The sequence below is a fragment of the Bidens hawaiensis genome, unplaced genomic scaffold (genome assembly GCF_021521415.1).
Source record: "Bidens hawaiensis isolate Kalapana, Puna unplaced genomic scaffold, B.hawaiensis_p1.1 tig00020418_1, whole genome shotgun sequence".
Classification (NCBI taxonomy): Eukaryota; Viridiplantae; Streptophyta; class Magnoliopsida; order Asterales; family Asteraceae; genus Bidens; species Bidens hawaiensis.
Genome location: NW_027493109.1, coordinates 250,616 through 311,540, shown reverse-complemented (window position 1 = coordinate 311,540; position 60,925 = coordinate 250,616). Strand labels below are relative to the sequence as shown.

Genomic DNA, 60,925 nt, shown 5'->3' with positions numbered 1-60,925 from the left:
ATACAAAGTTTTCAAACTGCCTTATTTTCTACAGAAAGCAATACACTTCCCTAACCTTACAACTTAGACCTATAAAAGCTTTCACATGACAAGATTTTAATCACATAATCTTGAATAAGTGCCTTAAGAATTTTCCTTTCGGTGGACTTTCAAGAAATAGATCCCTTCACGCTCTTGCTCTTTCTGAATTTCCACCGCAGATCTATAAGCAGAAAGGCTGCATACATTTACCTCAATCACCTCCAATGTAAAAATGTTCCCAAGAGCAATTGGGACGCCATCAAGTTTTATACAGCGATGAATCACCAAACGTTGTAGTCTAGGGAAATTATATATCTCTCGAACAAACCCACTGTTTTATGTCAAGATCATGCAACTTCAAGACCTTGAGTCATCGGAACTCTGAATCCCCTGTCTCTCATCTATCTCCAATGCATGCTTGAAATATATAAAACACCTCATGCATCCACGTGTCCCTTCTTCTTGACTTCTTCCCTATGCTACCCATACCCACTCAAAGACCACTCGCGTGTTTTTCTTCGCAAGGCCAATTCTGAGATTTCGGACGTCCTTAACGACTAATAAAAACAGACTGTTAAAATAAATATATGCATAATTTTTTATAATTTTTTTTAAAAAATAATTAGGGGCCTAAAATGTGGATGTAGAAGTGAGAAAAAATAAATGAAGCTTCCAAGTCTAGATCCTATGACCTACTTCAGTGTGAAAAGAGTTACAATCTCATATATATATATGTATGTATATATATATATATATACCTACATAAGTGTACAAATTTAGGATATAATTAATAATTAAATAACAATTAAATAAATCTTTATACATATAAAATGAGTGGGAAAGTTTTGGGCCCCTTTGGACACAGTTTTAGTTTGTTGTGATCCTCTCACATAAAAAACATAAAAAAACACGAACATACCAAATATTAAATATAAATACCATTCAATATTTATATTTGTGTCCAAAATAGTTGAAAAAACATATTTTTCACTAAAATTTCCAACAAATTCTAATCAAGTTGCAATATTATAAGCATAAGCTAAATAAAAGGACTAAGGGGCTTACTAAGTCATAAAAGAGTTAGAAATTGTTGATCTTGATCGAGTTTTGTTCATATTGCAAAAGCTTCCTGGGCTATCCGTGGCCACATTTTTTTCTTTTTCTCTCTCTCTTAACTTGTACCCATATTTACAAATTTCAATTCATTTTATTCTTTTTTTGAGATGAAGTAATACGTTTAGTATTATTATGCTCTTAAATATGTTTTGCCAATTGACAAGATGACTACTAGTCTACTATGCCCTTAAGATACGGTTTTATCTAACTAGAACACAGACAATAAATTAGAAGAAAATTTTGTCTCAAATGAGTCAACTAATGTTGACTTTTTCTACGCATGAAGTATTTTTTGGGGATTCAACATGCAATGTATATTGTACCTTTTTTTTAACAGCTCATTCTATTAAACCAATAGAAACCAGCAAGTAGCCGGGTACAAACAAAAACCACCAAACAACAAAACACCAAATTACACCATATATATCACCACTATTATAATTTACCCAATTGTCCCACTTTAGAGAGGAAAATTTCCTGTTTTTTTAACCAAACGAAAGCATCTAATGATCTCTACCAGTTTCGACATTGTGATGAAATTTGCTTCGAATGTCATCTCGTTTCTACACTTCCACATTCTCCATAAAGTAGTAATTATAATAGAATTGACAAATTTCTTCCATAACTTGGAGCCAATCTGATTCTTCAAATGACTCACCACCGAGTCTAAGTCGTTGAAATCTTCCATAACTTCGATTTTCAACCACATCATAATCGACCTCCAAACACGTCTAGTAAAAAGACAACCAACAAATTAAAATGTGGTCCGCATTCCTCTTGGGCCATACCACATCTACATTTCTCAGGACACGGTTTTCTTTATCAAATTAGAACGAAACTTCATCTCAAATGAGCCAACTATAGAATAATGAGGCAAACTTTCCAACAGTAGATTTCATATTTAAATCACAAAGCTTATATATATCTTCATAGGCTCTTGTGTGCTCATTAATCATTAGTGATGAGGATCTGTTATTGTTTTGCCTTGTTTCTCATCTTAAATTACTGCTCAACCACTGCCCAACCGTCCTATGATTACCCTGAAACTTCAAATCTTTCCACCACATGGGCCAACATTGAATCTTTACCCCATCATTCTGTAAATTTCACAGATGGCTCAATGGTCCGAGTGATCCTCCTCCGAGGATCATTAGGACCCAAATTCGCATGTGGATTCTTCTGTAATGGAACATGCACCTCCTACCTTTTCGCTGTTTTTATTGTTCAAACCAACAGTACGGGTGGTATCGTTCTACCAGATAGAGGTTCCTTCAAGTTGTGTGGTCAGCAAACCGAGACCGTCCGGTTAGCTATGGTGCAACACTGAACCTCACTGGAACAGGAGAGTTGGTGCTACAAGATGTTGACGGAAGCATAGTTTGGACTACCGACACCACCGGGAAATCTGTTGCCGGTTTGAACTTAACCGATGATGGAAACCTGGTCTTGTTTGATGACAATAGCTCCGTGGTTTGGCAATCTTTTGATCACCCAACTGACTGTTTGGTACTGGGGCAAAAACTGTTTCAAGGACAACAGCTAATACCTAGTGTTTCATCAACTAATTGGATGGCCCAAAAAGGTTTGTTCTCTCTTCAGGTGGCGAATAATGGTTTATTTGCTAACGTTGGATCAAACCCACCTCAAGCGTATTACAGTAATCAGGTAATTGGCAACTATACAAACACAGGAAGAAGATATGTCAGGTACTTGAATGGTAGTTTGTCTTTATTCATTCTTTCTAAAAAGCCAAGTGATCCTGAAGTGATTAGAATACCTCAAGCATCATCAGTCCAGTATATGAAACTGATGTCGGACGGGCGTTTAAAAGTGTTTGAGTGGCAAGCAATTGCGTGGTTAGTGGTGGCTGATCCATTTAAGAGTTTTCTTGAAGGGTGTAAAAATCCCTTGGCATGTGGGAAAAATGCCCTTTGCTTCGGTGATCAACAATGTAGATGTCCAAGCTATTATTTCACGGCGGTGGACGATAAACAACCGAACCAGGGTTGCTCTTCAGACTATCCTCTCTCATGTAACGCTAAGAAAGATACAGCTTTGTTTCGAGTTGCGAATGTTATGTACTTCAACATTATTGCAGACATGGAGAACGTGGATGTTCAGACTTGCAAACAAGCATGTGTCAACAATTGCTCATGCAAAGCAGCTATATTTCAGTATGGTTCAAACTCTTCAAGTGGGGATTGTTTTTTACCTACTGAGCTCTTCACAATGATGACTGTGGATTCAGCCATAGTTCACCGCAACGCTTCAGCTTTCGTAAAAGTATCGCGCGAAGACTACACTTCATTCGATCTACCACCTGTAGGACTTATGCCAGTTGGCATTTTGGTAGGTATTTTTTTACCGCTAGGGTTTATGGGTTTAATTATTTATAAAATCTGCAAGCTAGCGCGGGCCACTCAAGTGGAGGAAGAGCCTATAGGTGAGGTACCAGGAATGCCGAGACGGTTCTCTTATGAAGAATTGAAAACCGCCACAGAGAATTTCAATAAAAAGCTTGGTGAAGGAGGGTTTGGATTAGTGTTTGAAGGGACTCTTGAGGACGGCTCAAAGATTGCAGTAAAATATCTTAAGAGTCTTGGGAAAGTGAACAAATCATTCCTAGCTGAGGTTCAATCCATTGGAAGCATTCACCATGTGAATCTGGTTAGACTAAGAGGATTTTGTGCTTGGAAATCACAACGTTTTCTCGTGTATGATTTCATGAGTAATGGATCATTAGATCGCTGGATCTACCATGGAGTCCGAGAGCACGTGCTAGAATGGGAATGTAGAAAGAAAATCATTCTTGATGTAGCCAAGGGTCTGGCATATCTTCATGAAGATTGTAGGCAAAAAATCATCCACCTAGATATCAAACCCCAAAATATATTGCTAGACGGTGATTTCAATGCCAAAGTATCTGATTTCGGCTTATCAAAACTCATCGATAGAAATCAAACCCATGTTATGACTACTATGAGAGGAACCCCGGGATATCTGGCTCCAGAATGGTTGAGTTCGGTTATTACTGAAAAAGTGGATGTATACAGCTTTGGGATCGTTCTCTTAGAGATATTGTGTGGGAGGAAGAATTTCGACAGATCTCAGCCTGAAGAAAGCTGGCACTTACTTGGTGTCCTTCAAAAATGTTGGGAACAAGAAATGCTGCAAGATATGGTTGATAATTACAGTGAAGATATGCAGTCTCATAGTTCAGAAGTTGTGGAGATGATGCAAGTGGCTTCATGGTGCTTACAATGTGATTTTACAAAACGACCTTCAATGTCAATGGTGGTTAAGGTGTTAGAAGGCGTAATGAGTGTCGAATCGAGCTTGGATTACAACTTCACAGATCCTAGAATGCAAAACAGAGCAGTTGAGGTCAACAAAGATATGACACCATTGTTAGCTTCTGTTCTGTCTGGTCCTAGGTGAGGTTCTTGAGAATGACTTTGATGCACATTCTTAATGTTCCATAGTATTTAAAACTTTTGCAAAAACAACAGTTGAGATTATTAATATTTAAGTTTTACTTCTTCTTGGTCTCTATGCTTTTAATCTGTCAAAAGAAACATATATGTTCAAGAAAATTGTTGAATCCATAATATTAAGTGTAATTATTTACTTTGTAACATGATGTTTAAGTGGATACGAATGTGAAGTTACTTTGTATATAATGTATTATATAACAAGCTTGTAGATTTTGAAAAAAGAAAACAAACCATCACTAAAGTATTGATTAGGATAAGATTTGAGGTTGAGTTTCTATATAAACAGAATATTTTGCTAGATATGCTGTATAGTTTGGTTTAGTGAGAATCATTTAATCAAACATTCATTTATTTAACTTGGATTAGTGATTTATTCTTTTATATATAACGTAGGCAATATCACGATGATATTATTCTCTTAAAAATGTTTTAGTACGTGGTGTCTTAGCGATAAAAAAAATTCAAGTAAATGTATTACTACAAAGTTAACCTGATTTACCTTAAGAAGAACCATAATAGTAGACTACTGAAAGTAATAAATACATAGGAATCCATCTTAATTCTACTGCATACCACTTAAGTTCAAAAGAGAGCTTGAGCACATATTAAATACAAAATTTCAACCTCACAGTAAGTTAATATTAAAGGCTGACAATCACCGTAAGTATTCATTTTTAACAGATATTACATTATTTAAGGAAATGAAGGAAAAGAGTAGAACTAACATATTAGCAAATTAGGATAGCAAACTTCAAATTTGAGTGGTGTACCTAAGTCATTGTAATCCACCCAAACTTTGATTTCATCCACACCATATCCGACCGCCAATAAAAATGTGGTCCGCATCCTCTTGGGCCATATATACCACATCTACATTTCTCATGACACGGTTTTCTTTATCAGATTAGAACGAAATTAACTTCCTCTCAAATGAGTCAAGTATAGAATTATAATGAGGCTAACTTTCCTATAGTAGATGTTAAATTTAAATTAATCACAAAGCTTATATCTTCATATATAGGCTCTTGTGCGTACATTAGTGATGTGGATATATTATTGTTTTGCCTTGTTTATCATCTGAAATTGCTACTCAACCAATGACCCACCGGCCTTAAATTACTCTGCTACTTCAAATCTTTCCACCACATTTTTTGAGAAACAACACTGATATTTACATATTTCATATTTTTTGAGATCAAGTAACACGTCTTGTATTTTTATGCTCTTTAATGTTTGACCGATTGACAATGTATGATGATGACTACTATGCCCTTAAGATACGGTGTTATCAAAACGGAACACACAATTAGAAATTAGAAGAAATTTTTTTCTCAAATGAGTCAACTATAGCATCATAGTGATGACTTTTTCTACGCATGAGGTATTTTTTTTGGGATGCAACAATGCATATTTTACCATTTTTATTTTTATTTTTATTTTTGAACAGCTTATTCTATCAAACCAATAGAAACCAGCAACTCAGAAAGTAGCTGGGTACAAACAAAAGACCACCAAACACCAAACTACACCATATCACCAATATTAAAATTTAGAAAATTTCCAGTTTTTTACGCACACGAAAGCATCTAATGATCTCCACCATTTGGTCATCGTAATGAAGATCGCTTCGAAGGTCATCTCGTTTCTACACTTCCACAGTCTCCATAAAGTAATAATTATAACAGCACCATTAAAAACTTTATTCCATAACTTGGAGCCAATCTGATTCTTAAAATGACTCACCACCGAGTCTAAGTCGTCGCAGTCTACCATAACTTTGATTTTCATCCACACCATCATCGACATCTAAACACATCTAGTAAAAAGACAACCAACAAGTTAAAATGTGGTCCGCGTGCTCTTGGGCCATACCACATCTACATTTTCCAAGACACGATTTCTTTATCAAATTAGAACGAAACTTCATCTCAAATGAGTCAATTATAGAATAATGAGGCTGAATTTCCTACCGCAGACCTTATATCTTAATCACAAAGCTTAAATCTTCATAGGCTCTTGTGTGTTCATTAATCATTAGTGATGAGGATCTGCTATTGTTTTGCCTTCTTTCTCATCTTAAATTTCTGCTCAGCCACTGCACAACCACCCTTGGAATACCCTGCTACTTCAAATCTTTCCACCACATGGGCCAACACTGAAATACCCCATCATTCTGTTTATTTCGCAGATGGCTCCATGGTCCGAGCGATCCTCCTCCGAGGATCATTAGGACCCAAATTCTCCTGTGGATTCTTCTGTAATGGAACATGCACCTCCTACCTTTTTGCTGTATTCATTGTTCAAACCAACAGTACGGGTGGTATCGTTCTACCAGATAGTGGGTTCCCTCAAATTGTGTGGTCAGCTAACCGAGACCATCCGGTTAGCTATGGTGCAATACTGAATCTCACTGAAACCGGAGAGTTGGTGCTACAAGATGTTGATGCAAGCACGGTTTGGACTACCAACACTAGTGGGAAATCTGTTGCTGGTTTGAACTTAACCGATGATGGAAACCTGGTCTTGTTTGATGTGAATAGCTCAGTGGTTTGGCAATCTTTTGATCATCCAACAGACAGTTTGGTACTGGGGCAAAAACTGTTTCAAGGACAACAACTAATACCTAGTGTTTCGTCAACCAATTGGACGACCCAAAAAGGTTTGTTTTCTCTTCAAGTGACAGATAAAGGTTTATTTGCTTATGTTGGATCAAACCAGCACCAAGCGTATTACAGTGTCTTTGTCAACGATACAAATAAAGGCAGAAGATATGTTAGGCTCTTGAATGGTAGTTTGTCTTTATTCATTCTTTCTGCTGAACCAAGTGATCCTTATGAGATGACTGAGATACCTCGAGCACCATCGGTCCAGTATATAAAACTGATGCCGGACGGGCATTTAAAAGTGTTTGAGTGGCAAGCAATTGTGTGGTTAGTGGTGGCTGATCTGTTTAAGAGTTTTCTTGAAGGGTGTAAAAATCCCTTGGCATGTGGGAGAAATGCCCTTTGCTCGGGTAATCAACAGTGTAGATGTCTAGATTATTTCAGTGCAGTGGATTATCAGAAACCGAAAATGGATTGCATTAATCCCCTCACATATTGTGATACTACCCAAATACAATATTGGCCTCTACTTGAGAATGTTACGTACTTCAACATAATCGCCGACATGGAGAAGGTGGATGTTGAGACTTGCAAACAAGCATGTGTCAACAATTGCTCATGCACAGCAGCAATATTTCAGTATGGCTCAAACTCTTCAAGTGGGGATTGTTTTTTACCTGATGAGCTCTTCACAATGATGATTGTGAGCTTCACAATGATGATTGTGAATTCAGATACAATTCATCGCAACATTTCAGCTTTCATAAAAGTGCATGCCCCATATAGTAACCCTTATTTGAATATATCTTCAACAGCTTTCTTAATTTTCACTTTGGTAGGTTTTTTGTTTCCGCTAGGGGTTATAGGTTTTCTTATTTACAAAGTCCACAAGCCAAGGCGGACCACTCAAATGGAGGAAGAGCCTATAAGTGAGCTACCAGGAATGCCGAGTCGGTTCCCCTATGAAGAATTAAAAACCTGATGGATCAAGAGCGATTATAACAATTGTATTCTGCCGTCAAGTTATCAATTCATTAATCAAAAGAGGCTTTAAATAGCCAAACAAATTACAACCAACTCAAGACTCAAAACCCTAAAAAGACTGAACAACTTGGACTACGTGGACTACATGACCATGACTTCTAGACTTATTCAAAATACCAACTACCCACTAACTTAACAAACTGAAAATAAACAAACGTGTATTCTAGATAACTTGGACAATACGGCGACCCTTTTCAATAAAGACTGACCCGACCCATGATCCATGACACCAATTTGAATTATAAACTCTAACACCCCCTCTTAATTCAAATTGTTGTTACTCCCAACTTCAACCTCAGCTTACTGAACTGTTCCACCCCCAAAGCTTTGGTCATAATATCTGCCACTTGGTCTTCTGTGTAACATGACTTAATTTCTACCTGTTTTTCTTCAACCAAATCTTTGATATAATGATAACGAACATCAATATGCTTACTTCGATTGTGTAGAGCTGAGTTCTTTGTGAGAAACACTGCTGAGATGTTATCACAATGTATCACTGTTGCTTCTGTTTGTTCCTGCCCAATATCCTTCATTAACTTCCTCAACCAAACTGCTTGACAAGCAGCAGCATTGACAGCAATATATTATGCCTCGGTTGTGGATAAGGCCACAACCCGTTGCTTCTTCGAACTCCATGAGATTACCCCCGTTCCTGATGAGAACACACTTGCTGAAATGCTTTTTCGATCATCAAGTGATCCGGCCCAGTCGCTATCCGAGTACCCTTCAAGTTTCACATTACTTGTTTTGCCATACCACAAACCATGACCAACAGTTCCTGCTACATACCTTAGAATTTGCTACATACCTTAGAATTTTCTTGGCCGCACCATAATGAAACACAGATGGATTTTGCATAAACCTTGAAACTGAACTTACTGAAAAAGCTAGATCAGGTCTAGTGTGTGTGAGGTAAATTAAACCTCCAATTAAGCTTCTGAACTTGTATGTATCAGCTTGAGGACCTTCATCATTGTTACTAAGCTTTGCCCCAAACTTCATAGGTACTGCAGTTGCTGTGCAGTTCCACATACCAAACCTTTTTAGAAGATCTGTTGCATACTTCTTTTGGGATATAAAGATGCCATTACTCTTTTGGATTACCTCTAATCCAAGAAAGTAATGAAGAGAGCCAAGGTCAGACATATCAAACTCACTCACCATCTTCTTTTTAAACTCATCTATCAAATCTGCACATGAACTCATGTAGATAATATCATCTACATATAAGCATACAATAATAATATCACCTTTGCTTGTTCTCTTGATATACATGGTAGGCTCACTTATGCTTCTTTTATATTCATTTTGTTGTAGATAAGTGTCTATTCTTTTATACCAGGCTCTTGGAGCCTGTTTCAACCCATATAGTGCTTTATGAAGTTTGTAGACTTTATCTTCTTGTTCTGCATTCTCGAACCCAGGAGGCTGTGTAACAAAGACTTCTTCTTTCAATGCCCCGTTAAGAAAGGCCGATTTCACATCGAACTGTTGTACTTCCCACCCCTTTTGTGCAGCAAGTGACAAAACTGTTCTTATTGTTTCGAACCTTGCCACCGGTGAGAAGGTGTCTTCATAATCTATTCCGTATTTTTGTGCGTACCCCTTTGCAACAAGGCGTGCTTTGTACTTGTGAACTTTCCCTTCTGCTGTTGTCTTTACTCTATATACCCATTTGAGCCCAATTGCTTTCTTCCCTTGAGGAAGAGTTGTGAGTGTCCAAGTTTGATGCTTATGTAAAGAAGCCAACTCCTCCTCCATTGCTTTTCTCTATTCTTTAAACTTCTGCTTCAACATGAGATTCTGGTTCAACTAATGATAGTGCGAATTGACAAGAACCATTGGCATCATCTTCAATGGCATGTGTATTATCATACACATCATTAAGTGAACGCATCCTCAGAATTCGGTTTTCTGAGTCTGAGCTTGACTCAGCATTGTCACAGTTGGTTGGAGGAGTGCATGGAGAACCTTCATGAGAAGTTCTTTGGCTGGATGACCTTTCTTCTTCAGGAGCATTTGAATGACTAACTGGTGAATCATTTTGAGAAGTTCCATTTGATTCACTTTCTTCATTGACAACATCAGCAACATTTTCATCTTCGGCCAACAATTCACCCCCTTCATATCCAACCCCGTTTGAGGTACCACAATCTTCACTTTTCCACTTTGCCCCCTCATCAAAAATGACATCTCTACTTGTTATAATTCTTTTTGTACCAAAATCATAAAGCCTATATGCTTTTGAATTTGAGCAATACCCAACAAATATGCACTTCCTAGATTTGGAATCCAACTTTTTTCTAAGTTGAGTCGGTACCAAACCATAGGCAATGCACCCGAACACTTTTAAATGACTCACCGAGGGTTTTTCACCATACCATGCTTCATACGGTGTCATGTCTTGAACCGCCTTTGTTGGAGACAAACTTAGAATATATGCAGCCGTTGCAATAGCTTCACCCCAGAAACATTTGCTTAAATCTTTCCCTTTTAGCAAGCACGTAGCCATATCGACTACCGTTCGATTTTTACGTTCAGCCACCCCATTTTGTTGGGGAGTATAAGGAGCTGTAAGTTCCCTATGGATACCATGCTCTTCACAAAAACTTGTGAATGCTCTAGAACAGAATTCTCCTCCACGATCTGTTCTTAAAGTTACAATTTTCTTTCCTGTTTCATTTTCCACACGTGCTTTGAAAATTTTAAATTTTTCAAAGCTATCAGACTTCTTAACCATAAAATACACCCATGACATTCTTGTATAATCGTCAGTGAACATTATAAAATAATAGTTACCCCCTAGAGACATGGTTTGCATGGGTCCAACTAGATCAGCATGAACTAGTTGTAGTGTTTTGGTTGCTCGCCATGCACCTAGAGGAAACGCCTTTCTTGTCTGTTTGCCAAAAATGCAGCCTTCACATACAACCACTGCATTCAGCCTTGGCAGCCCTTTTACCATTGCCTTGTAGACTAGCACCTTTAACCCTCTTTCATACAAATGCCCATACCTTTGATGCCACAACACATCGTCATTGTTGTTCACAGTTGCTAGTGCCTTTTGCTTTTGCCCTTTCTTAACATGTAGAGGGAATACATTGTTTTCAGCCATTTCTATTCGGCTAACATGTTTGCCACTTCTAGATCGAGTAATAGTACATGCACCATTATCAAAAAATAAGGCATACCCGGCTCTCATAAGTTGCCCTACACTTATAAGATTATAACCAAGTGCTGGTGCATATTGTACCTCATTTAGTGTCTTGTGCTTTCCCATGCTATCTTCTAGGCTCACAATACCTTTTTCTTCCACTTGTATACCCGTTCCGTTTCCCATCTTCACTGTAACTTTCTTGGCCTCATTTATGTCTTTGAACAACCCACGTTGTCCTGTCATATGATTAGAACACCCGCTGTCTATAAACCAGACATCATCCTTGTGTTCTTCATTTTCTGCAATGGCCATGTACAACAGACCATCTTCCTCCTCTTCCTCTTGCTCGTTAACAGCAGCATTCGCTCTTGGCTCACTCCAACATTCTGATTTCACGTGCCCAAACTTGTTACAGTTGTAGCACTGAACACCCCCTCTTCCTCTTGCAGAGAATCTGCCACGCCCTCTGCCTCTCCCTCTTGGGAAGCCTCTTCCCCGTCCTCTATAAACGGGTTGTTCATCTTCTCTAGCCTGGAATGCTTGTTCTTCAACAGCAACATCTGTACCTCGGTTAACTCGACATTCATGAGCCTGCAATGAGACCATAAGCTGATCAAAAGTCAGCGTTGTGAGATCTTTTGATTCCTCAATTGCAGTCACCACATGATCCCACTTGGGTGGGAGACTTCTTAAAACCTTCTCCACAATTGTTTGATCTGACACATCTTCTCCAAGAGATCTTTTCTGGTTTACATTCTTCATGACCTTTGACAAGAAATCACCCACCATTTCATTTTCCTTCATCTGAATAGTTTCAAATTCACGTCGTAAAGTTTGCAACTTCACAGTCTTCACCTTTGAATCTCCTTGGTACTCCGTTTTCAGAAGAGCCCAGGCTTGTGCAGCCGTCGTTGCTGCTGCTATTCGTGAAAAAACTTCATCATGCACTGCTTGTTGAATTAAGCTAAGAGCCCTAGCATCTTTCTGCCTGTTGTTACGAAGGCGAGTCCTGTCAGCATCTTCTTCATTGTAGCCCGTAACCACAAAATCCCAGAGATCATGAGAGAGAAGAAAGGGTTCATTCTGATATTCCAGAATTCATAACCCTCACCTTTGAAGATTGGGAGTGGGGTTGTTGGGTTGGATGAATTAGGGTTTGCCATGAGAAAGAGATGATTGTTGAGATTTGGAGAGATTGATTATGTAGCGGATTCAGAACCTAATGCTCTGATACCATATGATGGATCAAGAGCGATTATAACAATTGTATTCTGCCGTCAAGTTATCAATTCATTAATCAAAAGAGGCTTTAAATAGCCAAACAAATTACAACCAACTCAAGACTCAAAACCCTAAAAAGACTGAACAACTTGGACTACGTGGACTACATGACCATGACTTCTAGACTTATTCAAAATACCAACTACCCACTAACTTAACAAACTGAAAATAAACAAACGTGTATTCTAGATAACTTGGACAATACGGCGACCCTTTTCAATAAAGACTGACCCGACCCATGACCATGACACCAATTTGAATTATAAACTCTAACAAACCGCCACAGAGAATTTTAATAAAAAGCTTGGTGAAGGAGGATTTGGAGCAGTTTTCGAAGGGACTCTTGAAGACGGCTCAAAGATCGCAGTAAAATGTCTTGAGGGTCTTGGTCCAGTAAACAAATCATTCATAGCCGAGGTTCGATCCATCGGAAGCATTCACCATGTGAACCTAGTTAGACTCAGAGGATTTTGTGCATGGAAATCACAACGTTTTCTTGTGTATGAATACATGAGTAACGGGTCTTTAGATCGGTGGATTTACCATGGAGACCGAGAACACGAACTAGAATGGGAATGCCGAAAGAAAATAATTCTTGATGTAGCCAAGGGTCTAGCATATCTTCATGATGACTGTAGGCAAAAAATAATCCACCTAGATATTAAACCTCAAAATATATTGCTAGACAGTGATTTCAATGCCAAAGTATCTGATTTCGGGTTGTCAAAACTCATCGATAGAAATCAAACACAAGTTATGACTACTATGAGAGGAACCCCAGGATATCTAGCTCCAGAATGGTTGAGCTCAGTTATTACTGAAAAAGTGGATGTGTATGGCTTTGGGATCGTTCTCTTAGAGATGTTGTGTGCGAGGAAGAATTTTGACTTATCTCAGCCTCAAGAAAGCCGAAACTTACTTGGTGTCCTTCAAAAATGTTGGGAACAAGAGACGCTGCAAGATATGGTTGACAAGTACAGTGAAGAAATGCAGGCACATGGTTCAGAAGTTGTAGAGATGATGAAAGTGGCTTCATGGTGTTTACAATATGATTTTATGAGAAGACCTTCAATGTCGACAGTGGTTAAGGTGTTAGAAGGCGTAATGACTGTTGAACCTAGCCTGGATTATAACTTCACAGATCCTAGAATGCAAAACACAACAGTTGAAGTTGAAAAAGATATGACACCATTGTTGGCTTCTGTTCTATCCGGTCCTAGGTGAGGTTCTTGAGGACGACTTTAATGCACACTCTTAATGGTTAGCTGTTGAGACTTTACAACATAAGTATTTATTACTTCTTCTTGGTCTCTATGCCCCTGATCTGTCAAAAAGAAACATTTTCAAGAGAATTGTTGAAGCCTTAATATTATCTGTAATCATTTATTTTGGTAAAATGATGTTTAAGTCTATATGAATGTGAAGTTTCCTTGTAATATATTACATGACTATATTATAGATTTTGTAAAAAGAAAACAAGTCATCATAAAAGTTTTGATTATGATAAGATTTGAGTTTGAATTTTTGTATAAAACAGAATATAGATCAGGTGTACGGAAAATAATTCATGATCTAATATCTAAAAAAGTTTTGAGCATGGTACAGTTACTACAAAGCCTCTCACCAAAGTCTTGGTGAGTAATTTTCGTTTTAACCAGGCGCTGTTTGGCATGCTTTTCATGCACAGGTAGAGGGGTTCCACCGTAACTAATAATTACGCAGTTTTGGCTGCAGTAATTGATCTTTTTGAAACTTCCGACCGTAATTTGTTGAGGGGTGTTTGGGATTCCTATTTTTGCCTCCTTATGACTTATAACTTTATTGAAACGTTAAAAAGGTGCTAGGTTTAATATGTGATAGGAAAAGTTTCGTAAGTCACAAGGTTGTAACATATAACTTTTTCATAAGTCATAAGGAGGTAAATATAAGGAATCCTAAACACCCCCTTGGTATTATTATAGTGTAAAAAGCCGAACTGATCCTTGTGAAAATTTGACACGACCACTGTGGAATTTCGTGAACAACCAAAATGAAAGTTTGTGACCGGCCATAAAAAAAAATAAACTGTGATTTATTACAAATATAATTATATAAATTACAGACTGAGCCAAGTTAGCCTGGCTTGTTTAAATACGAGCTTTTTGCGAGCGAGGTGAAAATTTTACTCACTAAGGATGAGCAGATGGTATCGGGTACCGGTACCAAAACGAGCGTTTTGGTACCAATATCAAGTTTTTTAGAAAATTGGGATTAATAAATTTGGGATCAGTATCAATATTTTATCGAATTTTTGCCTAAACAAATCACCCACGATGTGGTGCGGCAAACCGACGCAAATCAGTCGGTATCGGGTTACGACGATGAAACTAAACCGAAAAATGATTTCGCCAACGCCCAAATAAAAAAAATAACATATTTAGAAAAACAAAAATAACATATTTAAAAAACAAAACTTTCAGTGAGCCAACAAAAAAACAAACCTCAAGCGTTATGACGGTGAGCCGACGTGAACTCGGTTGGTATTGGTTTTAATTCGTACACATAAATGAGTAAACCCAAAAGGTAACATAATATAACTTTTATAAGAAAAACTAAAAGCTAAACCGGAAATAAATCCGGGTCAACCTAGAGGGTTTATGTGTTGACTTGTTTATTTTTATCGTATTTTTAAATGTGTTTAACTGTTTATGGTGTGTGAGAGTTCATAATTAAAAGAGAGAACTATTTTATACTCCTTTATATTTTTGTTATAAATTTAAAGTATTAATTAATATGAAATGAAAATTTCAGATGTTGAACAAATTTGTGTGTGTCAACTGTCAACCTATGAATACGCATGTTAAGTTTAGATTCATACACAATCGTCTCTTGGTGTAAAATTTCTGTATTTGTGATGTTTAACACGTCAACCCATTAACATATGGCTGTTTAACAACTATAGCATGATTAGTAGGATTCTTCTCCCCTCGTAGCCTACTACAATGACGATTATAGGACCAAGCTATATTTAATCATTTGTTTGAATCTTTTTCCCTACTTTTCTGTTAATGTTTTATACAAATATCAAATTTCTCATCAGGTATCTGTGCGTACTTATCTTTATCTTCGTTTATTGTTATCGAATCATCTGTACTCATTGCTTCAATCAATCGACTCTGATGCAGTAGTTCTAAAGGGCCATACTTCAATCGTCAATCGTTGAACGTACGTAATCGTTTCTGCCCTGTTTTGTTGATCACATCGAAGTTTTCTGCTCTAAAGCGTTGATCAATTGATTAGATTTTCGCTACTAAGTTGCTTAATTTGCTAATATGAAGTTTGCTTTCCTAAACGAGAGCTCATTTCAAGCTCTTTTTCTGAAGCTCGAGCTCGGCTGGTGAGTCATTTCTTCAAGCCCGGGCTCGACTCGTTTATTATTTATAAATTAGTTTGTGCACGTTTTTCAATTATCTTTATATGCTTTGAGAAAAACTTTAAATGAGCCAAAACTTGACTCGAGCTTGGTTGTGCGGTTGAAACTAATACAAAGTTCAAAAGAGATAAATTTAAAAATACACAATGATCTTTTAGGCTTGAAAAGCCTAAACGAGCTTCCCATACAAGACTCGAGCTCGGTTTAATAAGCAAACGAGCTTTTTTCTAAGGCTCGGCTCGTTTCGAGCTTTATATTAGTCTGATCTCAAGCGACTCGACTCTTTTCAATTCCTTAAATAATGTATTGAATGAGTTAAATGCCATTTTACATTTTTGTATAAAGCAAAAGAAAATAAATTGTCATTTTCACATACAACTAATTATATGACATTTAAGTCAAAAGTTTGCACGAAAGTCGTATACACTAAAGTCAACCGATATTGAAAATATCTTTAAAGGTCACTAAAGTGTTACTTGGAGTCTTGATTTAAAGTAACTACATACCTCTAAATTTAATAAGCTTTTGTTAATTTGAGATATAAAATCAAAAAAGAATACCCTCTAAATTTAGTTAACAAAATTTATGGATAAACAAATTAGCTTTTTTATATTTTTAAAATAAATCAAAATGGAGAAACTGTGACAAAATGGGATGACATTACGTTGTTTAAGAAAAAACTAGGAAAAAGTGAAAAAAAAAACTTATGTTGCGTCATGCGTGCAAGATAAAATAGGAAAATCTGAGACATGCACTCCTTCGTAACTCTTATATAATGATTCTTTTTAAGGTAAATCAGGTTCGCTTCTTGGAGCGGGTGCAGAAGGTGGTCCACAGTGACTCGCAGAGCCCGAGAAACCAAGGATTTATATTTAGTATAATAGGCTTTGCGATTCAAAAGGGGATAGCGGCGCAGCTTGTTGCTCGCTTACCCATTATCCAGATGTAGTTCGGTTTGTGTTATGAGTAATTAATAATAAATAAATAAATAAATATACCACAATCAGGTTAACTTTGTACTAATGCATGTGTGATACATATAGGCAAGACTTATTTAATGTCTTTTCTTATTAGACAACACTAAAGCATTTTTATTCGAATAATTAATATGATTGTGATCTCGACTACGTTATATATGCTATATTGGCAAAACTGGTCTGTCAAACCAAAAATACTCACAAAGACTCTGGTAAGAGGCTTAGTAGTAATAGTAACACTCTAAACTTGTTTTGTATCAAGAAAGTTGTAAGGCCTTTGTGACCTGCGACATCAAATTACGAAACCCATTATATATTATTTGGTTTTTTTAAAGAAAATTTTTTTTCAGACTATTATGTTAATCAATTAAGTAATATGCATAAATCCGTCAACCTTTTTACGAAATGCATGAATTGAAAGAAGGGGGGATAACAAAAAGAAGTGGTAATGGGAGCATTTGTACTATATGTGCAAATCAAAATCGGGCAGATCTTTACCCGGAGTGGGCCCGGGGGAATTGACTGCGCGAACTGCTACTTTTCCAATACGAGATATTCATCCTAGTCACTATGGGCGTATTTGCCCAATTGACACATCTGAAGGAATAATGTTGGACTTATTGGATCCTTAGCAATTCATGCGAGGATTGGCCGTTGGGGGTCTCTAGAAAGTCCGTTTTATAAAATTTCTGAGAGATCAAAAGGGGCACAGATGCTTTATTTATCACCGGGTAGAGATGAATACTATATGGTAGCGGCAGGAAATTCTTTGGCCTTGAATCAAGGTATTCAGGAAGAACAGGTTGTTCCAGCTCGATATCGTCAAGAATTCCTGTCTATTGCATGGGAACAGGTTCATCTTCGAAGTATTTTTGCCTTCCAATATTTTTCTATTGGAGCTTCCCTCATTCCTTTTATCGAGCATAATGACGCGAATCGGGCTTTAATGAGTTCTAATATGCAACGCCAAGCAGTCCCTCTTTCAAGGAAATAACTAAAGCAGACGTGAATTCCGGATTCGAGACGAGAGCTTCGACACGTGTTTAGCTTCAACTGGTGAAGAATAACCTCAATAAATGCATCTTTGATTAAATATAGCTCACTAAACAAAATTATACAGTATGTCTAGCAAAATATTTTGTTTTATACAAAACTCCACTTTAAATCTAATCATTACGTACAAAAAACTTCACACTCAGTGTCGAATTAAACATCATTTTAGCAAAATAAATGATTACACTCAATCAGAATACAGAACAAGCATCCTCAATAAAATATGCTACTCGCAATACTAGTGTTTGATTATTTCCAGAAATTACAATTGTATCAAACAAGGTCAGCTAACCACGAAACATTATGAATGTGCATGAAAGCCGACCCTAAGAACCTAACTCATGGTTACTTACCTAGGACCGGATAGAACAGAAGCCATCAATGGTGTCAAATCTTTGTCATGTTCAACTGCTGTATTTTGCATTCTAGGGTCTGTGAAGTTGTAATCCAAGCTAGATTCTACATTCATTACGCCTTCTAACACCTTAACAACCGTCGACATTGATGGCCTTTTCGTATAGTCATATTGTAAACACCATGAAGCCACTTTCATCATCTCCACAACTTCTGAACCGTGTGTCTGCATATCTTCACTGTGCTTGTCAACCATATCTAGTAGCATCCCTTGCTCCCAACATTTTTGAAGGACACAAAGTAAGTGTCGGTTTTCTTCAGCCTGAGATTTGTCAAAGTTCTTCCTCCCACACAATATCCCTAAGAGAACGATCCCAAAGCTGTATACATCGACTTTTTCAGTAATAACCGAGCCCAACCATTCTGGAGCCAGATATCCTGGTGTTCCCCTCATAGTAGTTATTACTTGTGTTTGACTTCTATCGATGAGTTTTGACAACCCAAAATCCGATACTTTGGCATTGAAATTACAGTCTAGCAATATGTTTTGAGGCTTAATATCTAGGTGGATGATTTTTTGCCTACAGTCTTCATGAAGATATGCTAAACCCTTGGCTACATCAATAAGGATTTTCTTTCTGCATTCCCATTCTAACACGTGCTCTCGGTCTCCATGGTAAATCCAGCGTTCTAATGATCCGTTACTCATGAATTCGTACACAAGAAAACGTTGTGATTTCCATGCACAAAATCCTCTTAGTCAACCAGATTCACATGGTGAATGCTTCCAATGGATTGAACCTCAGCTTGAAACGATTTGTTAACCTGCCCAAGACCCTCGAGAGATTTAACTGTAATCTTTGACCCGTCTTCAAGCGTCCCTTCAAAAACTGCTCCAAATCCTCCTTCACCAAGCTTTTTATTGAAATTATCTGTGGCGGATTTCAATTCTTGATAAGAAAATCGAGTGGGCATTCCTGGTACATCTCCTATAGCCTCTTCCTCCAATTGTGCGGCCCGTCTTCGCCTGCGGATTATGTAAATAAGAAAACCCATAACCCCAAGCAAAAATAAGACGATTCCAATAGTGGTGACTAATATAACACCTAAAGTAGATCGAGATGATCGAGGAGTGGAAGCAGAAGGAGGTGATCGAGACGATGGAGGAATGGAAGCAGGAGGAGGTGATCTTACATTTTGTACTTTTATGAAAGCTGATGTATTGCGGTGAACTACATTTGGATCAACATTCATCATCGTGAAGAGCTCAGAAGGTAAATAACAACTCCCACTTGCAGAATCTGAACCATACTGAAATATAGCTGCTTTGCATGAGCAATTGTTGACACATGCTTGTTTGCAAGTCTCTATGTCCATCGTGTTCATATCTGCAATATCGTTCAAGTACATAACGTTCTCAAGTGCAATAAAAGTCTGATCTTGGGTAGCATTACATGAGAGAGGAGTAATTTCAGAGCAACCCTGTTCCGGTTGCCTATCGTTAACTGCTCTGAAATAGTCTATCCTGGGAGAGATTGACACTGGACATCTACACTGTTGATTACCCGAGCAAAGGGCGTTTCTCCCACAAGCCAAAGGGTAATAACAATCTCCAAGATAACCAGTAAGCAGATCAGCCACCTCTAACCAGCTTCCATCTTGCCATTCAAACACTTTCAAATGCCCATCCGACATCAATTTCATATACTGGGCATCGGATGCTTGAGGTATCTTAATCACCTCATCAGAAACACTTGGCTCAACAGAATTAATGAATAAAGAAAGACTCCCATTCAAGAACCTAACGTACCTTCTTCCTTTATATGTATTGTTGCTAGAGACCGGATAACTGTAATAGGCTCGAGGAGGGTTTAATCCAAAATAAGCAAACAAACCATCATTTGCAACTTGAAGAGAAATTACACCTTTTTGGGCCGTCCAGTTGGTTGACGAAACGCTAGGTATCAGTTGACGTCCTTGAAACAGTCTTTGCCCCGGAACCAAACAATCCGTTGGGTAATCAAAAGATTGCCAAACCACCGAGCTAGTGTCATCAAACAAGACCAGGTTTCCATCATCGGTTAAGTTCAAACCAGCAACAGATTTGCCAGTGGTGTTGGTAGACCAAACTATGCTTCCATCAGCATCCTGCAGGACCAATTCTCCGGTTGCAGTGAGATTCAATATCGCGCCATAGCTAACCGGAAGGTCTCGGTTTGCTGACCACACCACCTGAGGGAACCCGCTAGAGGGTAGAACGATACGACCCCCCGCTGTTGGTTTGAACAATAAAGACAGCAAAGAGGTAGGAGGTGCAGGTACCATTGCAGTAGAAACCGCATGCGAATCTTGGCCCAACGGATCCTCTGAGGAGGATGGCTCGGATCCGTGAGCCATCCGCGTAGTTAATAGAGTGGGGTAAAGATGCATTGTTGGTCCATGAGGTGGAAAGATTTGCAGTCGGATAATCGAAGGGCGGCTGGGCAATGGTTGAGTAGCAATTTAAGATGAGAAACAAGAATATACAATAACAAATCCATGGTGCCCTCATCACTAATGATTAATAATTAATACAGTACATTAGCATATGAAATTGAAGATACATGATGTTATAGTTTTATGATCTAAATACCATATCTAAAAAGTCAATTCCATGGTATAGTTGTAAGTCAGACGAAGTTTCCTTCTAATTTAATACAGAAAACCGTGTGCTTGAATAGGTCAAAACACATATATTAAAATATTCAACTTGTATCTTCATCTCAAAAAAAAAGGTATCTTAATACTCATCCTAAAGTGCATGGTTAATATAACTTAATTACACAGAAGGTCCATGTAATTTGGGCAAAGCAATAAGGCTGGCTACTAACTTTTAAAAGTTACAAGTTTGGGTCCTATGGTTTTAAGTTTATAACAAATTCGAGTAGTAAGGCTAACTTTTGTCAACCTTTTTCTTTGTTGGTTAAAGATTAATTGACTGAAGTACCCTTTTTATAACCATGGAGACTATTTATGTAATTAAGCGTATTTTGTTTTTGTGGGCAATTAATGTAAAAACATTACTAATATAGGCTCCGTCTATTGGGACACCCCATTTTTCTATTTTGACATCTGATATATTCCATATTGATCAATATGAAACATATCGGTTTACCAAACAGACAAAAGACAAAAAACTGGTCATTGCCAGTTTTGGTCTGGTATCTTCGCCAAGATGTACCATATTGGTCTATATGGACCATATGAGGTGTCAAAATAGAAAAATGGGGTGTCCCATGTTGTCAGTGTTGAAGTTGTTTATATGATGAGAAGTATTATATGGTCCATATCGGTCATATTGTAATTTAAAAAAAAAACTATAAACTTTTTTTAAAGTTATTTTATTTATAAAAGGATTATTGGATTAAAATAATCACATCTTTAATGAGTTGGTCAATAATAATCCCACATGACTTATTTCTCTCTGGCAGTCCCACGTTTTCCATGTTTTTTGTTTTATGATCACCCGTTAAAAATAATTAACGGGGTTAGCTTTTGTTGATGTGGCTATATGAGTTGGCATTTAAAAATCCAACGTGTCTTTTTTTTTTCTTTCTAGGCAAATTACGTGGAATCCCTCACCCATATAACCCCCAAATTATCCATTGGAGCCCTAATTCCACCGTCGGAGTAGCTACGGCACCACCGTTGGATTTGAAGAAGCACCCGTCGGAAAAAAAATGACTAATCTTGTCGGAATCAAGTGAAGGAGGCAAAAAGCTTGAATTCTGAGAACTCCCCTGTTGATTATCAACAATATTATCATCTAGGTGTTGCTCAAATTGACCCAATTTTTTCGGATTCCGCTCAAAATTCACAATTGAAGAATTCGAGTTTGTGTTTCTTGGTATCGGGGTTGCGGTGGGTTTGCGTTTCCGGTGGACCGTACAATGTGACCACCTTGAACCTCGACAATCTAGCCGCCGGTGTTACTTAATCTTGACGACCCGATTGGTTCTTGTTGCTGGTTCTGCTGGAGCTGTTGGTGGTTGGGAAACTGATAACTTTCACCCATTTTTCCCAGTGCATATTCGAAATAAGATGAATAAGATCGTCTGTTATTATGTTGCGGCGGCGGGGGTGGCGCCGTAGCTACTCCGGCATGGGTTTATTGAAGCTTAATAAGGATTCAAGCAGATAAAAAACTTAATTTTAGATAATAATAAAAAAAAGCCACGTTGGATTTTTAAATGCAACTCATATAGCCACATCAGCAAAAAGTTAACCCCGTTAATTATTTTTAACGGGGGATTATAAAACAAAAAACATGGAAAAGATGGGACTGCCAGAGGGAAATAACTCAGTTGGGATTATTATTGGCCAACTCATTAAAGGTGGGATTATTTTAATCCAATAATCATTTATAAAAGTACATTTTATTTGAGTGATTATGTTTAATTTTATTCTAAAAAATATAAGTAATCGAAACTAAGTTCTCAACGCATATGTAGCTAACCAAATATTCAGAACATGCTAAACATACATTAAAGACATGAACAAATGAAATTTGCATAAATATATAATCAGTTTGCACATACATAACAAAATTACAAATTATATTTGAAATTAAACATAGTCAACAACCTAAGCTATGGTTGTAGATCCTGAACGGTCGGCGAATCTTGAGCGGCATGCAGATGCTGAGCGACGAGCGGATTCTGAGCGGCATGCAGATCCGAGCGGCGGGCGGATCCTAAGCATCATGCAGATCCCGACCAGCCGCTGGATACTATCATCGCTTAGTCGGGTTGGGTTCGTGTGTGTTTGGGTCATATTGAAAAGATGAAATATGATACATATACCACTTATATTGACACCTAATATGCCACATATCGCCCATTATGACCTATATAGTTTTATGATTATTTTTTTAATATTAATTTTTATTTGAACGATGGGTAACATGCAATATGAAGAAGGTGATCCTTATATGCAAATGATCTATATATGTTTTTTATATATTTTTTAAATATTAATTTCATTTGAAGGGAAAAGACAGTATGATGCATATGATCCTTATATGGACAATCGATATGCATCATATAGCCCAATATGATCCATACATATTTTTATTTTAACTTTCTTTTTGAATATCTATTTTATTTTATCAATATGAAAGAGCCAATATGATGCATAGGATCCTTATATGAAGACTTGATATGTATCATATTGGCTAATATGAACCATATATAGTTTTTTTTATATAAATTTTATTAAAAAGAAGAGGGTGCTCTACATATTAGCCTTATATGTATCTATTAACAAATATTAATTTACCCACTCTTTTTTAGGAAATCGCTTCTTGTCGTTCCCTAAATTGTTTTGTTCAATGTGGAACTTGCAAAAAAAACTTCTACGCGTTCGGGATAACTTTATCACACGCGTTCATGAGTGTTAGGTCCATGTTTGTTATAATAACACGCGGCTCCATACACTCTTCCAACATAGAATTGATAATCTCCAAGACCAATATTTAGTTTTGAAACAAATGCATGAGTGGCAACTTTTCATACCACTACGCAACACATCAACGTGTTAAGGAAACTAAGGCAACTACGGGTGCGGGTGAGGCGGCGCCCGTGGTATATCAAGATCAATCAAAACATTAGCATGAGCCCCGCCTGCACCCGGAAGTACTCTGTGATAAACCGAGATCACCGTCAGCAATGGAACGAGAACTAAAATCTGGTTGTCCCTCGAGCGAAAACAATGGGGCACACTGAACTTTCACGCACAACGCATGCTCACAGCCGATTTTCGATCAAACCTCTTCGCCTTGATCTGCGACGACAACTGTGAGCCCCTCCCCCCTCCGGAAAGACCCAGAGAGCGGGCGATAATTGTGACGTATGCCTTACCGTACAAGGGCTCTCGTTGTTGCCGATGAAAGATGCTCGTTAAGTAATCTTCCAAACACCTCGAGAGGATGCACGACCTCCAGTAGAGGAGACATGTTAAGAAAAACATATCACTAGTCGTGCATAACTACCTACTAAAGTCCCGTCATGCAATGGATGTAGTAAAGTGCCAATGTAAGTATTGGTAGAGGGGGTTCTGTAATGGCACTGACCTTCCCAGTGAATTTACCAAAATGAGTCTCGACAATCACCATCCAAAAACTAACGAGGGTATGCCTATTGTAGACAGTGACCCCTTCCGTGTAAAGCGGCGTCAACGTTTCCGGCTCAGTGTACAAGTCGATATGCCTCGTGAAGGCGATAAGTGACATCTCATGCCAATGTCCCACCAAACGAAACCGAAGCTCTATGAACGGGTTCTCCAACTCCTCTGGACGATCAACCGTTCATTCTTGTGTGTTTTGAGCATGTGTTTTGGTGCATATAGGGAAGAGGCAATATGATGCATATAATCCTTATATGGACCTTGATTTGCATCATATTGCTCAATATGATGCATATAGATTTTTTCCCTCTTAATATCAACTTTATTTGAATTTCGGAGTTTTATGAATTGGCGAAATGATGCATATTGACACATGATATGGAGACCTGATATGCATTAGATTGGTTAATATGACACATATAGGGAGTTTTATTAAATCAACTTTATATGAATTTTGATGTTGTATGAGAAGACATGCAATAGGATGCACATCAACATTATATGGGCCCTTGATATGCATCATATTGTACAATGTTGCATACAGGTTTTTTTAAACAAATATTAGTTTTATATATATTTGGTTTCATATAAGAGGCAATATAATGCATATCATCCTTATATGGACCCTTCATATGCACCATATTGGTTAATATGATGCATATAGGTTTTTTTTTTTTAAATATCAATTTTAAAATTTGGGATCGTATAAGGAAGAAGTTAATAGATATCATACTATATTACGGTTGGTTGAATGTTTTCCGCCACATTGGTTTTAGTTATATCGAGTAAAATTAGCGTTTGTTAAAAAAACCGTGTGGATCATATAGCCCAGTGTGATACATATAAGGCTGATATTATACGAAACCACATATATATATACATATATATAGGGGATGGTTCAAGAGAGAAATGATATTATTGTAAGAAATGTGAGAAATGAATATGGATCACTAGTTTTGTTTTAAGTTTTAAATGCTTAAAGCTAAATAAAGAAAATATTAATTATAATGTTTCTTTCAATTAATATAACTAATAAACCATAATACTATTTATTTAACTAATATAACTAATTAAATTATTATAATTAGAAAATATTAAGAACTCATTTATTTTTATAACTTACTTTTTGTTTCTTGAATTTTTATCCTACACAAGTATAATTTATTCATACGTTAAAATTTCTTTCTATCCAAAATTAATTTCTTCCAACTAAATATATTAATATCCATCAACACATACTTACATTATGACGAATAACATCAAAAAACAATTTTACATGTGTTTGCGTTAGATATCAACAAAAAACATACAACCTATACAAAAACGTATAATCTACACTTGTTCTAAGAATAAGACAGCATATAACCTACACACGAAAAACATTTAACCTACACACAAAATTCATCATCAATAAAATACACACGCACATGAAAACATATAACCTACACACAAAAAACATATAACCTACACACAAAAATTTTATCTTACACAAATATAATTTATTCATACATTAATTTCTTTTCAAAACCAATTTCTTCAAACTCAACATATCAATATCCATCAACACGTAGTTACATTGTGATGAATAATACAAAAAAACTATCATACACATGGTTGCATTAGATGTCAATAAAAAATATACAACCTACACAAAAACATATAACCTACACTTGTTCTAAGATTAAGAAAACATATAGCTTACATAAGAAAAACATATGACATACGCATGTGTAGGGTATGTGTGTAGTTTATATATAATTATTGATGTCGAATTACATATGTTAGTTATATGCTTTTTTGTATGTTGTACGTTTTTATTGCTCAAAACAAGTGTAGGTTATATAACTTTGTGTAGGTTGTATATTTGTTGAACTTAAATACGTTGATATATGCTAATATATTGAGTGGAAATTATTTTTTTAATATAAAGAAATAGTATTATATGAATAAATTGTATTTATGTTGAATAAAATGAAGAATGTGTAAATAAAAAATAAAACTAAAGTAGTATTTTTATCTTTTTGATTATTATAGTTAAATTAGTTAGATATATTAATTAGAAATATTTATTATGGTTATATTAGTTGTATTAATTGGAGAGAGAGAGAGAGTGCATTTATTGTTGTATTTACATCTTTTTTATTTATTTTTAAGCATCTAAAATTTTAAACAAAACTAGTGGTCCATATTCATTTCTCACATTTCTTGCAATAATATCATTTCTATCTTGAACTTAAACCTATATATATATATATATATAAAGGAAGAGTGATTGGCACAAACGTCTTTTCATAATTACATGCGAAGGACAAAACCGACATTTCATAATAGAGCAAGAAAAGTAATTTGTCAATGTTCCCATCAATTCTTAAAGCTTTTAGTACAACACTATAAAGCTTCAATTTTGGTGAGATTACTCTTTAATCTTTTAGAAAACAAAAGGTTATGGTTTAAATATGTTATTATTATGGTGACTAAAACAAAAGGTTATGGTTTAAACATGTTATTATTATGGTGACTATTCACATTCTTAACTCTCATGTTTGTTTCTATTAACTTGTTAGCCTATATATAGTGGATTCTTGTGCTTGTATTAGATATACATACATACATACCAATGAATAACAACCTCTCTTAACATATCGTCATAGCTAACATATGATTGCAAACTTTGGTCATAACTATCACTCGCATTTGGTCATAATAACCTTTAAAAGAAGATGTTATGAAGGCGTGAAATATGGAATGAGAAGTTACCATGCGTTGTTACGTTTTACTTAATACTAACCTTCTTGATTTGTCATTAACCCAATGGTGAGTTCGGTGGATTGGTTATGTTCAAACGATGGGTCTAACATTCCTACATTGTTAGTACGATTTTGTATGCTTAGGTCATTGAACCTTGGCGGGCGTCCTGGTCGACGGCGTTGTGGCAATGCTGCAACGATGAGATCGACGTCATGAACATTTTGTGTCGTTTAATCATTACTGCGACGACGACGGCGCCCTTGTTGTTGGGTTGTAACCGGAGGTGGAGTAGGATTGTTTGGAATGTGTGACGATGAAAATTGTGGTGCTACATTGTTGCTTGATGAGATGTTGGCAACAGAATGTGGCAGCAATATATGTCCTCTCTTGTATTATTGTTGATTTTTAACCATAATAAACAGTTCCAAGTTTCAATGTATTGCAATTTTGTACGAATCTTCTTATTTAGACTCAACATTATAAAACTTTTTTTTTTACCACATTTAAATCATTAGTTTTATATAGTTTTAATAATTATAATTATTAATATAAAATTCAGATTTCTATAATAAATAAAGAGTCTAAATATAAGTTAATAAACAAAAGGTTATGGTTTAAATATGTAATTATTATTATGGTGAGTATCCACATTCTTAACTCCCATGTTTTGTTTTCAAAATTTCTTAATATTATAATGTTGGGTTAAATGTAAACATAAAACCATAATCATGTAATTTAAACATGAACTATGTACAATGTTACATTAACAATAAAGTCACAAGTTTCAAACTTTGTGCATCACGTCAAAGGATTTGAGAGTATTGTTTTGAGGAGTGGAGAGGAGGAAGATTATAAATAGTTAATAGGGATTAACGATGAAACCACATGAGATGCATAAAGAAGGTAGCGGTCTAGGAAACCAAGAGCAATGTAATTATTATATATTATCATAATTAACAATATTTTATTATGTTAACACAATGTAATGTAATTAATTGTGCATTATTATATGTACTTAATGTAGCTAAAAACCTTTTGCATCCCTAAGGATTGAAGAGTTAAGAATTATGATTATTAATATAAAATTCAGATTTCTATAAAAAATAAAGAATCTAAATAAGTTAAAAAAAACAAAAGGTTATGGTTTAAATATGTTATTACTGTTATGGTGACTATCCACGTTCTTAACTCCCATGTTTTGTTTTCCAAATTTCTTAATGTTATAATGTTGGGTTAAATGTAATCGGTTTGTTTACGGGTCACGGATCGACATCTTATCGGGTCACAAGGTCAGATAGTCAAGTTCATTCCGAGTCATCGGTGGGTATATGTGATATCATCAAATATTTAACAGGACATGTGTGTGGAAGAAATCTAAGTTGACCAATGTATGAGGTAAGGATTAGAGATGACCGAAAGCTAATTCAATTGACGATCCGTTAAGAGCTTATTATTCATTGGTATATGTATGTATGTATATCTAATACAAGCACAAGACGCCACTATATATAGGGTAACAAAGTTAATGGAAACACTTTTCTAATTAGTTGTGGGTTTTAATAGTTACTAGGTTTTGTTTAAACTATGATGTTTCTTTAACATAATGGTTCTATTTGTTAGTTTAGTCCAAGTTTAAAAAGATTCAAACTTTATTTAGGTTTCTGAAGGATTTGTCGGTTAAAAAAATTTAGAATCAAATTGGATGCATTTGTAGTTTTATTATGTGATGAACCTTACCAAAAACGAACAATCAAACCAACCCAACTTTTTTATATTCGATTCCATGAAATTGGAGCATATAAAAACAGTGCACCCTCATGAAAAAAATTTATGGATATTCACTGGGCATAAGTACAAAAATCGATTAAAAAATAATATATAAATACATTAGCTAAAGAATAGAGCCTGAAATCTGCTAAATGAATAAGCACACAATTTTCAATTTACTCTAATAATGTAGGAGAGTATGAATTTTGATACGAAACTATCAAATTTTATTGAAAAACTAATTTTTGAAAATAAACGAAATCAGTGTAAGACAAATATAAAATTCTAAATTAAGATTTGGAAGTAATTAGTTAATTATTTATCATATATTTTAAACACGAGTACTACCGAAAATTCTAAGATTGTTAAAAGGTTATATTTAAAACATCTTCTTTGTAATAAACAAATTGTAAGTCCCCCCGGGGCGTCGCCGATCGATACGAGATCCGCACGAGGTCTAGGAGTGCGGAATCCTCCTAGACTCGTTTATGGTGTAGAAGACGAAGAACACGATTACACACAAACAAACACACGAATGGGATAAACGAATCTGCAGATCTTTTATATAATAATCAAACCACGTTACAAACCGAACATAAACCAAAACACGTCCGACCCGAGGTGAGCTCTACCTCGGGCCGTCCCACACGACTCTCCCTCTGGGTTTCTCTCTAGACAATTGAACTGAACACACAAAATGCTAACTTTCTTGGATACTCAAACCTAAACAAGACACGTATATATATATATAAACAACTTCACGGGCTTGGGCCTGTAGGCGAAGTTGTTACAACTTCGCCTATGGCGAAGTTAACTTCGTACTTCGTTTCCGCTGATCAGAATTGCATAGTGACGGTCACAAAACGCACCAACAGACTCCCCTTTGACCGTTGCTCTCAATTCTAACAAACACAAAAGATCATCTGTTACAAAACATGCACCAACAGACTCCCTCTTAACTGATGATCTTATGTTTGCTATTCAACCAGCCGTGTCTGAAACTGTCTTGTAGCTTCACAAATCTACCAATCACCCAGCGTCTTCCATATCAGATCTCCCCTTCAGTGTAAGCTTCTCCGACTATATAGATTGAGGTCTTTGAAATGCATGCATCCCCGTGCCTAATTGATCATCTCAACCAATCACGTGAGTCCTTCTGACTTCACTAACACGTGAAGTTGGGCTCCCTCCACAACTTCACCAACACGTCGGCATACGATAAGGTTTAATCTTCAACTACTCAACATCAAGTGATCAATTTCATCACAAAACCACCTTGACAGAATCTAACACACATGACCATTAATTAATCCGAAGCATCTTCAATCACCAGGGATAACGATCAAGAACATAAACACTTTAATTCCCGATTAAATCCAACTTGTTCCAGAATTTTCACTTTAATAAATAAGCATCACGTTTCAGGATCCAATTCTCGAACGCCTTGAAAATAACATAAATAATATGCTCTGACCGCAATCCAGTAATGACGAAAACCTTCAGTTCAATTTGACTTTCTTCAGTTGGTCAACCTCGAACAACAATTATTTCATTGCCCACAAACACCCAAATATGTGTCAATATCCAGTTTCAATCAATATCCCATTCACAACCTCAACTCCATATCCAGAGTTGACACGTATTTGTTCACACGTAAGACCAAGAGATAACAAGTTTCACTCGTTGACGGAACAACGTCTTCGGTCTCACAATAATCGCGTACACCTGGCCATACAGACGAAAACTCTTTTTTTTTTTTTAACTTCGCCTAAAAGTCAACTTCGCCCCTCCTTAACTTCGCCTGTCCATAACTTCGCCTGACTGATAACTTCGCCTAAACCTTATATCTTCGCCTAAACCCTAAAATTTACAAGTGGTATCAGAGCCTTACAAGTGGTATCAGAGCCTTAGGCTCTTATGCTATGGTTCGAGATCTGCGTTTTGGTGTTTCTGGCACGTTTCTGATGCGTTTTTGGCCGAACAGCCGCCGCAGGCGAAGTTATGGGGTTCAGGCGAAGTTGTCGCTTAAATTTTAGGGTTTATGCGAAGATATAAGGTTTCAGCGAAGTTATGTACAAGCGAAGCTATGGACAGGCGAAGTTATGGACAGGCGAAGTTATGGACAGGCGAAGTTAAGGAGGGGCGAAGTTGACTTTCAGGCGAAGTTGACTTTAGGCGAAGTTAAAAAAAAAAAAAGAGTTTTCGTCTGTATGGCCAGGTGTGCGCGATTATTGTGAGACCGAAGACGTTGTTCCGTCAACGAGTGAAACTTGTTATCTCTTGGTCTTACGTGTGAACAAATACGTGTCAACTCTAGATATGGAGTTGAGGTTGTGAATGGGATATTGATTGAAACTGGATATTGACACATATTTGGGTGTTTGTGGGCAATGAAATTGTTGTTGTTCGAGGTTTACCAACTGAAGAAAGTCAAATTGAACTGAAGGTTTTCGTCATTACTGGATTGCGGTCAGAGCATATTATTTATGTTATTTTCAAGGAGTTCGAGAATTGGATCCTGAAACGTGATGCTTATTTATTAAATTGAAAATTCTGGAACAAGTTGGATTTAATCGGGAATTAAAGTGTTTATGTTCTTGATCGTTATCCCTGGTGATTGAAGATGCTTCGGATTAATTAATGGTCATGTGTGTTAGATTCTGTCAAGGTGGTTTTGTGATGAAATTGATCACTGGATGTTGAGTAGTTGAAGATTAAACCTTATCGTATGCCGACGTGTTGGTGAAGTTGTGGAGGGAGCCCAACTTCACGTGTTGGTGAAGTCAGAAGGACTCACGTGATTGGTTGAGATGATCAATTAGGCACGGGGATGCATGCATTTCAAAGACCTCAATCTATATAGTTGGAGAAGCTTACACTGAAGGGGAGATCTGATATGGAAGACGCTGGGTGATTGGTAGATTTGTGAAGCTACAAGACAGTTTCAGACACGGCTGGTTGAAGAGCAAACAGAAGATCATCAGTTAAGAGGGAGTCTGTTGGTGCATGTTTTGTAACAGATGATCTTTTGTGTTTGTTAGAATTGAGAGCAACGGTCAAAGGGGAGTCTGTTGGTGCATTTTGTGACCGTCGCTATGCAATTCTGATCAGCGGAAACGAAGTACGAAGTTAGAACAACTTCGCCATAGGCGAAGTTATAACAACTTCGCCGAATCAGGCGAAGTTGTAACAACTTCTGCCATAGGCGAAGTTAGAACAACTTCGCCTTAGGCGAAGTTGTAACAACTTCGCCTACAGGCCCAAGCCCGTGAAGTTGTTTATATATATATATGTGTCTTGGTTAGGTTTGAGTATCCAGAAAGTCAGAGTGTTTGGTGATCAGTTTAATTGTCTAGAGAGAAACCGAGAGGGAGAGTCGTGTGGGACGGCCCGAGGTAGAGCTCACCTCGGGTCGGCCGCCATTTGTTTTCGTGTTGGGTATGTAACGAGTTATGATTATTATATGAAAAGATCTGCAGATGTGTTTATCCCATTCGTGTGTTTGTTCGTGTGTTTGTTTGTGTGTAATCGTGTTCTTCGTCTTCTACACCATAAACGAGTCTAAGAGGATTCCGCACTCCTAGACCTCGTGCGGATCTCGTATCGATCGGCGACGCCCCGCGCGGGAACTTACAAGTTCGTACTTCGTTTCCGCTTATCAGAATTGCGTAGCGACGGTCACAAAATGCACCAACAGACTCCCCTTTGACCGTTGCTCTCAATTCTAACAAACACAAAAGATCATCTGTTACAAAACATGCACCAACACAAATAAAATAAAACACAATGAGTCAATGTCATGAGGATTCTTATAATAAGCTTGTCTTCTTTATTTGTCTGCAAAGAACTTTAAGAATTTCAATGTAGAACACAACTTGACTATTGTGCTGACTTTTGTTACTTGCAGAACTTAAAGCTGCAGGTTCATAAACCTGGTGGTTACTGAAAATGGAAGTGTAAGTGTTAACTAGGACCTAAAAGGGTTATAAGGAATTTCAATTCTTCATACTAATGTTAATGATTGTTGCAACAAATGAATCGGCTCACTACCACTTGCACCGGCAAAATCAGAATCCTTATCTTCATCGCCGTTATTCAATTTCTTTAATGCATCGTCTTTTCAGGTTAATTGAAGAATAAGGTCATCCTGTTCTTTAATTCTCTCCCCTGAGACGTAACAATCTCATGTAGCTCTTTTGTCTCTTTCTGGAAGTAAGAGATATAACTCATTAGTCATCGTTACCGATACCAAAATAGGTACGAATTTGGTACCGTTGGTACCAAAGCTTAAGTTTCGGGATCGGTAAGGTACGGTACCTGTATTTCCCGATATTTTACCTTCGGTACCGGTAATATCCTGGTATCGGTACCGAACCGAATATTACAGTACCGGTACCAAGAATTCGTGGTTTTCAGGATTGATATTTTTGGTACCGGTACCGGTCGGTACCGTGCTCATCCCTAATTCCTTCATTCTTCTCATTTTTTTATACTATGTATTTTAACCTTATCCTATATAATAATAAGAATGAAATAATGCTAATTGATTAATTTTAAAACTCTTATATGTCAAATGTAATTTGTAACCTGTACACATATAGAGTATACTTTTTAACAATTAACAAGTACCAGATATACACCAAATAATTTATAAATTAGAACCTAAAATAATATCTTGCGCATTGGAATTTCAAACCTCAAAGAGCATTCACAAATAGTAACGAGGCATACACTTACTAAAATAAAACGATAAATTACATAAATGAAAATCTCCTTTGATGGGTAAAGTGAAAAATATTTTCCTAACAAAAAAACCATTATATTGTCCTCTCTAACGTGGTGTAGTGATAGAAAGCTTGGGTTTTTCAATGGAGACCCAAAATCAATCATCACTTACAACACTTTATGGGGGACATGGCTAGATCAATGAAAGAATCTTGAGATCTTTGTAAATATCTAGTTAGAGGGGGTTCGGGTTTTACCACCGGTGGGTCTTCGGGTGGATGGGGTTTTCCCAGAACCGGAGATAACTTGGAGGCGCTTAAGGACTCCGTACGGCTGGGTTGAGCTGGCGGTGGCCTTTTGCCATCAGATCACCCCGTACGAAGTACTTAGGCATTCTATGTTTGTTGGCCGTTCAGAAAACATTATACTACTCGTACTTCAAAACAATAGTTAGATAGACTGGATAATAACAACTTCAAAGAACTTTAACTTCTTTAAATGTCTTAATTAAAAAGATATCCTAAAAACTGCATCTCTTTCTTCTTCCTATAAAAAATAATCTGCAAGCTCTACCATTTTTTTTATCAACATTCAAAACATCAATGTAGCCATCTCCGATTAACTGTATTCATTAACAAAGATCCGTCGAGTTTAAGGGGGCACTTGAAAATTTTTAAAAGGGGAAAGGGGGTTCAAAATTTTCACAAATATATAACAAAAAAATAAAAACTAAGGGGGTGGTTTCCGCATAAGAGTAAGCCCACCACTATCACGCCACTATGATGTCAAACGTCACTAACGGTTTTATTATTGAAAAACGCAATTAAACCATTAATAACGGTTTTGTTTCACAGTTTTAGTATACCTTAGAGATTCAACTTTGACATAGTATGTAGGTTGTCAACTTAATTCAGTTAGATATTGGTATATCGAAGATATAATTTTTTATTTGCCATAATTCGAATTTTTGTAAGTTAAAGACCTTGTGCTCTCGAGCCTAGAAATAATCTTGTTTAACAAACAAACCTGAGATTCACTTATCGATCACGAGTAATGTCGCAAGCCTAAACGAGCCTAATTATGAACGATTTTTTAAAGAAATTAAGAATGACCAAGTTAAGAACTAAGAACATTTAAAAGTTGTATTTGAAATGATTTTTGTCATTGTTTAATAGTCGTAGAAGAGAAGTATGGTTTGTAAATTTCAATGATAACGAATTAACTGGTTGGTAGAGCATCTTTATATTAGGTACCATGAATATTTGTTGTATAAAATTGAAATTTTACCCACCATACCTGTTATTCACATATAATGTAAAAAATTATCGACTAGGGTGGCCTGAATAATGGTTGGTGTACCTATTTTCTTCCTGAAGTGCGGGAGAGGTGATGTTTATTTATGACATTGACATCCTGAAAGTGTTATATGTATTACCTTGATTAGAATTAGAAATCAAAAGAATGGTAGATGCAATGTTGACAACAAAGACTGGACATGAATAATATGGGTGTTAATCTTGCGATGTGTAAAATTTGGTTTTAGTTATGAATAGTGGGACCATATAGGGGTGTCGGTGAAAATGAAACTTCCATTGAATGCATGCATAAATGGAAATCACAAAGTTTTATAAAAAGGATGTCATCGACCCGGCTCCACGGAATTAATGAAGAAACAAAGCCATAGAAAATGGTAAGTACAAAGCTCCGCTAGACACCTTCATCTTATATATGTACACACTGTTTTGATTCATATATTTAACAAGGTACAAATGAAAAAACAAAACCCACACCACGAAAGTACTATGAGAAATATACCCTTAAGCAATACAAACACGGCATCTGCTTCAACAAGAAAACGTCAGAAAGGACTAAACCCCGATACACCCACAACATATTTCACTACTCATATGATTTAACTACAAATTATACAGTTTGTTTTTATTAACAAAAATAGTGTTGGTTATTAGAAACACCCACATCCACCGGCAACACAACTAAAAAAAGGAGATAACATTGCATGTATTGATGCATCACCCGCACTCGTAACCATCATACCGGTCTTCCCAACTAACAACAACGACTGGAATGATGCATGGTGGGTAACCAATTTGGACACCGTCATCCAGGTCTGCCAAGCTTACGAGACCAACATATCCTCTTTTGAGATAATTATGGAATTATTAATGTTTAATATCTACTTTGCCATTACAATTGTATAATATGTGTTATAATAAGCGCTTAAATTTTCTTAAGGGTCAACATTTAAAGCACTTTTCTACCTAATATGGAACGAAGAAAAATCAATCACCTAATGGAGTGTCTTCTCATTACAAATACCACTCAAATCCGGATAACATATTATTTTCGTCAATGTTATGGTTAACAAATGAAAAATATAATATCAAAAGGCAAATTTATATCACCAACCTTCCATAATGTTACTATTCGAACATATTGTCATAGAATGTTATACTACACCACATCGGTGTAATAGTTCTAAACATGACAGTAGCAACAATCAATTTAATGAAAAATGCAAAAAAGAAAAGGTTGTTGTACTAATTATTCACCTTTTATAAAATTGTGGAATATCTATTCATATACCAAACAAGTCCATTCCAACCGACCTTCACCACAATATCATCTTTCTTATCATTACATTCATCCGGAATATTTAGTTGCTCATGTTCGCACTGATAAACCATTACACACCATATCAAACACTACAAACCAATACGAGGGGATCATTTGAATGAGCTCGCGGCAACGCGTGGACACTTATGCTAGTGTGTGTGTGTGTGTGTAATTGATAATTATAAAAATAAAAAAGCCCCTATATGCATCACATTGCCCAATATGAGGCATATCAAGAGTCCATTTAAAGGTTTATATGCATCATATTGCTTCCCCATTTGGTAAACTCTAACATTCGCCAAATGATGATAATATGGTCCATATTAACCAATATGGACCATATAGCTTTTATCGTTTGATATGGATCAATATGCTCCATATTAACTAATATGGAGCGTATTGAGGGTGTAGATAGAAAGGTGTGCCAATATCACAACCTTTAATATAAGTTATTAAAGTTAAAAAATATAACAAAAAACTTTTAATCCGTTTGAGGTTGCTCGACAATGGACACGTACACCCCTTGTTAATGCCACTGAATGTCACCATCTCACCACCAATGCTATATATTACGGCCACCACTGCACCAAATCTTGCTTCACCAAGTTTTTTATTGAAATTCTTTGTGGCGGTTTTCAATTGTTCATAGGAAAAGATGTTTCATTCCTGAGTACATTTACAGCATGTAGCAAATATAGCTTACAATTATTTTTTTACAAAAATAATGTTTCCTACCCATTGCGAAAAAATCTGTAGATAAAAAATATCTAAAATAACTCCCGGACACATACATGCGAGATGCAATTGCACAACGCGAAAATATAGTTGTGATATGATTGGTATTAACATTTAATACATCCCCTGTTCCGAAACAAGGCATGGTGGTGGTTCTATGATAACACACCATGGTATAAACAATATCAAATCTTATCATAAATTCATAGTCACAACTATAGTTATCATTTGTTTCTTTGTTTCAGTACTCCGGTCGTGTTATACATTATGTACAAAGAAACTTCGCAACTCATTTCAACTTAAACATCATTTTAACAAAATAATTTATTACACTTAAACAGAATAAGCATCCTTAATTAAATAGTCATATAGATGTTAGTCAAAGTATCAGTATTTGATTTTTTTTTCTAGCAATTACTATTGCTTCAAACAAGGTCAACTAGGATATATTCATACCAATAGTTTGGAAAAACATAAAAATGAACAACAATAAAACCCATGAAACATTACAAATGTTCACGAAAACCAAGAACCTAGATCGTGGTTACTACCTAGGACTGGATAGAACAGAAGCCATCAATGGTGTCATATCTTTATCATGTACTTCAACTGCACTGTTTTGCATTCTAGTATTTGTGAAGTTGTAATCCAAGCTAGATTCAACAGTCATTACGCCTTCTAATACCTTAACAACCATCGACATTGAAGGCCTTTTCGTATAATCAAATTGTAAGCACCACGAAGCCACTTTCATCATCTCCACAACTTCTAAACTATGAGTCTGCATATCTTCACTATACTTGTCAACCATATCATGCAGTATCCCTTGTTCCCAACATTTTTGAAGCACATCAAGTAAGTGCCAGCTTTCTTCAGACTGCGATCTATCAAATTTTTTCCTCCCACACAACGTCTCTAAGAGAACGATCCCGAAGCCATATACATCAACTTTTTCATTAATGACTGCGCTCAACCATTCTGGAGCCAAATATCCTGGGGTTCCTCTCATAGTAGTGATAACTTGGGTTTGATTTCTATCGATGAGTTTTGACAACCCGAAATCAGATACTTTTGCATTGAAATCACTATCTAGCAAGATGTTTTGAGGTTTAATATCTAGGTGGATGATCTTTTGCCTACATTCTTCATGAAGATATGATAGGCCCTTGGCTACATCAAGAATGATTTTCTTTCTGCATGCCCATTCGAGTACGTGTTCTCGGACTCCATGGTAGATCCATCGATCTAATGATCCGTTACTCATGAATTCATACACGAGAAAATGTTGTGATTTCCATGCACAGAATCCTACGAGTCTAACCAGATTTACATGGTGAATGATTCCAATGGATTGAATCTCAGCTAGGAATGATTTCTTAACCTGCCCAAGACCTTCAAGGCATTTTACTGCAATCTTTGAGTCATCTTCAAGAGTCCCTTCGAAAACTGCTCCGAACCCTCCTTCACCAAGCTTTTTATTGAAATTCTCTATGGCGGTTTTCAATTGTTCATAGGAAAACCGAATCGGCATTCCTGGTAGCACCCCTATCGACTCTTCCTGCATTTTATTGGCCTGTCTTCGCTTGCGGATTAAGTAAATAGTTAAAGCTATTACCCCTAGCAGAAATAAAACGCTTCCAATAGTGGAAGTTAGTATAACTCCTAAAGTCGATCGAGATGATTGAGACGTGGAAGTGGAAGTAGGTGATCTAACATTCGGCACTTTTATGAAAGTTGAGGCATTACGATGAATTGCATATGGATCAATATTCATCATTGTGAAGAGCTCTGAAGGTAAATCACAACCCCCAATTGTAGGATCTGTACCGTATTGAAACAGAGCTGCTTTGCATGAGCAATTGTTTAAACATGCTTGTTTGCATGAATCTATATCCACCCCTTCCATGTCCTTATAATTGCTGAAGTACATAACGTTCTCGAGTGCAATAAGAACTTGATCTTGGGTGGCATTACATGTCAGAGGAGTAACTTCAGAGCAACCAAGGTCCGGTTTTCGATCATTCACTGCTTTAAAATAGTCTATCCTGGGAGAGCTTGACACTGGACAGCTACATTGTTGATTACCCGAGCAAAGGGCGTTTCTCCCACAAGCCAAAGGGTAATTACATGGTCCAAGAAAATGTTTAAGTACATCAGCCACCATTAACCACCCATCTTGCCATTCAAACACTTGTAAATGTCCATCCGGCATCAGTTTCATATATTGGGCCGATGATGCTTGAGGTATCTCAATCACTTGATCTGGCTCACTTGGCTCAACAGTATAAATGAATAATGACAAACTACCATTCAAGAACCTCACATATCTTCTTCCTTTATTTGTATCCTTGCTAGAGTCCTGACTACTGTAATACTCTCTATAAGGGGTTGTTCCAACATAAGCCAACAATCCTTTATTCGTGACTTGAAGAGAAAACAAACCTTTTTGGGCCGTCCAATTGGTTGATGAAACACAAGGTATCAGTTGTTGTCCTTGAAACAGTCTTTGCCCCGGAACTAAACAGTCAGTTGGGTAGTCAAAAGATTGCCAAACTACCGAGCTATTGACATCAAACAGGACCAGGTTTCCATCATTGGTTAAGTTCAAACCGGCAACAGATTTCCCAGCGGTGCTGGTATTCCAAACTATGCTACCATCAATATCCTGTAGGACCAACTCTCCAGTTGCGGTGAGATTCAGCATTGCACCCGATAGTTGGTAGAACGAGAGAACTCGCACTGTTGGTTTGAACAATGAAGACTGCAAAGAGGTGCAGGTTCCATTGCAGTAGAAACCACAGGCGAATCTGGGCCCTGATGATCCTCTAAGTAGGATGACTCGGACCCGTCTCTGAAAGTGAAATTAATAGCGGAGGGTAAAGATTCATCGTTGGTCCATGTTGTGGAAAGATTTGCAGTCGGGTAATCGAAGCGCGACTGGGCAGTGGTTGGGTAGCAATTTAAGAAGAGAAACAAGGCAAAACAGTAGCATATACATGGCACCTTCATCACTATTAGTGAACACACATACAAGAACCTTGCAGACATATGCTTTATGATTTAGATATCAAATCTACTGTAGAAAACTCATTATTTCCGACATAATCACTGTTTACAGCGGGTCATATTATAACAAGTGGTTGATGGAGAATATAAAAAAGTGACTTTTTTCCAGTGTTTTAAAACCCAGTTCAAACCGGCCGGTTGAACCGGATTTCGCACAACATGCCGGAATTTTGAGTCCGGTATTTTTGGCCGGTTTCCTAGAACATCGTACCGGCGGTTTTTGTCTAAAATACCGGTTTTTACCGGCAAACCGGTTTTATGTCCGAGAAATTTTTTATGTTTGCGACCCATATTTTTTCAAAATTACTTTTAACCCAACATTTAACATTTAAACGTGTAAACTTTAGGACTAGTTTTTTAAAAAACGAGTGCTTTGCATTATCTTTTTAATATGGATTACTTTTTTTATTATTTTTGTTATGGAATAATTTACTTTTGGATTATTTTTGGATTGAAATTACATTTATTGGAAATTATAAGATAAACTATTCAACCGGTTGAACCTTCCGGTATAACCCGGTTCAACCGGTTGTACCATTTTTTAACCTAATCCGGTACAAGTAAAATACCGGTTTTTAAAACATTGTTTTTTTCTTGAATAATTAAAACAGTATCTAAAGTAACCTTGTGGTTTTGTAAACAAAATTATTGAGTATGAGTTCAGTGTATATTACCACTTCTAGTCAAGAAATTGTTTTAGAGAGTAGTTCATAATTATATTTGCTTCCAAAAAGTTTGATTTGTTACACACAAAGATGTCAAACTTGTGAAGATTTCGTCTTTACGACTGGTTTTAAGGATAAAAATCTCAACTTTTTAGTGTTAGATCATATTAACGCTGTGTGTGGTGCGGTTCGATGCGGTTTTTGGCTAAAACCAAACCGAAAACCAAAACTTCGGTTTTTGGAGTTTTTGATACCGTTTGGTTTCGGTTTTTTCGGTTTCGGTTTTTCGGTTTTCGTTGGTTTCGGTTTTTTCGGTTATTGCCATTTGAGCTTTAAAATTTTAAGGCCGAAAAAAAAGTTGGCAAAAAATAATTTTGTTAATTGTAAAATAATTAATTATAAAATAATTAATCAGGTATAAATAGTTTTGTTAATTGTAAAATAATAGACTGTTATACATATTATCAAAAAGATTGGAGTTACATATTTATTAAATTCTTATAAATTACTTAATATAAAATATTAAAAAAAAAACAAAATTTAGGAATTCAGTCCGGTTCGGTTTTTCAGCTTTTTTACATGTAAAACCAAACCGAACCGTTAGTGTGGTTTTTACAAAAACATATAACCAAACCGTCGGTTTTTGTATCGGTTCGGTTTTTTCAGTTTGGATTTTTCGATTTTTTCGGTTTCTTGCACACTCCTAGATCATATAGTCCAGTCGATTCGGGTCAGATCATACTATAAAAGGTTCACGAAAAAGAGCTCTTGAAAAAAAAAGGTTACATAGCAACAATTTCAACTCTGCAAAAACAGATTGTCATTCACTAATAATTCAAATGTACATAAAGGTTAGCACTCTAACAAGAAACACAAATCTTATTCGAATAATACAACAAAATCAAATCTAAATCATCATCATCATCATCTTAAATGAGATTCAAACCAATTAAACATTTGCTCAGACTGCAAGCTAGTCATTTCATGATAAGCAAAAGCAAGATTCAACTCCTCCTGAATATAACTAACCAAAATCTCATTACGCAAACTCACCTTCCTCTCGCTCGCGGCTTCTTTCCACGGTAAAGCCCGCCCGTCACGCACCAAGTACCCCTTCTCATCAACAAACCCTTTCTCCTTAAACAAACCAAACAACTCCGCCGAAACCTTTAACCCAAGCCCCGGAACTCTATCCGCAAGAAACCTATGCGTTAACGGCAACTCCAAACACTCAACTTCCGCAACATCCACACCTTGGTTCCTTAAAACTCCAACATTCGCATCGATCAACCTCTTCCGACGTTTATCCTTCGGCATGTGGACAAAAAGCGTAGGCGGGTAGTCCTTCGTAGCATCAATGTTCTCAAACACCCCTTCCGCGATCATAACAACGATACTACTAAACCTCATCTTACTCGCTAACATCGACACGAAATACCCACCCGACGACGCCCCTAACGCTACAACCGGCAACTTTTCAAGATTTCGCTTCTCGACCCACCATTTAATAACTCTTTCAACCACCATTGTCTCCTTCATTGACCAACATTTTCCTTTACTCGTAACCGCAACAACCGCAAACTTCTGGTCCAACGCTTCACCGACAATCGCTCGCTCTTCGGGCAAACCGACACAATGCTCACAACTCAATGACTTATCCCAAAAGTTTGCAGCTTTACCATTACACCCATGAGCAAGAAACAACACTGATCTTGCGGAACCCGGGATTTGCCAGATTAGTTCGATCCCGTTAACGGTTTCGACCGTTGGACCGAACCGGGTTGCGGGTTTATCTAAAGCTAATTGGGAACTGGGTTTGTTTTTGTGGATTGATAATATTAATATTGTGATTCAAAAGGGGATAGCGGCGCAGCTTGTTGCTCGCTTACCCATTATCCAGATGTAGTTCGGTTTGTGTTATATATAAAAGGATTAATTATGATAAAAAAAATAAAAAAAAAAATATTGTGAAGATTAGAGCTGTGATTGTGATTAGTAATGGTAACCGGGTGGTTCGGAACATGGTTAATCGATGTTTCTTGGTGGTGTACATGGGTTTGATTAATTTGGGTATTAGGGTTTGAATGTTAAAGGTTAATTACAGTAATTGGAGTTAGATTTGGATCAAATGTGTGTATATGTATATACGTATATGTACCTGTGTGTGTGTGGTGAAGAAATTTGATCGGAGATACGGACGCCGGAGGAACCGCCGGACGAAAATTGTGAGTTCGGTTTCGGACTTTTAGTTAGTCGTTTGACGAACCACGGACTGTACTCTAAAGTGTCAAAACAGCAACTTGTTCTGCTCGCACTTGGTTCGTTTGATAAAAGCTCGAATTTAAACGAGCCTAACAGACTACTTGGCTTGGTTTGTAAAAGAGTCGAGCTCGGGGCCAGGATTGACTCGGCTCATGAGCTCGTTTGAATTAAACCAAAATTTTAAAATAAGTATATGTAATTAAGTTAATACATATTCTCAAAATAACATTTTTGACAAAGTTTTTCCGATTATAGTCTAAGACAAAGCGAAAATGTAAGGCCCCGAACCTGGTAGCCTTACTTTAGCGTCGGATTTACTCATAAACACAGTTCTTCAAATCAGAGTTTATTAAAACTTTTCGCGGAATATAAAACATCAATCATTTGTTACAAAACATTAAATCTTTTCTTTGATACCATAACACAAAACTTATATTTAAAACATCTTTTCTTCTTTATTCAGATGTCAGCCGTTCAATCCATGCCATGTGCCATCCTCATGCTAACTCTATAATCAGCTCACCTGCGTGCATACTAAAAGTCAGCTACGCTGAGTGAGTTCTAGTTAATCGAACGCCATACAATACATACACATACATACATATCCGTATATACATATCCATACTTCACTAGTTACCCTTCTGTTCTATGTACATACTTGCTACCATACATACATACATATCTACAATCACTAACCTCAGTCTACCGAGAGTACGTTCATAGTCCACCGTCTATACCTGTACTCAAGGTCGTGAACACGTAAAGGTCCGCAGTCTTTACCTATGTTCACCATTTATGGTACGTACAAGGTCCGCGGTCCTTCCCTATACCATAATACATCCACAACACATACAAGGTCCACAGTCCTTCCCTATGTTGCAACCTAATTCATAGCACGTACGAGGTTCGCAGTCCTCCCCTATGCTACAAATACAACACGTATAAGGTTCACAGTCCTTTCCTATGCTGAAATACATCCACAACACGTACAAGGTCCACAGTCCTTCCCTATGTTGCAACCTAATTCATAGCACGTACGAGGTTCGCAGTCCTCCCCTATGCTACAAATACAGTACGTATAAGGTTCACAGTCCTTTCCTATGCTGAAATACATCCACAACACGTACAAGGTCCACAGTCCTTCCCTATGTTGCAACCTAATTCATAGCACGTACGAGGTTCGCAGTCCTCCCCTATGCTACAAATACAGCACGTATAAGGTTCACAGTCCTTTCCTATGCTGACGCCTATCTACATTACGTATAAGGTCCGCAGTCCATATCTACGTTACGTATAAGGTCCGCAGTCCTTATCTACGTTTACATCTATCATCTACTTCACGTATAAGGCTCGCAGTCCTTAACTACGCCATCACCAGCCGAGTCTATGTCCGACAGAAGCTAGAGGGATTTGCCATCCTAACTTACTATGTCGAACGTAGAACTCACATGCCATTCGTGTACCTATATACACATACTTCACATATACAATAATTACATTATAACATAAGAACACTCTAGGCGTTCTTTACATCATTCATTTAACAACCATACCCCTTGTCGACACGTGCAATATCCGAAGATCGTTCACGCCCCGACAAGTATTCATTTGCAATATTCATACATCTTCGATATATAATATTCGTACCTTTATTTTTAACCTGACAGTACGCGCAATATCCGAAGATCGTTCGCGTACCGACAAGCAATCATTCATATCTATCACACATATCACATATGACATACACTTATCACTTAGGATAAATGTATTAACAACACATCGAGTATGCACACAGCCCCGAAAACATAACAAGGAATGGGGCTAGAAACTCACCTGAACTCTGCTTCTTCCTCTGATAGCTGTAAATCCCTTCTTTAACTGAGCTCGGCTGACTGTATAAGTTACACGTATCAATACTCGCCTGATCTAATCGGGTGGCCTAGTATTAGCTTACTTTTACTTATCGCTTTTAATTTATTTCCTAATCGAACTCGGCTTTAGGCGAAGTTAAACCTTAGGCGAACTTAGCTTTAGGCGAAGTTAAACCTTAGGCGAACTTAGCTTTAGGCGAAGTTACTAGCTAGGCGAACTTAGCTTTACAGCGAAGTTGCCATCAGGCGAACTTGGCTTTAGGCGAAGTTGTCATCAGGCGAACTTGGCTTTAGGCGAAGTTATCGCTTTGAAGGCGAAGTTGCCCAGTTGCAGGCGAAGTTGCCCAGTTCCGCCGCTGTTTTTGTTTTTATCAACCATTTTGGCGATTTAACACCCTTGTTATGGTTCGACATCACCCACTACGTTCCCCAACCGTTTCTGGTCGTATATACACTAAAAAGCTTGGATCTTTAAACTTCAAAGATCAAGAATCATACCTTTTTGAGCTTGTTTGGATCTTGTTTAACTTGTTATCACAACTAATCGCTCTCTCTCTCTCGGATCTCGCTCGATCCCCTTCTTCGGCCGGCGGCGGTGGGTGGTGTGTGGTGTGTGTTTTGGAGTGTGTTAGAAAATAGATGGAAAGAATGATGGTATGGGGTTTTAGGGGATATTTATATCCCTTAAATCCTATGGACCTAAGGCCCATTCTCATTTAACCCATCTCCATTAATCCAAGTCCATAACCCATATCCATTACCCAACACTAGCCCGACCCATACCAACTCCTACTCTATTCATTTATTTCCTGATAACCCGAGTAAACTTTCCCTTTATTATTAAGTAATATAATTAATATCATTTTGGAAATTTCGGGATGTCACAGAAAACTATTCCGTCGGATCTGACGGAAACCGTTCGTGATCCGAAGGAATTCGTGACCTATCAGGACGTGCCACGTAGCTGGATTATCTGTATGATCTGACGTTTTAATGTTCTGGTTGACCGTTTAGCAGGACGAACCATCGGAGTGAAAGACAGTCGGCTACGACGGAAACAGATTCCGAACCGTCGGATCCGACTGTCTTTTACTCCGACAGTTCGTCCTGCTAAATGGTCGGCTGGAACATTAAAACGCCGGATCCGACGGATAACCCGACTACGCGGCGCGTCCTAATATGTAAAAAGTTCCATCTGATCAGGAACGGTTTTCGTCGGATCCGACGGAATAGTTAGGTTATTTTCGGGATTTCGTTTTGTCTTGGACTATAATTGGAAAAACTTGGTAAAAAACCCTATTTTGGGAATTTTCCCATAGTTTTACAAATTCTCTTATTTATAAATTGATTACGTGTTTGTTGATAAAATTAATATTTTTTGCCTTTTTGTATATCAATATTTTTAGAATATAATAATATAATAACCAGACTAGATGAGTCAAAAGCTGGCTTAAGAGTTTAATGAGTTAAGCTTAAACTTGAATTTGTAGCTCACTAAAATAAAAAAGCCAAGTTAAATCGACTCAAGCTTGAGCCGGAGCTTGCCCTAGCTCAGCTCGTACATAGACTTAAATGACCATGGTTAGATACTTAGATGTTTATTGTTGCTTAGTTATTTACTATATTGTTGTTTAGTTGAAAAAATAAGTATTAAAATAATATTATCTTATTTATCTATTTTATTTTAGAAAAAAAGGCTTACTATCTTTCCCAATATTCCAGTGCCTACCGAGTACCGATCAATTTCTTTATTTTTGCGGCTTTAGAGCATTTCCATCTCATTACCTATAATTATGTAAGGGGGATTGATAAATTATAGAGATGGATTTTGAATGATTGTGGGTGTAAATTATAGGGTAGAGAGAGAGAGTTGTAGTGATTTGTTGTAAATTTGGGGAAACATTTGGGGAACATTGTTTGCCCCTATTTATTTTTTAATATTTGTTGGATTGGTTGTGAGTAGAGGAGAGAGAAAACTGTAATGATAAAAGTATTATTTAATTAAACAGGAAAGAGAAATGTAGTGTTTTGTAGTGTAATATAGAGATGGAGATGGGGAACGGGATGTGAATGCTCTTAGACGTTAAGAACGTAACTGAATAAAAATAAGCGAACACGGTATATGAAAATAAGTAGATCAATCAATTTCTTTATTTTTGGTTTGGGTCGAAAGTCTAACCTATAAATTATGGGGTTGGCCCTTTCTCCCTCTTTTCTTTTCCTTTCCTTTTTTTTCAAGTAAATATCAATATTTCAAAAACCAACTTTAAAAACTATATCATTGTGTTGGTTATATTTAATAAAAAATTATATATATTCTATCTACTACATTTAGAATTGATTACAAACATATACTACCTAACTGGTTTTTGGTCCATCTAACTTGTACGATCGGGTTTTAATAACATTGCATAATACGCATCAAATTCACTTCTAATTTTTATGTAGAGAAAAATATATACAATTGCACACCATATCACATAGCATTATTGTATTTCTTAGTATTATAATATTTTAATAAAATTATGGCTATTTATACATATTGGTATACCTATTAGAATATAATTGTACAATAAGATATAAGGTACTTATCAATAAAATAAACCATGTGTATCACATGATGATAAAATATATCTACTTTTAACTTTTCTAGTAAATGAATATTTATATTTTACTTGATAGGTTGGGATATCGAACTCTCTTCACCAACTACTACAGGTTTATCGAGGTAGTTATATTAATATTAACACTTATTTACACATCAACCCCTCCACTTTGAAAACATATAAACTTAAATCCCCCAATCTTTAGTAGCATATCTATAAGTATCATCATTCATTCATTCTTCACATGCCATTAAAACACCAAATCATTCTAAAACAACTAATTATTAATATCATTGACAAAATTATATTGTTGATAGGGCTGTTCAAGAGTCGAGCCCGAGTCGAGCCAGGGTGGTTTCGAGCTCGGGGTTGAAATTAAACGAGGCATCTCAGCTAAGGGCCTAGCCTGATTTTGAAGCTAAATGAGATTTAAATCGAGCCAACGAGCCGAGCCATGATCGAGTCGAGCCTAGGTCGAGCCGAGCTATAAGTCAATTCAACTCAGAATGTTTCAAATCAAGTTTTTTTAGCTAGTTTTATTCGAGCTTTTACCGAACGAGCCACGAGCCGAGCTTCGAGCCTCGAGCTTTTTGAACAGCCCTAATTGTTGATAACAATTTTAGTCTTTCTAAATCTTTATACTACAATTTCAAAAACCCACCCCATAAAATAAACAGTAATACCTACCAAACAAACCCTTAATCTTTTTTTGGAAAGAGGGTATATTATATAAAAAAACAGTCTTAGCTAGGAATGTAAACAAACCCTTAGGGGGTGTTTGGTACAGAGAATGGAAAAGGAGAGAAAATAGAAATGGAAATAGAATTGTAGAGAAAGAGAATTGGTATGGAGAATGAGAATCATTTCTCTTGTTTGGTACACGAGAAAATAAACAGATAACTCTACCATACCCAACCCCACCTCCACCCAACCTGACACCACTCACCACCGCAGCCCCACCACCACCACCAGCCCCACCACCACAGCCCCACACCACCAGCACCACCACCACAGCCCTTTCTTCAACCACAACCCACCACCACCGGCTGCCGCCACCAAATCCCCTTCTTCAACCACAGTACACAAGAAATTAAAAAGATTCAAATTTTTGGAACATAAGATATAGAAAAAGGAGGCTCAGATCTGTCATCACTGCCTCTTTGGAGATTTTGTGGTGGTGGTTGTGGTGGCGATGATGATGATGATAATCAGAAGCCACCTGCGACCACCGCCGATTTCCACCACCACTGTCACCCACCTGCGACCACAATCACCCGACCATCTGAAAACCCTAACCTACCACGAACCACCACTTGAAACCCTAATCTCTGTTCACCCGTACCACCTGCAACCTACAACCGGTTACCATATCTGTGTTCACCACTGCGAACGGCGGAGACGGGGTGGTGGTTGCATACTTGGAGACGAGGTGGCGGTTGCAGACTTGGAGACGAGGTGGTGGCCGGAGACGGGGTGGTGGCCGGAGACGGGGTGGTGACATGCTATGAGGAGGCTGCTGAGAAATGGATTTCTCTTTGTTTTAAAGAGAAATGGAATTCTCTAGTTTTAGAGAAATAGAAAGAGAAATAGAAATGAAAAGTGGAAAACAAACAAAAGAAATATTTCTAATTCCATTTCTCCCCAATCAAATCCTTCTACCAAACACCCCCTTAATCTATTGATAAAAGAAAATGAAAGGAATGTAAACAATTACCGTATTATTATTATTATTTTTGTCTTTTAATTTAACGGATAACTTCCCCTTTCATATCTTATCTACTCAGTTGTTGGAGAATATGTTTCTCCGATTCAGTTACTAGTTTTTGCAGTGAATCAATGGTATAATTTCTTCTTCTGCTGACAGACAAAACCCACAACAAATCCTCCATCTTTTCTTCTTATTATTCATCTTCAATCTTCCATTCAACAACTCTTTTGAGTCCAATTTTGATCTGTTCCTTTGTTTGACCGATTTCCCAGATCTACCCACTTCAATTTTGACCAGGTTTGACCAAATTGATCCGCTAATTGTTTCGGATCTTGATTTGTTCTTTGAGTTTCTTTGCAAAATTAAACATTTTGGTGGTTAATACTTGTTGCACGCCAGATGTTCGACGAAATTACGACTTACGTTCGGATAAGTTAAAGGTTGTTTACTTGCATTTGGGTGCTTAAGGGGGTATTTTGAGTTGGAGTTCTACCCATTTTGCTTTATTTTGGAGTTATACCTTCCTCCTTTTATGCCTTAGCGGTTGTTGTGGGGTGCTAGATGGGGGGTGAGCAACCCGTAGTTGCTCCCCTCCTTCGAGTGTGAGGGGTTTGATCTTTGATTCTTGCTCTAACTCATCTCGAGTCGGGGTCTTTAGGGGTTCGGTGTCTTTTGTGATTTGTTTGTTTTCAGTTCTCGTGTGTACATGGCTACCATAAAAAGAATTCGAAACGTAAATACAGGAGGGCTTGGTCCTAGCTCCACTTACGGTTTAAGGCCATGCCCCTTTAAGCATTTCCACGAGTGTAAGGATGGTAGACCTGGGTCCTCGGGGTTTTTACGCCTACTTGAGCACATGCAAAGTACCAATTTCAAAACGGATACTCGGAAGAACCTTTTAAAAGATGCTATCTCCAAGGATTTGGACCTTTTTATAGATGTTGGGGAAGCCCTTCGGGCGGGGGATAAATGGTTATGTGGGAGGTACATGACGTTGCATGCCCTAAGCAGGGGGTGCAAGCATGCTGATGGTGTCTATTCTTTTTCTGTGGATTCTGGAGATGCTGGAGAATTCATCGTTGGGATCCAGAAACCTAATTGTGTGTCTGTGGATAGGGACCCAGGTCCATATGTAGGAGTGGTTGGGGATGTATCCCTTTTGGAACGGGTTTTCTCCCTTCCCATTCAAACGGTTAAGAGCATCCCCCCAAGTTGTCGTTTGGCGTTTGCTCAGGCTTTGGCATGCGTTTTACGCAAGGTAGTGGATTCACTAGGCTCGATTGAGAATTGGGTCAAATTACTATTGTTGCCGCGTTGTACTTTAAGGGTGATGAAACCTTCCACTAGGCAGGAACGCAGGTCAGGGAATCGAAAGTCTTTGCAATGTAGTAGCATTCAGCAAGCACTTGCGGTGTGGAAAGATGGATCTGGTTTTGCTGACTTGGTTCTTTCTCTCTTTGATAACGTGGGGGTAAGCACTTTTTATAAAAGAGAGGTGGGAGGGGAGGAGGGTTCTGAAAACAGCCTCAATATTAAACAATGTCTCAGGAAAGTCAGGGATGGTCATTTCACAGCTGCAGTCAAGGTATTATGCTCAAGTGGGGTTGCCCCTCTCGGAGATTCAACCATGAAAGCCCTCATTGATAAACACCCAGTGGTGCCGCCTCCGTCCTTGCCTTCTAGCCCTGTCACCCTGCCTACTCTCTCTGTGGATGGGGACTGTGTGCTTAGATGTATCCGATCATTTCCTAAAGGGACCTCATGCGGGAGAGACGGGATGCGGGCGCAACACTTGTTGGACGCTCTTAGTGGTGAGGGATCAGTGACTTCCATGGGTCTGCTCTCAGCCATTACTGAAGTCGTCAACTTATGGCTAGGGGGTCTGTGCCCCAAGGTGCTCGCTGAGTTTATTGCTTCGGCCCCCCTTACCCCTTTATTAAAGCCGGATAATGGAATTCGGCCCATTGTTGTGGGGGCTATCTGGCGTAGGTTGGTTTCTAAAGTGGCTATGAAGATGGTTGGGAAGGAAATGACTCAGTATTTAGGGGACTTTCAGTTTGGGGTGGGGACCCCTAATGGGGCAGAGGCGGTGCTTCACAGCGCGAACCGGTTTCTTAACTCCTTTCACGCGGACGGTTCTTTAGCTATGCTTACCGTGGACTTCTCCAACGCCTTCAATATGGTCGACCGCACAGCCCTTCTCCGGGAGGTTCATCATCATTGCCCGTCTATCTATCTATGGGTCCAGTTCCTTTATGCCCAGCCGGCTAGGTTGTACGTTGGTGATGACTGTATAGGGGCTACTACTGGGGTTCAGCAGGGAGACCCCCTTGGGCCCCTTCTCTTTGCCTTAGCATTACACCCTCTTGTTCTCCGGGTACAAAATGACTGTAACCTCCCATTTCATGCTTGGTACTTGGATGATGGGACTATTATTGGTGGTGCCAACGAAGTCGCTAAAGCTCTAGACATTATCAGCTCGGAAGGGCCATCATTGGGGCTGCAACTTAATATTAAGAAAACCGAGGTTTTTTGGCCAGCGTGTAATGGGGTGAAAGTCAAAGATGGGCTCTTCCCTAGTGGGATTGGTAGACCAGAGAGAGGGGTAAAGCTCCTTGGAGGGGTTGTTAGTCGAGATCCATACTTTATTAAGGAGTTGGCGAGGCGGAGAGCATCTCGTGCGGTTGATCTTATGAAACTCTTACCTTGCCTTAGGGATCCCCAGAGCGAACTCCTCCTGCTTAGGTCTTGTTTGGGGGTTGCTAAGTTGCTTTTTGGGTTACGAACATGCCACCCCCATATGATGGATGATGCGGTATCCTGTTTTGATAAGGGGCTTCGAGAAGCCATCGAAGACATAGTTGTATGTGGAGGCCCGTTCTTTGGTGATCTTCAGTGGCGACTTGCATCTTTACCGATGCGCTTAGGGGGTTTAGGCCTTCTTTCGGCTCATGATGTTGGGGTTTACGTTTTTGTAGCGTCGAGGGCTCAGTCTTGGAAGCTATAGAATCACATCTTAAGGAATAGCGGAGTTTTCGACCTGGACTCAGACTACGTGCAGGCCCTGGAACGCCTAAATGGCACTCTCCCAGACTTTGACATTGGCGGTTTCTCTAATATGGACACCGCCCCACCAAAGCCTCAAAAAACTTTGGCGAATGCCCTTTTTGGCAAAATCGCTCAGAGCCTGGGAGAAGTTTTTGGATTGTCCTCCCGACAGAAAGCGGTTATTGAATGCTTACAAGGTCCTCATGCCCAAGATTTTCTGACCGTTATCCCGATTGATGGCTTGGGCCAAAGCATGTCTGCGGTCGAGTATAGGGTCATTCTTAAGTACCGTTTGATGGTCCCAATGTACCCAGAAGACGAAACATGTCCGATCTGCCGTAAGGCTTGCCTGGATAAATTCGGAGAGCATGCGGTTCATTGCAAGGAGATGCCTTGGTTCATGTATCGACATGATTGGGTGCGGGACGTTCTTTGGGACATCTTAAGGCGAGCTGGGATATCAGCTAAAAAGGAAGCCCCCGTAAACTTCCTTACAGACCCCACAGAAGGGAGATCCACTCTACGACCGGCAGATTTGCTCATCTTTGGTTGGGCCGGGGGAAAACACGCTTGTGTTGACCTCACAGGGGTATCTCCCTTAGCTGGTTTGAGGGATAATGGGTTTGTAGCTGGGCAAGCAATGAAAAAGGCTGAAACGAAGAAGGTGGAGAAAATGCTAAAGCCTGCGAAGAGAACCAACATGTTTTTGTCCCTTTGGCTTTTGATACCTTTGGCTCATTGGCACCGGAAGCTATCCGTTTCCTAACCAGGGTCCAACGGGTTGTGCATAGCAATGTGTTGATTCCAAAGGGGCAGCGGTATGTCTTTAGCAGGTTAGGGTTTGCAATTCAGAAAGGGGTGGCGACGCAGCTTGTTGCCCGTCTACCTGCTATGTTGATGTAATATCTATGTTTCTATATAATGAAAAAAAAAATTGTTGGAAAAAAAAATAATAAGTTGATATGGACGTATATAATTAAACAATCGGCAACCAAACCAATAATTAGAAAAATTATATTAATACACAATGTATATTAATTTGTTAGCTAGGATCAAAGTTTTATTGTCTTTTTATAAGCTATATATTTAACTAGTAATCTTTATTTAACTTCAACAATTCTCTGATTTCTCCAAAAGATATACATGGGAACAATTTTATCATATTAATAATATTCCAAGCATAAATTTCTTAAAAATGCCAAAAAAAAAATTGATATCTTTATAAGTAGTAGGGTGCACAAAGTCTTGTTGAAACTTGAAACTATTAATGCTCTAATATACGTTTAAGATAATTCATCTAGTGTTATATTAACTTAATGATCAACTAAGGAAGTATTATTTTGATTAGTATGTAGGTTTAGTTTTAGCATATAACAATGGCATAGAACATATTGTTGAAGTGATGTATAGAAACACAACATATGTACACACATACACTCATTGAAACATGTATACGTGTAAGAATTAGGTAAACTAGTAAATATTCATACCAAAATTAAAAGGAAGAGAACACCATGAAACATAAGGATTGTGCATAATAGTCATCCACAAGAACCTCGCCTAGGACCAGATAGAACAACAGAAGCTAACAATGGTGTCATATCTTTTTTCATTTTCAACCATCGTGTTTTGCATTTTCGGATGCAACTTTCTGTATGCGTAAAGTCCTTTTGTTTGGGCCTTCCTAATGTCGACTCGCCGAAACCCAATTGTTTCTTCGTCTGCAGTTAAGCAGTTATTGTATAAAAACGAATATGGCTGCACTTATATAAACCACTTCTACTTTATCAATAGTATGGCTGCACTAAAAATGAATGACCACAAAAATGCCATCAACTGGCCCGCAGCAATGCGCGGGTACGGTTACTAGTTTATAAATTGATTACGTATTTGTTAATAAAATTAATATTTTTTATCTTCTATCAATATTTGTAGAATAAAATAATATAACAAACAGACCAGATGAGTCACAAGCTAGCTCAAGCTTTTAATGAGTTAAGCTTAAGATTGAATTTTTGGCTCATTAAATAAAAGAACTAGGTCAAGTTGGCTCGTTTAATAACGAGCTCGAGCCGAAGCTTGCCCTAGCTCAGCTCATGCATAGACTTAAATGACCATGGTTAGATACTTAGATGTTTATTGTTGCTTAATTATTAACTGTATTGTTGTTTAGTTGAAAAAAATAAGCATTAAAATAATATTATCTTATTTATCTTTTATTTTATTTTTGTTTAGTTGAAAAAATAAGTATAAAAATAATATTATCTTATTTATCTTTTATTTTATTTTAGAAAAACAGGATTACTCTCACTCCTAATATTCCAGTGCCTACCGAGTACCAATCAATTTCTTTACTTTTGTGGCTTTAGACATTTAGAATGTAACTGAACAAAAATAAGCGAACATTATAAATGAAAAATAAGTAGACCAATGATCAATCAATTTCTTTATTTTTTTGGATGAAAAGCTTACCAACTTTAGTTAGAGATTCTAACCTAAGAAAAGAAAAGTAATAAAATCCACTATATGTTGGTGGGCCGTAGGCACCCTATGGTAGGGCTGTTCAAAATGCTCGCCGCTCGTTCGTCGTTCGCTTGAAAATTTCTTGAAAAATGCTCGTTCGATTTTAGCTTGGTTTGGAAGTGAGCCGTTCGGCTCGGTTCGGTTTAATAACAATCCAAGCACGAGCAAAGCCTCACTCGGTTTGGTTCGGTTCGTTTTGCTCGAATTATTTTTTATTTATTAGTTTTATATATAAACCTTATGAATATATATGAAAGTATACTATTTTTTTAATGTTTTTAAAAGTTCAATCTTTTTTGTTGAATTCAAAGTTCAAATTTAAACCATAGCTGCTTGTTTTATATATGTTTTGTTGTTAACTTTGAGTTTTATACATTTTAAATATGAAACTTTAGACAATTTAGAGGTGAAAGTCTTGAATTAATGATATTTTGAAGTTTTAGAAATTTAAAATTAGAACTTTGTACGAAATCAAGCAAAACCAAGCCGCTCGGTTTCAAACCGAACCAAGTTCAAGCATAAAGATATCGCTCATTTCTTTAAATTCAATCCGCTCGGTTCGGCTCGCTTTCAAACAAAACCAAGTATGAGCATGTCCGTGTTCGGTTCGGTTCGGTTCAGTTCGTGAACAGCCCTACCCTATGGGTTGGCCCTTTCTCCCTCTTTTTCTCTTTTTTTTTTTTCAAGTAAGAATCAATATTTTAAAAACCAACTCTAAAAACTATATCATTGTGTTGGTTATATTTAACAAAAATTATATGTATTATGTTAAATAAGAAAAATAATAATGAGACCTTTTTTATGAAGGAATATTCATATTAGTTATCCAAAAATACAAACATTTTATAAATTAGTTCACAAACATTTTCATTTGTTTATAAGAAGTCCCAAGCTCAAATCTTATATTTTACAAAACAAACAAATAAATAAATAAATAATAGTTTTAACTCAAATTGGTTTAACTAGCAAACTAGGTCACAGGTTCCACTGCCACAAGTAAAAATCCGTTAGGTTCAACCAGTACCAGTTTAACACATACCACCTAACCGGTTTTTAGTCCATCTAACTTAAACGATCGGGTTTTAATAACATTGCATAATATGCATCAGATACTTTTAATTTTTATGTTGAAAAATATATATACAATTGCACACCATATCACATAACATTATTGTATTTCTTAGTATTATAATATTGTAATAAAATTATGGTTATTTATATATCTTGTTATACCTATTAGAATATAATTGTACAATAAGATATAAGGTACTTATCAAATAAATAAACCATGTTAAACTACTACAAGAAGTCATCACAAGATGATAAAATATATCTACTTTTAACTTTTCTAGTAAATTAATATTTATATTTTACTTGATAGGTTGGGAGATCGAACTCTCTTCACCAACTACTATAGGTTATTGTGATTAACACTTATTTACACACCAACCCCTCCACTTTGAAAACATATCAACTTAAATCCCCCAATCTTTAGTAGCATATCTATAAGTATCATCATTCTCTAAACACCAAATCATACTAAAACCACTAGTTAATACAATGTGTTATGCTATGTGTATAGTATTAGTATTAATATTGGTCTCATGTGCATTGACTTTTTTGAACTTGATGTGGTTCAAACCTAAGAAAATGGAGAAGCTTTTAAGAGAACAAGGTATTATTGGTAACTCTTACAAGTTTTTGTTTGGAGATTTGAAAGAGATGGTGAAACTGATAGTTGAAGCTAAAGCTAAACCCACTGGTGTAACCGATGATATAGTTCCTCGTGTCTTGCCGTTCGTCCATAAGGCCGTCGCAACTCATGGTATGTGTAATATGTGCAAGTGCTTATAGCTTCTGTTGAGATATACAATGTAGAGCATTAAAATATATATTGGTCTTGTATGATATATAGGTAAAGTTTGCTTTACATGGATGGGGAACAAACCGGTTGTGCAAATATCCGAACCGCTTATGATACGAGAGATATTGGCTAACTATAATCAGTTTCAAAAACCAAGTGTAAACAATCCCTTAGCTAAACTGCTAGTAACAGGATTAATCGACGCTGATGCTGATCGTTGGGTCAAACATAGGAAAATCATTAATCCTGCATTCCATGTTGAGAAACTCAAGGTTTTTTTTTTTTTTGTTATTGTATAGATTCTCTTTTTGAGTTGAAAACATGATTTTTAAGATGTTTATTTTATTATTTGGTAGTAGCACATGGTACATCCATTTTATGTGGGTTGTAATGAGATGATCAAGAAATGGGAAGAATTGTTAACCAATGATCAAAGTTCATGTGAAGTGGATGTATGGCCTCATCTTCAGTCGTTTAGTAGTGATGTGATTTCGCGTACAGCGTTTGGTGGTAGTTTTGAGGAAGGAAAACGAATTCTCGACTTCAATATGAACAAGCACAACTTATCATAATGGCCGAACAATCGTTTTACATTCCAGGATCCAGGTGAGTAAATTTCCCATATTAAGACCAATTAGTTATTATTGATATCTAACAACGGAAACCCTATAAACGTATTATGTATTATTGTTCAACTATTTGTAGAAATATGACCAGAATAATCACAAAGAAAATCTTATCAAATTGTATTCCCATAAAAAATAATTAAATAAATCCTAGCTAATATATTCTATCTAATAAAGTATAATTGGTTTAATAGATTTTTACCGACACGATCCAACATGAGGATTAAAGAGATCGAACGAGAAGTAAGTGCTTCAATACGAAGTATAATCGACAAGAGAGTAACCATGATGAAAGATGGGTACACTGATAATGAAGACCTTTTGGGGATTCTATTGGATTCCAACTACAAAGAGATCAAACAAAATGGGAACAGTTATTTTGGACTAAGCATAGAGGAAGTTATCGGAGAGTGTAAACTTTTCTACTTTGCAGGTCAAGAGACCACCACAAATTTGCTTGTTTGGACTATGATTTTATTAAGTCAATACACGGATTGGCAAACAAATGCTAGAAATGAAGTTTTAGATGTATTTGGAGAGAGAAAACAGGATATCGATGGACTGAGTCGTCTAAAGGTGGTAAGTACGAGATATATATGTAACTCAAACATAACCAGTGTAAAGGAAAACATGTTCTATTATGAAGTGTATAAATAGATATATTTCTTCAAATCCCTTTGATTACTTGTCATTTACTTATAAGCTTTATGCCTCTCTAATGATGGTATATGTGCATAGATTTCTCTAAGTTGTACATTTTTGTAGGTGAATATGATTTTAAACGAGGTTCTTCGACTATATCCACCTGGGGCGGCATTTGGAAGGATGATACATGAAGAAACAAAATTAGGGAACTTAACATTACCTGCCGGAACACACATCCAATTAAACGCCATTCTTTTACATCATGACTATGATCTATGGGGAGTTGACGCTAAGGAATTCAAGCCCGAGAGATTTTCTAAAGGTGTGTCAAAGGCGACCAATGGCCAAGCCTCATATGTTCCATTTGGAGGGGGGCCGCGCATATGTATTGGACAAACATCTGCCATGATAGAAGCAAAAATGGCGCTTGTTATGATTCTTCGACACTTCTCTTTTGAGTTGTCTCCTTCGTACTCTCATGCTCCACACCTCATCATCACTCTACAGCCTCAGTTTGGTGCTCACTTAGTTCTACGTAAACTCTAGACGGTTGATTTCATATTTTTAAACTATAATTAGTCACACTATTTATGGTTATTCGATGTATATGGTTGTCACGTATGTAATAATCAAAATATATGCATATATTGATGGTGTAAAAGTTATATACATACATTTATCAATACTAATGTTGTTAAGTCATCTCATCAACCACCAATAGGTTGAAATTGAAATCAGTGAAATAATCAACTAAGGCATCGGTGTTGTGAAATAATAAAGACGATCTTGATTTTAGTTAGTCCCCTAATAATTGCGTTGTTGCACCTAATTGTTAGGTTGTCCGTAGTGGGGCAACAAATGTTCACTTTTGGGGCGATTTTTTAATGAACACCGCCCCCAGGCGATAAAGGAGAGGGGGTCGAGAGTCTTTTTTGTCGGCAATGATTGTTTTAAGAATATTATTATTATATTTTTTTGTGTGGTATATATATATACACACACTAGCTTTTAGCCCCCGTATTACGGGAGGTTTTGACATTGATCGTTTCCAATATTATAAAATATTTTTTTGGATTTTAGTTAAACTAATTGTAAGGAAGTTTGTTTTATTCATTCAAAATTTATATACTTGAACATATTTTAATCAATTTATGTTTGTTTAAGTTCGTTCATTGTGTTTGTTTTTGCTCATTTTTGAATGACACATTGAATAAATCATCTTACTAGTTTTAAAATACAACATTCACTTAAACCTTTTCATATAATTAACCAACGATTTGATTAAATGTAATCACTTCCTTTTAGAATTTCTAAAATCAACATTCGGTTTACATTTTTCTTGTGCTAAAAATGAACCAAAATCCACGTTAGTTACAAAGTTGGAAGCATGCATACCACTCATATGTATTTTGTATTCATGATGCAGCATTGCAGATTTTCAAATGAAAAGTAAAAGGCTTATGAGGTAAATCTTTCCACAATAACAATCGCGAGTAGTTGATGAAATTATATATCTATAAGCTTTGTCAAACTATGACTGGCTAACTGTAGCATAAAGTAGTAATAATAAATGAATATTACACAAAATTGTATCATGACCGGAACAATACAAAAAAAAATACCAAACATAAACCTATGCATACGACCCTTTCCATCTTGAATCTTGAAAGCAAACGTTTGGTAATGAGGTGAAGATTAAAACATTTCGAACATCTGCTCCGCCTTCAAAAGCTAAGTAGAAAGAACTATAATTGTAATATCACCTTCAAATTATGTTTAGGTTAACCAATTTAAAGTCAGATTCATAGTAATCTTCTTGTCTTGCTTTGCAGACTTCAGGTGGTGCTACATGATGGAACCCCAAAAGTTTTTCATCATTGAACTTGTGGCTTCATTATCAAGGCATTAAAAAGCTAACATTAGCATCAATTCAATGAGTTTACACCCCTAAATAACCATTTATCTACTCACGAGTCGCTCGATATCTACTAATTTCAATGAGCCAAGATCAGGCTTGGCTCGACTCATTTACATCCATAAAATGATTTGACTAATCATGTTGTCTCCTAACATCACACTTAGTTGACTTTTCATTTCCCCCGGTCATTTCCCTGTGTGAAGAAGTTCTCTGCATATTTCACAAGGGTAAAATGGTCAAAACTAAAAGGTCAACGTTTGACTTTTGAGGTAAAAAAACATGGTTCCTTGTAACTGTGACAAACATAAGGTCCATAACTCTCCCAAATGGTGTGATAAACACTTTTACTCGCTTAACCGTTAGCTCAAGCAGTCTAGCTCATAAAGGACTTTTGTTACATCTATAAGCATAACTAAAAACATTAAATAATGACTATTTATATAATATCTATAATCTATATAAAAGAATACCAAAAAAGATGACATGCTTATATGGGCATCCAAACACCCTCACGAAATGATATAATATCAATTATCATCACTACTTTGAATAAAGTGATTTAGGAGGAAGTTATATGCATCAAAATATGGTTTCCACTTTCAACCTACTTGACCCATTAAACCCGTTTACTTGTAACATAACTCTCTATATTACAAGTTCGACCCAACAGAGATAAGCATAACTCGAATTAGCAAGCAAAACTTAATAAATGTAGTTTTATTTATTTACCTTTAAAGCAAAACCATTTACAGAAATCTGACTCATGACTTGACCATTCTGCTCAAAAATAGCTGCTGCTGCTGCTGCAACCACATTCTTTTGTAAAATTTGAAAACA

The 60,925-nt window shown here is 37.0% G+C and overlaps 2 protein-coding genes and 4 pseudogenes across 3 annotated transcripts; 3 read left to right on the top strand and 3 right to left on the bottom strand.

Annotated features, from left to right (window-relative positions):
- The first annotated feature begins 1,497 nt into the window (after nt 1-1,497).
- On the top strand, nt 1,498-4,762 carry LOC143560652 (G-type lectin S-receptor-like serine/threonine-protein kinase SD2-5; annotated as a pseudogene).
- A 1,579-nt stretch (nt 4,763-6,341) lies between these two features.
- LOC143560653 (G-type lectin S-receptor-like serine/threonine-protein kinase SD2-5) lies at nt 6,342-13,943 on the top strand. The gene is made up of 2 exons (XM_077048913.1): nt 6,342-8,208; nt 12,994-13,943. Exons 1-2 carry the CDS (start codon nt 6,672-6,674, stop codon nt 13,941-13,943), a joined length of 2,487 nt encoding a protein of 828 aa, XP_076905028.1. The 5' UTR covers nt 6,342-6,671.
- Nucleotides 13,944-18,280: 4,337 nt separating this feature from the next.
- Nucleotides 18,281-21,141, bottom strand: LOC143560650 (G-type lectin S-receptor-like serine/threonine-protein kinase SD2-5; annotated as a pseudogene).
- A 16,619-nt stretch (nt 21,142-37,760) lies between these two features.
- On the bottom strand, nt 37,761-40,295 carry LOC143560634 (G-type lectin S-receptor-like serine/threonine-protein kinase SD2-5; annotated as a pseudogene).
- A 1,400-nt stretch (nt 40,296-41,695) lies between these two features.
- LOC143560622 (uncharacterized) lies at nt 41,696-42,853 on the bottom strand (the record flags this gene model as incomplete). Its single annotated transcript, XM_077048890.1, has 1 exon — nt 41,696-42,853. A coding segment is annotated over one exon (912 nt), but the record flags the coding sequence as incomplete, so codon positions are not given.
- A 13,666-nt stretch (nt 42,854-56,519) lies between these two features.
- Nucleotides 56,520-58,923, top strand: LOC143560633 (cytochrome P450 CYP72A219-like; annotated as a pseudogene). Its single transcript, XR_013140155.1, has 5 exons — nt 56,520-56,860; nt 56,951-57,171; nt 57,259-57,505; nt 57,720-58,104; nt 58,291-58,923. The product of XR_013140155.1 is annotated as a cytochrome P450 CYP72A219-like (transcript).
- Nucleotides 58,924-60,925: the final 2,002 nt, after the last annotated feature.

Coding starts and splice junctions, on each gene's coding strand:
- LOC143560653 (XM_077048913.1), top strand. CDS start 6,672: ATGAGGATCTGCTATTGTTTTGCCTTCTTTCTCATCTTAAATTTCTGC. Junction 8,209..12,993: donor GTTCCCCTATGAAGAATTAA/AAACCTGATGGA, acceptor ATAAACTCTAAC/AAACCGCCACAGAGAATTTT.